Raw genomic sequence first — 71,831 nt, forward strand, 5'->3', positions numbered from 1 at the left:
GGAAGCATAGAATGGAGGCTTGCCATCAATAAATATATCTCTGTGGGAAAAGCAACCAGAAAGCAACATTTACACAGAGTGGCAGACAAAAACCTTTAAAACACCTTTAGAAATCAGTGCTATCAGGTGTTGTTTCTACACCTGTAGATCCCACGGGTTGAAAATATTTTTTTTAACTCGCCTTTATTGAACATGTACAGACTTTTGTGCTAAGACTCTCTAAGTAACAAGGCATAACAAATGCTTTATGACTTTTACCCTGTGTTAGGTATCCAAGTAATAAGTATAGAAGCTACACACAAACACTAGGGCATTTTATGCAAGGACTTAAGCATCCTGGGATTTCCATATCCACGGGGGTCCTGGACGACTGCCCCCTCAACTAGCGCAGGGAAGGCAGACTGTGTACTCGAAAGGACAGTGAATGGAGTTACTTAAACCTTTCTTTTGAGCTCTTGCAAGGGAACAGAAGTCACAGGGGGGCATGTCTGTGCATTCTGTGCTAACTCAGCCCTGATTTTCTCTCCTATGCTGCCTGGCTGCAGGTCTCACTCTATTGGGTAAGCACACGCTGTTGAGTCTCTGAGGCTGCCTCCTCCCATGCGATACCCTTCTACCTTTCGGGGGCTCTCAGCTCCCTTCACCCTGTGTCACAGCCAGAAAAACAAGCCCATTTTCTGGAGCACGCGCACAAGAAGGAAGATGTCAGTTGCACAGCGACGAATCCGTTCATTTAGACACACATTCATCTCACCTGTGAATCTTTCACACCAGTGTCATTTGCGAAGCAGTCTCTTAGAACTAAATCTCCTCTGTCAGAAAAATTTCTTCCTACGCTGACAGGGTCCTTAGAATTCAAAGAGGTTAAAAAAAAAAGTGGAAATTGAGATGGTGTTTTGTTTGTTTTTTAAATAAAACTTGCAGAACAGGAAACAGAGAACTGTTTCCTTCCTATCACTTTTCTCTGAATTTCCTTAACACTGATGCACTGACATCTGAACTTCAATATCCATTTTTTGAAGCGGTGCGGGGAAAATTACTGGAAAATACTTACGATAGGAAGTTAGTGGCTTCCAGCCTAAGGACTTCAACTTAAGCCTTTCTTGCTGGAATCTTAGTATGAACTTAATCCACCCTACCCCAGATTGTATTTAGGAGATGAACAGCTTGGCAATACTGGATTTCCTGTAGTGATGTGTTTTAAATGCAATTTCTATGTATAGTCTTTGGGAGGCTACAGTTACTGCCTGAATGACTTTGTCTTTCCGACATTTTAGTAGGAGGCTGCCCATCCTGATGACTTTAGTTGATAGTTTCCGGGACGTGTGTCAGATTTGATGCCAAACCTGTTAGCTTCTAGAGCGGTGGCTCTCAACCTTCCCAATGCTGCTTCCTTTAAATGCAGTTCCTCATGTTGTGGTGACCCCCGCCCCAAGCATAAAATTGTTTTTGTTGCTACTTCATAACTGTAATTTTGCTACTGTTACGAATCATAGTGTAAGTATCTGTGTTTTCCAATGGCCTTAGGCAAGCTCTGTGAAAGGGTTGCGCCAACCCAAGGGGTCTCGACCCACAGGCTGAGAACCACTGTTCTAGGGAGAGGCACAGGCAGGATCTGTGTTTAAAGTGTGGCAGGAGAGCAAGCCCTCACCCAGACCGATGGCTTGCCTCCTCCAAACTGCCTCATCCCAATTCTGGGCAAAACTCAATAGCCAACACCAGGCAATGAGAAGGGAGATGACGAGTCAGCTACCCTCGGATTAAGAGCATCCATCTCCTAACATTCTCAGGCATGTTTATATTTGTACCAATTGTTCTCGGCTACTAGTTCAGAGTGGATGTAGGCTGGTGTGGGTGTGTGGATGAACAGTGTTAGCCTAGCATGTCCTTCTTAGGATGCCCTTCCTTAACCGTCTGCCTTCCTCTGGACGGTTTCTATACAATGGAACATTAGCATCTACCTGCCTGGTCACTGTCCTTCCTGGGTGCAGCTTTCGCTCTTCCCCAGTGTGAGAAGGAAGTGGAGACCAGGGTTGGGCTGGGGGACACCACGCCTTCTAGCTTTCCTGCAAGGCCCCTGGGAAAGAGCAGGGGCCTTGGCCATGGCTCATCTATTCTTCCTTATGCCCTTGGAAGCGGATTGTGGTCGCGTATGCCCAAGGAAGACAAATACCATCTCGGTTGGGTGGGCAGGGAATACATCGGATATTTGAAGTTGCTGTTTTAGAACTGACAACCCAGAGTTTTTCCACAAACTTAAATTGTGCTGTCTTCTTTCCCCCCTCCCTTTAATGTGCTTTCTCCTGAAGGTATTCCATTCGCCATTCCATAAGTATGCCAGCCATGAGGTAATGTGTACAAAATATTCACATCTTACTAATGTAGAATGTATATGGAGCATTTATTTTTACGTGTGAGTTCCTTTCTCGTATCACTTTATGTGAAAGGAATTAGCTGAAGTGCCACACTATGCCTCATGACCTCAAGAAAAGGTGGCCACTTGCAATGGACTTGGTTTTTTGACAGACACACGACTTTCAATCATCCCTTCCTAAGATCAGAGATAAGAACTTTACCTATCGCAACCTCCATTTCTTTACTATACGTTATAAGAGCTGCCTGGCATGGATCTATGAGGCCAAAACAAAGTAACACATTTGAAGCATTAACACAAGACCTGGACCATTCTAAACACCTTTGCATAATCGAATGCAATCCTAGGAGGAAAAAAAGAGAGATGAGAGAAAAAAAAAAAAAAGAAAGATGTCATTAAGATTTTTGAGTTGAGTTGTCTGCTGAAAGTTTAACAATGACAGACCATTACAATCCTGGATGGATTATTGGTGAGAACAACATCCAAGTTCAAGGTTGGCATGGCTTGGTGATACAGTATGATGCAAAGGTAGTGATAGTTTGGAGGCACGGATGTTCATAATGGGAATGAGAAGAGACAGGTCAGATGTAGTGCCGTTCTGCCAAAGATCAATGTTCCAGCCTCAGTAAAGCCATTTCAATGATATCAGTTGCTCCGTGTTGAAACTAACAGGCTGGTACCAGATTTGCTGCTCTTCCCATGGTGCTCCTAGGGGGTGCTCCAGCAGCCTGGGCTGCTATCAGTGTAAAATAAGGAGCACATGGAACCTCTGGGACCTTTCCACACTTGAGTCAAAACTATGGCTCTCCTCTGCTTCCTGGTATACATTATGATTTAGAGTAACTGCAGAGGGAACTCAGTTACTTTAAATAGTATGAGACCACTGGACCCAAATTCTTCCTAGGGTCATCGGCAGTACCAAAAGTTTATAGTTGTACATGATGTAATTAAATCTGATTAAACAGTTCTCCCTGCTCTCCAGCATGCATTCTAGTGTAATTTAATTAGAGGAATGTTTATTCTTTTCTGTCTGATGAAGTCTCTTCTACACTGGGGATATGTGCTCATTTAGTTGGTTGGGAAATTTAACCACAGTGTTTGGTTTTCTAAGTATTTGGTAGAAATAAGATTGCTTCGTTCATCTTCAGAATGAATTGTTACCAGCTCCCATTAGACACCCAGACAAAGTAGGGCAACCCAAGGCTTTTAGCTTCTTGACTGACCAAGTTTAAATCTGGGTGTCCAAAGGTTTGGACAAAATATGAACCAGAAATCCATCTTGTGGTCTATAGGTCAAAGACAATCTCATCAACTTCCTGAAGTTACCTTTGAAAGGAAATTAGTTGACTAATCTAATATATATCCACAAACCACCCATCCTACCTGTCTACCCACTGTAGACCTACATAACTGATGGATGTCATGTGGGCAGGCTCAGCCACATAAAGCCTGAAGAGAAAATGAAGTGCCACAGTATATAATTTCAAGTCATACAAATGTAACTTCACCATGAAAGAGGTTATTATGAAGGATTACTCAGAGGGACTTGACTAATGGTTGAGTCATGTGCAAGGTATAAAGCTTTGCCCTGCAGTGTGAATAGAGGTATAGTTCTAGCCATAGGGACTGTCAAAGTCACAGGAGCAATCCTCAACAAAGCAGAGGCCTGGAGAATCCATTTTATACATTAGTTGCCTAGAGCCATGGCTCATCCCACGCCATATAACCAAACCCACATATTATAGCCACACTCCCTTATGAAGAGTCTGTTGGCTATTTCTCTTACTTCATAGTCCTCTGTACTCAAGAAAGAGCAAGTAGTTTATTAACTATGATAAAGTTTAATTGAAATATTTGACTTAAATTAATGGCAATTGTTACTGAAATGCAACATGCCAAATTTAAGATACACCTTCTAGTTTAGCTTATATTTCTTTAAGTGGATTTAGTGATATCATTTTGTGGTGATATCAATTGTTGTCATATCCAACAAAGAAAACACAAAATGACTGAAAGCCACAGGTTGGTAGACAGATAATACACCACAATGTTTGAGTCATAAATAAAATGCCAATGAGTTAAGAAGGCTCCATCTCCTAAGAGGGCGGAAAACTAATACATACAGCTAACAAAGAAACAGGTTAAAGAGCTGATGGGTAGCCAGTGTAAAATAATGAGAACATCAGCTTTCAGAAACACCACTTCCTGGAAATTTGCCAACATCATTATTTTTTTAAGGCATCGAAAGAGAAAAATCAGGAACATCTTTTTTTTTTCCTTCCTTGAGCTATTTCTTGTCTGTCTTGTCTCAAATTTACTGAAATAAATAACTTTAAATTTCCAAGTAGGAAAACTCAGGCATGATCTTTAAACAGATCTTCCACTACAAACAAACAAACAAACAAACAAACAAACAAACAAAAAGCTGAGTTAAGAAGGGGAATAAGGTGGTAGAAAACAATTAAACAATTAACAAATGTAAAATTAGCTCTCAGTCCCTTGACTCAGTGAAAATGACTTAAGGAGGACTATGGAATTGTTATGGCTGGACCATTGCCATGTGCTGACCATTTTACTTGGAAATACTCTATGTCTGTGTTTCTGGACCGACCTGAGCAGAAATAAAATGCATTTTAAAACATACTTGGTCTAGGTGGCACACTGACAGCCAGCTCTGGTGCAGAAGTGATATTTCCAAACAAGGACTGAAAACCAAACATGGTTGCTAAGACACAAGGTCTTTGGAGCTGACCTCTCTTTTTTTATTTTAGGAATTCTCCTACTTTCAAATCATTTGAGGAGAGGGTTGAGACAACTGTCACAAGCCTCAAGGTACAGATGAAGCGAATTGTGTATGATTGGGTCCATTTCATGAGGCCAGCTTAGCCATTACTACTGTTAGTGCTGAAGGCAAGGTAGGGCCATCACCCTTCTGTGTAGCTGAGAAGGTAGACATGCATAAAGACAGGCCTTTTCCTCCCACAGAGACCTCCGGGTAAAATCAGCAGTGAAGAGTATTCCTGTATCCTTAGCGCTGATTATAAACCACTCAGGGATAAGTTGTTCATGAAAGTGACTTGGATTTTCATTCACCATTTAATTTCATAACAGTATCCCTCCAAAAAGGTATATGTGAGAGAATGGTGTATAGAAAATGAATGACATTGCTACACTAGTTCACAGATCTTCTGATTTGGACAACAATTAGCAAAATCAAATTGGTTGCCATGTGTCCTAATGCCGTCTACTACCATCAGCCTCCCAGACTTATTTACAAAGTTTGTATACTGACCACAACACAGGATGGCTATCACAGTGGGGAAATTAAACAATGCCACAGAATGCATTGCTTTCTAGTAATGCATTTGATCCCTGGGTATCACTGAACTTACACCCATTCCATGGTGGGTATTAAAGTTTCATTAATTGTTTGACCACAGATGTTAGTCTACAGAGAGGGATAAAAATATCAAAAGCAAAACTAATCTTGATTTTTAAATGCATTAATATAGAACAGGCAAATTCATTGAAAACCAGTCATTAAGAGAACCTTTTGGAAGATGCCAAATAAATAATAATGTCCTTACCTCTTGATATAATTACTATCATGTATGCAGTCCATTCCTATATTTTTATGTTATTGGGATCTATAGATCAAAATGGTAATAATTTAGCTGCCTCCAGACCCTCACCATGTCAGTCTTACATGTGCTACATAGTAGTATGTACCAGGCTGTAAGTTAGTCCTAAACAGACCCCAGGTGCTTCCAATGACTTGGACCTGAAGGATCTTCTCCAAAGCAAGATCTTTCACAAGGTCTGTTTTTACAGCCTGTGATCAGGTTTTCAAGGTTCCAGAATAAAATTACCATTCAGTGTTTACTATGCCTTCATGGCCTCTTCACTCCTCAGTATTGTCTAGTACTTGCCGACTCTCTCTGTCTCTGTCTGTTTCTTTCTCTGTCTCTCTCTCTCTCTTTCTCTCTGTCTGTCTCTGTCTCTCAGGATAAGTAAGGATTAATAGGAGCCATTAAATTGTCCTGCAAAGTAGGGCATTAAAAAAAAAAAAGGCAACATACTATGTTGTGCACGAATCTCTCTCTAGAACATCTTGTATCAAAATAAAAGGCTCAGAAATCCCCAGTCGATTTCTCAACACTTGGATTCCAGCCTCACACGAGTCCAGGTTCTGTTTCTTGTTAGAGAACTTCTGTTGTAGGAGAAGTTGTACGTTTTTAGGTTCCTTTAGAAGAAGGAGATATGAAGAAGCCAAAGATGAATAAAGAACAACCTACTTTCATTGGCTTTTAGGGAACGAGTAGGTGCATGGTTCCCATGTAAGTGTTGGAGTCGCAATTACAGCCTCTTACATTTCTCCTCATGGAGACAGAAGGCATAGAGCTAATCTCCTCCTCAGACAGGAACATGACCCTGCAGCCCATCAGATGCTATGATTTGTTGAGACCTCCTGAAGGCTGAATCTGTGCTTGTGCACTTGGCCATTGCTTGAACAAGACTCACATCCCATATACCTGCTAATCTCACAGTCAAAGCCTAGTCCACTTTGCCCACCCAGGCAGTGGAGAACAGCTTATCATCAGGTGTTGCATGAAGCCTCTCACTTCATCAACAGAAACTTCTCATTTACTCCCTGCTGCTCAGAATAAATAACAGATATATTCAAGTCTCCTTTCCATAGCTTACTGCTTTGGGGTTGTAAATCTCCTAAGTTTCTCTCTCAGTCTCCACTTAAAGGCTTTGAGGCTGTTTCCTCTTGAGTGACTAGCTCAGTAAAGAAGACTGGATGTCTCTGCGTTTCATTTCCAGGCACAAGCTCCACTATAAGCTTGGTTTTCAAGCCCCTGACAGGGACTCAGGGTCATGATTATGGTCTATGAAAAAAAAATGTCCTGCTTTGAAGTGATACCACCCCCTCAAGCAATCTGCCACATGCCATAGGCCGTTGGTCTCAGCCAGTTTTTCTCCTTTTATATTCAGCTCAATGAACAGTGGGCTAATCCATGGGAAACTTTCCAGTTCATCATAATCATATAGAATTCAGTTCTGACATCATGCTGGCAATGTATTCCTGGAGGATACCTTGTCTAGTGTTTCCTGCACAGCTAACCCGCATTCTTGCTATTCTATCCAAAACAGACGGGCAGATGCAGAGCCAGCACCTACAAAAGCACATTTTGTGTCTTTAACCATGTTCTGATTCGTCTTAAACACCAACATCCTGCTACCCACCCCTTCTCCATGTCACATGGACTGTAGTTTTAGTGCACCTATTCTCCGATGATTACATTACAGCCTGAATCAAACCTTCAAAACCTGAAGATGGATTGGTTATGTGATGCTTTTTGATGATTTGTGTTTTCCTAGAGGGAGTAGGATTCTGACTGTGCAGTTCAAATGAAATTGCCTGTAAAGAATGATTATAAGTCCAGGGACAAAGTGATAAGTTCTTAGATGTAAAAATATTGTGAAGAGAAGGGTGCAGAAGAGGTTTATTGTTTGTGTCTTCGTGTAAGCCAAGAATTAGAGTCTGCTGCCCAAAGCACTGCAGTGTGGAGACACTAAACACACGTGGTTAGGAAATCTCTGCACCCCACTTGCTTGCCAAATTGATTTTCTAAAAAGCACTTCTGTATCTTACCATTTTGATTTGAGAAAAAAAAAAAAAAAACTAGATAAAGGAAAGCCTAAGAGGAAACATCAGGAATTAGAGTTCACCTGACACAATACTGTGTGATTTCTAGTCTTTTTTTTTTTTTTTTTTTTTGGTTTTTTGAGACAGGGTTTCTCTGTGTAGCTTTGCGCCTTTCCTGGGACTCACTTGGTAGCCCAGGCTGGCCTCGAACTCACAGAGATCCGCCTGGCTCTGCCTCCCGAGTGCTGGGATTAAAGGCGTGCGCCACCACCGCCCGGCGAGATTTCTAGTCTTAAACAGAAGCTGGAAGGGAACTAGCATTTTTTTTTTTTGGTTTGGTTTTGCTTTTGTTCTTCAAGACAGGGTCTCACTATGTAGCTCTGGCTGTCCTGGAACTCACTATGTAGACCAGGCTGGTCCTATCTCTGCCTCCCGAGTGTGGGGACTGAATGTGTGTGCTACTACACCCCATGAGGATTCAAATTTTTAAAATCCCAAAGGAACTGGAAGTCTTCACATAGTAGATTCCATTAAAACAATCCTACTTGTTTCTTTGAGGAAATGGCACAGTGGAATCATACATTACTGTCTATCCACCTCTTCCTAGTGCTAAGATCACAGGTTTGGGGCTTGACGCTTTTGTGCAGAGGTCCATAAACTAAGGCCACTGAGGCAGCTGGTCACCTATTTTCAGATTATATATAAGCTAAGAATGGTTTTGCATATTTACTTGTTTGAAAAAAATCAGAATACTATTTTGCCATATATGACATTGAAATGACATGGAATTCAGATTCCAGCGTCCCTACCTCCTCGTCCCATGCCCGTACACTTAGGTAGCACAAGAGTGGTGGCCGCTCTCTACAATAGCTCGTTTAAGCATTAGTGCTCAAGATGATTTGGTTCTGAAGTATGAAAGAGTTACTCTTTGGCCTTTTACAGCAATTGCTTTCCTGGTTAGGCATGGTAGCATATGCCTGTCATGCCAACTAAAGCAGGGGATTAGGAGTTCAAGGTCAGCTTGGCCTATGTAGAGTTATAGGCCAGTCTGGGGGTACATAGGAAGACTCTGGGGGGGAGGTGTATAAATAAATAAATAAACAAACAAATAAATAAATAGATTTATTTCTGATCTAAACATTGTACAAATAAATAATTAATTAGATAAATATCTGACCTAAAGCAATGTAGAAAAGTCAACTTAATAACTGAATTTAAAAGGCAAAAGGATTTTTAGGATAGTTAAAGCGTTTTTAAATGAATGAACTTTTAAACCCCGGTTAAGATTTTGTAAATTCTTTAGATTTATTTTCTTTTACATGTGTGAGTGTTTTGCCTGTGTGTCTGTCTGTGTACCACAAATATGCCTGGTGCTCCTGTTGGTCAGAAGAGGCCTTCAGATCCCTTGGGACTGAAGTTACTGGGGGTTGCAAGCTGCCATAGAGGTGCGGGCATCCGAACCTGGCTCCTTTGCAAGAACAGCAAGTGCTCCTAACTACTGAGCTTTCTCTCCAGCCCTGTCCAGTTAGGTTAAAGGGCAGGCAGCATGGTCATTGTCCCGTGCGGTGTGCACACCTGTATACTTTGGTGACAGTGGGTGCAGACATTAGTCCAGCCATAGCAAGAGCATTATCTAGTCTCTACTATCCTTGGTGTTTTTACACATTGTGGATGGCGAAGGAAAAGCCAGTGTGAGTGTTCAGACTTGCATTAAATATTTGGGAATCTAAAATGTGCATTTGAAGAGCGTCTAATGAACAATCATTCAAAATACTTAAGCATGTATTTAAAATGTAGGTTGACTTCTTTGTTCCTACTGAGTCAATAAATAAATAAGGACCACAAAAGAGACCCACCATAAAGTATTCTCAGGGATTTTCCTACTTGCCTAGAAAGATAGGAAATTCCTAGTGCTCAGGCAGGCAAAACAAAACAACAAAAACTCAAATCCCAAAACAATGGAGGCAGGGGTAGGCTGGAGAGCAAACTCAGTAGGTTTAGTGCTTGTCTTGCAGGCACTATGATCAGAGTTCAAGTTCAAAAACCCCTGTGAAAAATGCACACATAGTGATACACACTTGTAATCCTAATTCTGGGAAGGTGGAGGTGGGTAGGTCTCTCCAGCCTGGCCTACTTAGAGAGTTCCAAAGATTCTGTCTGAAAAGAGGGTGGGGGCGCAATTGAGATTATCCTGTGACCTCCACATGCATGCACACCTATGTACATGCACACCTGCACACAAACTTGTATCTACAACCACACGAAGATGCACACATATGCGTAAAAAAAGAGAGACGTTTTCAGAAATTAGGATCGGCCACCAGTTATGTCTCAAATAGAAAACCCAAGTATAAGTCACATAAGGATGCTTATTTTTTAAAACTGGAAGAATCAATTTAAGATCCAATTCCAATTAGATTAAATCAGTTCTCTAGATGGATAGAGACAGATGTTGCACATCTACAGATCTGATTATATTCCTACAGGGATTAGAACCGTACACGTAGAAGAGAGAAAGGGAAGAGCGCTAAACTTGTATGAAATTAAAGTTTGGGATCTTGTCCTAGAAACAAAATGAATGGCATTCTGGAACCCAAAGGAAACTAACTTCTCTAACTTCATGTGCCTCTGAGGAAAAAGAGTTATTTCTAAACTCAAAAGTAGTTAAACTTTGGGCATTCTTATAAAAACAAAAAATGACAATGAAATGCTGACGGGATTTTTATCTCTCTGCCCTTTTCAGACGAAAGTAGGAGGGACAAACCACAGTGGAGGCAGCTTCGAGGAGGTCCTGAACTCCACAGCGCATGCCAGCTCCCAGAATGCTTCAGGAGGCCCCCGGCAGACCACGGATGAGGAGCTGCAATGCTAGGTCCAACCAGCCAGGCTGCTGGCAGTGGATCTGCTCGCTCATCTCCTGATACGAAGACCAAAATCCCATTGGGAAAACAAGTTTTGATATTGCTATTTAAATGGCCTCTCCCTAAAGTTTAATAAAATGATTTCCATTGGCATTTGTGTTGATGATGGACCCCTGGACCATCACACTGCAGTATATTCAAGTGTCATCTTACAAGTTCATAATTGGTCATAATTCTTGTCTGTGTAACTCAATGCATATTTCCCAAACATGCAGCTACAATGATTAGCTTTGGTATTTGCTTGGTCTCCATAACAATGTGCATGTCTTGGAAGGCTGAGTGATGTGCTATCAGTTTGAAGATCAATAGGTACAGGCACTCTTTGAGACTGTCGCTAACAGTAGGCCAAGTGACTACAAACTTCACCAAACTGCTTGTGATCTCTCTCATCTACATCAATTATGTACATTTATTTAAGTCATTAAAACAATCCATTTTAATGATGACTGGATCTTTGATTTCTTTACTTTGTCGGGGCTACTGAGGACTTAAAGTTGATAGCAATGATTCTATAGGGGTAATTTTAAATCAACTTCTGAACTGTATCAGAGAAAGCATTGCCTAGTACCATAAGTAATTATCTTCAGCCACCAACTTCTATTGTGGATGAACAAGTTGTCTCAGTCTTACAATCTGAAAACGAAGAATTCAAGTTGCATTGAAAAATGTCCAAGAAAACTAATCTACTAATATCTCAAAGTTTCTAGCACACTGATCACAGCACTTAATGCACTCATTAAAGTTCTAAGTTTACCAATTTCGTTAATAAACTATATCCACTCCAGAACTCAGAAAGTGAAGGTCTAAGGACGGGGAGTGCAAGGTCATCCTTGCCCTACATGGTGAGTTTTGAGGCCAACTTGAGCTACTTGAGACCCAGATGCAAAACCCTTCTCTGTGCTCATTATTTGTAACACCTCTACTCACCTAAGGCTGCTGCTTCTTTCTGACCCGGGAGTGACACTTTCCAGGGCATGGTGTGAGCATCCTTTCACACTACTGTGCCTGTGAGCAAGTCACAGCACTCGGAATAATCACACCAGACATTTGTAGGTGGGCTGTCTTAGAGGTGAGAGGGGGCCCAGCCTCAAGGGCGCCCTACTTCACCATGAGCCTTCTCAATTAGGACTGGCCTGTTTCTACCTGGCGTGGCATGTGCAAGCTCATCCTGATCTGGAAGCCTGCTGTTGCAAGAATGTCCAGCTGTGCTCATTCCTACGCATTATGGCCTTTCACAAGTACTAAAGAAGATTTGTACACAGTGACAGAAGCTTTTGCTAACAAATCAAAATGATTTCAAGTCAACATGATGTACAAGGAAAAATACCTAAAAAAAAAAAGTGTATTTTAGTCACTACAAATTCTGTGGGGGGGCTGGGGGGGTGAGTTGGCACACATGCTACACTGTGTGGTCATATAGAGGTCAGAGGCACTTACTGGAGCGGGTTCTCTTTTCACCACGTAGAAATTAGGGATTGAACGCACGTCTTCAGCCTTGGCAGGAGGCTCCTTTACCCATTGAGCTTTTTTGCTACCCTTCATTAGTACTTTTAATTCATATGGTAGGTTTAGTTTATACCAAGGCAAACCAAAACTAGCTACAAATGTTTCACCATGGTTTCTATTGTTGATGAAACAAATACTCGAGGCTGAATTCTTTATAAGGAAACTGGGTGTATTTTATCTCCTAATTTTAAAGGTTCAAGAACATCTCTTTGGCTCTGGAGATGGTCGCATGTCTGACAGCAGAAGCTATCACATGGGGACCCAAGAAATGAGAGAATCAGGGGCCAGGCTTTTTTATAGTAACTTCTTGAAAACCAACTCACTCTGCAAGACCAGCATTACTACTACTCAAGAGCAATGCCCCCATTACGTACTTACCTTGCATTAAGTCCCACATCTAAAAGTCCCACACTGAGAACCAGCTTCCAGCACTGGAACCTGGACACACACCTTACCCAACCCAGGTTTCAGGAAACTGAGCCTGGACACACAAGATCCTGAACCTCAAGACACACATACACCGTATCTAGCCCAGGATCTGAGCACATGAACCTAGATACATACACATCCTATCTTACCCAGGCTCCTGGCACATGAACCTGGACACCCATACTGTATCCAACCAAGGCTCCCAGCACTTGAACCTGGACACATACATCATACACACTACCGGCAGCAAGTCTCCCATAAAGACCATTGCTCCCCACATTTAAACTGTAAGGTTATAAACATAAAAATACCGAGTCCAAAGGTCATCTCTTTACAATGTACTTGAGCAGTCACTCACCCAGGGCACACATCACCCACAGGCTTAGAGAAAAACTGACATTTTCCAAACGCAAGAGCCCAGAGAATTATGTCACAGCTGGAGAAATGCCAAGCCACGGGGAAAAACAGTGACCAAAAATTATTTTTTGTTGAATTCAACCCAAGAATAATGATTTACTCTGCATGATAACGGCAGGACTTGTTATTCAGAAGACCAATCTGGGCAAGCAGCAAGAATCCCCCAGAGAAAAGCAAAAATGTTCCAATGTTTGTAGACGTTGCTGATAGTCAACAGTTACCTTCCATTATTGGGTTTCTGTTTGTTTTTTATTAAGATTTCAGTCACAGTCCCATGACGTTTCTTTCTTTTTCAGAAATAAAGTTTAGGGAAAGTCTCGCTGTGAACTGTCGCTTGGTAGGAAAATGATAAACTGAGATAATGAGGAAGTAAACAGTGGAAGGCCTGAGCCAGCGGAGGCTTCCAAGACCTCCAAACTGTCCTAACTTCGTGAGAAATGCCTTCATGCAGCAGGCGGAACATTGAAAATCAAAGCCCAGAAAAGCTTCTGCCCACACATTTTTGAACTGTCTCTGGGGTTATTTTGTGTAAATTTCCAAACCAACAGGAGAGGCTCCAAAATATGAATAGGTAGAATTATTTTCCTACTCAGCAAACCTTCAAAAATAACATTTTCACATTCTTTACCTATCGACCCAGTGGATATACATTCGCATGTGTTGCTTTTGCAGAGATCATGTATCTTGCTTCCTGCAGACTGGGTATCCATGGCTACTGCAAAGAGTTTCCAGAGAAACACTGCTGAGAATATTCCACACCAGTCTCAAAGGCCTCCTTCCACTGGAAGGTGACATTTCCATTAAAGGGACAGGCCTCATTGCTCATGCTGAATTATCAAGTAGGTTTGCATGGACAGCCATCTTTTCTACACTTTTTGATGGCGTACACAACTAAAGGCATGTGGAAGGGATTACTATTCCCACCAAAGAGAAGTAAAGGAAAATATGAACTTGGCAGGCAGATACCTACTTTTGAAGCATTGACTCCAGCAACATTCTGTCACCCATTCATAACTTGTTATTATAACCAAGATATTACATCATAAAGAAAAAAGAGGAGGACACACACTGGGCATTGGAAATATTATGCCCTAATTTACATCCTCAGATGATAAAGCACTGGGAAAGAGGGCAAATGTGACATGCCTATAATGCTAGTTACTTGGGAAGGAGGAGGATCTAGGAGGGCTTGGACCAGCCAGAGTGAAACCTGGCCTCAAGAAAGGGACCGTGTGGGAAGAGCATCTCGCCTGGGTGAGGATACAGGAGTAACTCACTGCTGCACCCAAAGAATAATCTGTTCTCAAAAGTGATTATAATTAAATGTTCTACCTGCCAATGAATCTGCTCGTCAAGAACACGGTCCAACAAGCAAGCCCGAATAAGGTAACTGAAGACATCCAAAACAGAAGCCAAAGTTTGGAGTGTTTAACATTTATTTCATTCACAGAATAGGCATCCTCCTCCCGAGTCTTCATCCATGGCATCGTCCTGACCACTTCCGGTTTGGTAGCTTCGCCTGGATTCTATCACAATTCTTGTTCAAGTCCAGGCAATAGAAAATAGACTCCCATCTTGGGAGATCCTCAGACCGACAGTAGACAAACACGTTCCCATGAAGCAGACGAGGAAGCGGTGGGGCAGAGCAGGGAGCTGCACTCAGGAGCCCGGCTCTGCAGCCGCTGTGAGTATATTGGCATTCCTCTCCGCCTCCAGTTCAGAAACAAGCTGGACGATCTCAGGGTGACTGAATTTTCCTGGGGGGGGGGGGGAAAGACACTTCTATATGGATGAGAAAAGACACCATTTCTTCCATTTGACCCCATGGCTATCAGGGGCTCTCTTCTACGAACTAGGCTATACCTGAGAGCAAGAGATTCTGGGTCTCCGGAAAGGGTAAAGGAGACCACTTCAGCCAGGGTGCAAGGATGAGAATCAGGCAAAGAATCATCGGTTAGGCAGAGCTGGAAGGAAGAGTGCCAGGCGGCCCCTGAGTGCCTCTCCCAGGGACACAGGGGAAGCGCGGGAGTGAGAGCCCAGAGGGCAGATCCATCTCTTTCTTCCAAAACTGAAATGAATTAAGGGGACCCAGTACCTACATAGAAAATGGCCTGCTGGGTGGGGCTGGTGCACGCCTTTAATCCCAGCACTAAGGAGGCAGAGGATCTCTGAGTTCGAGGTCAACATGGTCTACAGACCAGAGTTCCAGGACAGTCACAACTACACAGAGAAACTGTCTTGAAAAAGAAAATGGTCTGCAGGAAGACCAGGGCACAAAGAATATAAATGTCCCTCTGGTTAACATCTCCAGTAGCTGATGTCTGCCATTGTCCCTACTCTTCGCCCCCCACCCCTCAGGACAGTAACCACACCCTCATCTATTATAAATCATTACAGATACCTAGCGGAGTTGGCCAGCTAACCAGTACTGACTACACGTGACCCACGAGTCCCTCAGAACCTTGGCTCCAAAGCCATTTCTCAAGTTTCACCTCCCACCACCTTCCAGTGTTTTGTTACAGTCACTGAAGCTAACAGAAGGCGAGAGCCAGAAGGAGACTGCAAGGCTGTACCAAACCAAGACCAAATGTAGACTGAGCAAAAAGGGAACCGTGAATTCTCACAGGGAAGACTAGGAAAGGACGCCCGAAACACAGGTAGCAGTAGGTCCTAGGGCATTTTCGGTCAGTCAAAAGTGTCAGGATTTTGTTTTAGAAAGAGGAAAGCCATGCGTTTTTTAAAAGGAAGTTATCAGCCTAGGGGCACAGCTCTGGGGTAGAACAGTTACCTGGCATGCACGAGGCCCCAAGTTTGATCCCCACTCCACTCCTTCCTGCCCCACCCTCCAAAAGAGGAGCCGATGATGCCCGTATCTACAAGGGAGGTCACAGTAACAGGCCAGTGTACACTGAGAGCCCCGTCTAGAGCAGAGGAAACAGAGGTGGAAAAAGAGAAAAAAAGAGACCGGCAACTGCTTCGTTCTCGTGCAAATAGGACTTGGGGTATTAGTCTGTGAGCCAGGACTTCCATGGGTTTGGTGAGGCCCCCAAAGGTTACGGCAGGTCAGAGCAAGGCCAGCCTTTGCAGCACTCTCGGGGGAAACAGAGACTGGGCTGATCGTACAGGGCTCCCAGGAAAGGGATGGGGAGTCATAGCTGAAGCAGCCACTGAACATCCATCTCTAACAGTGGTCGTGGCTCCTTGTTCTCACATAGTTGGTATGGATGCTTGCCTTGTAAACGATCAAAATAAAGACAGTGAACAGTGCAGGTGCTGCGCCAGGCAGGCCACACGATGTCCTCCTGCATCCTCACACAAGCCCGTCATGTAGGTCTTATTCATGTCCCCAAGGTAGACGAGATGCCAGGCAAGTGCTCTACTACTGAACTACCTCCCCGGCTCTTGTTTCTAAAAATAGAGTCTAACTATTAGGCTGAGCCTATCCTCCAAGTCAAGCCCTCCGCACCCACCTCCTGAGAGGTAGGGGTTAGGAGCACGTACAACAGCAGGCTCAAGGATCTCCATTATACAGAAAAGGAAACAAAGATTCAGAGGGCCTAAGGGGTTTATTAGAGATTTACAGTTATATGTGGCATACGGGAGATTCAAACCCACGCATCATGAGTCCAGGGCTGTGCTGTGAGGTGCTAACATGAGGGAGACATCCACCTGGTGGGAGGAGGCGGAAGACCTATTTTAAGTCACTCACTATTTCTACCCCAGTCTTACAACTCAAAAGCCCTAACAGATCCGAGCCCTTTTACATGCCTTCTCTCCCGCTGACAACCAATTTAGGACTGACTTCAGAAAGGAGTTTTGGTTCCTATTTTTCAGATGAGGCACAGGCTCGGAGATATCGAGAGCTATCAAGACATCAGATATTAAGATATCTGACAGGCGGCAGAAGCAGAATGTGAACACGGTGCTTGAAGTGGCAGTGTCCCTGAGTGGCATCTCAACTAGCCATCCCGCCATTACCATTTTCTTTTCAGATGTTCTACTTAAAAGATCAGAAGAGCCGGGCGGTGGTGGCGCACGCCTTTAATCCCAGCACTCGGGAGGCAGAGGCAGGCGGATCTCCGTGAGTTCGAGGCCAGCCTGGTCTACCAAGTGAGTTCCAGGAAAGGCGCAAAGCTACACAGAGAAACCCTGTCTCTAAAAACCAAAAAAAAAAAAAAAAAGATCAGAAGAGAGAACCACCATGGGGCTCAGTAAAAGACCATCAGTCCTCACACTAAGATTACACCTAACTAAACCAACCAACCAACCAACCAACCAACAATGCTTACGAGCGTGAATACCTGCTGTGGAATCATAGAAGTCTTGAAGCCTCCCGGGTTTGTTCTCCATGTCTTCATATTCTGATGCCTGAAGGATCATCTCACACTGGTCCAGCTGCTTCACGAATCTGGCTTCTGCACTGGATTGGGTCTCATACTCCTAAGGAAAGGGACATGTAAAGGGCATGGTTAGGCTGCCTGGCTGGGGATTCTAGGGAATTTCCTATTTGGGTACCTGGAGTCAGAATCACAGCGTAGGGAATGAATACTCAGCACCAACTGCATTTCTCCACTGTGTACAGATAAGAAGAGACTCTTGACTTCAGGGCACAGTTTAGCACTAGGACTCCATGACTCCATGCAAGATAAAACACTCCACAAATGCCACCCAACGCACTGGAAGTCTCTAAGATGAACACGTCATAAACACTTCCAAATTCTTCTCTTCCTGTCTTGGTTTAAAGATCAACATTCTTTTTTAAAAAAATGTATGTGTATGTGTATCCATGTGTGTGCAGATAAACATGTTTGCAATTGCCATCCCTTTTGTTTGAGACAGAGACAGGATCTCTCATCAGCCTGTGGTTTGCTGTGTAGGCTAGAAGGCCAGTGAGTCCCAGGGATCTGCCTCTGTGGACTTGAGATTGCATGCATATTCCTCTATACTTGCTTTTAGTCTGCCTGCCTGCCCTCCATTCCTCTCCCACCCACTCTTCGTCCCTTCCCTCCCTCCCTCCCTCCCTCCCTCCCTCCCTCTCTCCCTTTTCTCTAACATATGCTCTGGGGATCAAACTCAAGTCCTCATAAGCACATTACAATCTGTACTATCTCCCCAGCCCTAAGACCAGACTCTTTGGTCCACCTGAGTTGAGTAGATTAGATCTAGTTAACCTAGAGACTTTTTTTAAACCTTAGACTTCTCAAAGTTTGCAATCTCTCCTCATTTCACCTCAGACTACCTCTTCCTCTAAGCTAATGAACAGCTTTGCTAATTACTTTTCATTACAAGTTTACCTGGAAATCTTTGTCCTTGTGATCCACCTCGAGTAATTAGTTAAGTCCCTCTGGGTTATAACTACTAGGGACATTAGAAAGCATCTAGGAATTTTACACACTGCTGTATGTGTGTGTTGGTGGCAGGAGACGTGAATGTGGCGGGAGGGGAGGAGCATTTTTACCTTTTCTCTTCTCGCTGTCCCTCCCCTCCTGAGTGACACAGGGAGTTCCAGGGAGCTTCCTTCTCAGAGCAGAATGTATCACCTGCAGCAACTTCCAAGTAATGCTGCACAGAACACTCTTCTATTAAGACCCAAGTATTCCCAACTGGTTTCCCGAAGAATTCTCATTTGTAATTCCACCCAGCTGTGTTCAGATAATAAGCCTGCCATGCTTTCTCGGCAGTGAAGACATGATACAAATCACTGAAAGCTTTCTTCGGCTGTATTCAAAGCCTGATTCTCATAAAGGCAGCCATTTGAATTTGGTAGGAGCTGAATTTTACACCTGGGGGATCATTTAAACATGAAGCCTAATCTATATTGCTTTATCTCAGAGGCACTTTTAAAAAATTACATTTTACTTAAGCGTTCATTCATATTCATAGTTATATAGTTATATTAAATAAATTCAAGTTCATGGTTTAGCCAAAGGAAACTGAAGACTCCAAGCCAACCAAAGTAGGATTTCTTTTCTGCTCAAAGTGAGGGAAAAAAAAAAACTTTAAGAGTGTTAGAAAATATAGTACATTATTGTGCTGGCCAGTTTTTATCAGCTTGACACAAAACTAGGGCCACCTGGAAAGAAGGTCTCCATGAGAATGGCCTGTGGGCATGTCTGTTGGGGCATTTTCTTTATTAATGATGGATGTGAGAGGGCTCAGTCCCACTGAGGGTGGTGCCACCCCTGGGCAGATGGATGGTCCTGGGCTGCACAAGGAAGCAGAGCAATCCAGTCAGTAAGCAGTGTTCCTCTGTGGTTCCTGCCTCTGCTCTAGCAGCCATTATTATCCTGACTTCCCTCAGTGATGAACTATTACTAGAACATGTTAAGCCAAATAAACGCTGTCTTCCCTAACTTGCTCTTGCTCATGGTGTTTATCACATAAAACAGGAAGCAAACCAATGCAACAGATTGCACAGAGAATCCTAATGCATTTACAGAATATTTTTAAAAGGCAAGCAATTTGTTGGATTTTTCCCTTAAATAATTCATTGTAAAGGCATTCTCTGACTTTATCTTTCAGTAAAAAGGCAGGGGCTTGGTGAGATACCCCAGCAGTCAGCAGGTAAAGGTGCTTGCCACTAAGCCTGATGACCTGAATTGGATCACTGGAACACAAATGGTGGAAAGAATAAACCGACAACCATAAGTTGCTCTCTGACCTTCACATATGTGCTGTGTTACACATGCGTGTGCACACATGCACATGGACAATAAATAAATTTAATATTTTCTTTTAAGGCAGAGTTGGGCAAAGAACACTCCAGACCAAGCTCTCAGGATGAGAGGTATTCTGACATTTAAAGAATTACTAGGAGCGGTTGCTAACATCACACCTGAGAACCCCGCGACGGAGGAGGAAAGAGAAGAGGCTAAGAATGAAGCAGGGGTCTGTGCCTGCAGGGTCTGGGCTTCCTGTATGCAGTCTCAGCTTCCTGTGCATCACAGACATCAAGGAGGGGTTCCAAAAGGAAGAGGTATACCCAGATCTGATGTTCGGAAAGATCACTCTAACATGCAGCATGGACAGCAGTTAAACCAGAAGCAGCAAAAACATCACAGTCTGGCCTACAATCATGGCAGCCAGGAGAGGAAAATGTGGAAGGATTTGAGAACTGTTAATGACGAAGTGCCATGAATAAAATAAAACTACACACAAGTGAGACAGCCCACCTGCACCCACGAGTCATGAATTAAAGCCAGCATCTGTCTGGAGAAAGCATCGCAGTACAAAAGAGGATCAAACCAGGCAACAGGTGTCCATCATAAGCCTTAAGTTTGCAGACAGACACTGGGCAAGATTCTGTGCACCCTAACAGTAGATGAGCACCACGGGCTTACACAGGACAGTCCAACCCTAAGATACTCCCCTGTCTCACCTTTAGGTCACCCTACCAGGACAGGGATCCATGCTAGCAAGAGAAATCAAAACTTGACGGTAAAAACCATCAAGATGAAAAAAGAAAGGACCTAGATAAAAATGGGAAAGGGGAACATAGTTGGGAAGTCCCTAAAACAAGTCTCCATATTTCTACATATTACATGAAAACACACACAACCCATACACCACCACCACCACCACCAACAATTACCTTGAGGAGGGAGATCTGAACTATGCTTCCTTCCAAAAGTTCAGGAAATATGATTTCAAATGAAGCTGAGCAACAGAAAAGCACAGTGATCAGATCCCAAACAAACTTAGACGACAGAATAGGAAGTAAAGTAACACACCCCACATTCACATCAGAGAGACACTCTCAGATTTAAAAATAGATCAACCGTACCACAAACTGCCCCCAAAGAACTAAAAGATGGACGGACGGATGGACAGACAGACAGACAGACACACACACACACACACACACACACACACACACACACAATGTGACATTAAAGAACAACCTAGAGAAAAGGGTTATTTCAGAAAGAAATCTAAGCAATGTGCAATTGCAGAGCACCCGAGCATGGTAAGTGTGTCTAACGGAAATTAAAAACAAAAATAGAGTTTAAAAATGAACGGTTTCAAAATTAAGATGCAAAGGGTTTCGGAGACGTTGACGAAGATTGGCAGTTGGCAAAAAAAGGATAGAATCATATAGGATTAGAAGAAGAGAAAAGAAAGAAAAATTGGACATCAATAAAACTTCTTTGAAATTACTTTTTTCCCCCTAGAGTATGCTGAAAGCAGACTAAATACTCAAGGAAATTAACTCAGGATAATCAATACAAAGATATATTCTGATAAAAATTACCAGACAGAAAAGAAATTCCTTGGACTCCTATATAAGAATTAGACTCTGGCATAGAACGAGAAGAAAATGAGGATTAGACTTTGACAGAAATGTTTTATGTTAGCAGAAAATGAGAAAAATACACTTAAAGACATTCAAGAAAAGAAAATGTGAGCTAGGGACTTTATATCCAGGGAAACTGAATTTTATGGATAAAAACCTACAGAGAAGCTGAGTCAAATGCAAGAAGTTAGGGAAGACTGCTCTAGGAGCCCTTCCGAAGACTCAACTACAGACTAGACTCAAACAAGCAAACTGTTCAGGAGTTGACAGTCTGGGTGGCATGTGCTAGGCACGAGGTTGATGCAAGGCCATTCCTTCTGTCAAGGAAGCCATCACATTCAATCAGATCTTCTCACCTTTCTTGTAGGAACTGCAAGCAAAGAGTTGAAAGGCAAGCACAAAAAATACATAAGCTACAAAGTAAAAAACATTAGAATACTACCTTCCTGCAACATCCAAGGTTTAGAGGATACAAGCATAAGGAGAAAGCAATTATTATATATTGCCACTGCTCTAGAGGCAGTAGAACCTGGGAGAACAGAGCCGATAAATGAGGTGGACTAAAGTCTCACACAACAGCCAACTTTTCTCTCGGACAATTTATACTGAGTCATCCGAGCAAAGTGTCCAATCCTAAGGACAGGTCACACGTGGCAAAAACGTGTTTTTCCATAGAGGCCTATGAACAAATAACAATAGCCAGTTGTAACGAAAATCTGAAGTAAACTCACTCCTTTGGCTCCACCTGAATGGGCCAGAAAACACATTCCAAGAATAATTCTGTGTTTTGAAAGAAACCGAGATCACACAACTCATCCTATTTTCTTGGAGTTTTCTCACAAGCACTCAGAATTCTCCTCCCACGACTCTATGTACCTCTTGAATGATCACAACACTCACCGACAGTTTTGTCAAAAAGATTCAGTCCGAGTGTGATTAGCTGCCAACCTGTATCCAATAACAGAAGACCTCAACAACGAGTATGCAGCTGGCAAACCCAGGCTTTTCTGACTCCATTCCTGGCCAAATAGTTTAGAATCCTCAACAGATAACTTGAAAGAAAAAGAAATGGATGAAGGGAGAGACTATAGATTCAAAGAGACCTGAAGGAGAAATTAAGTTGAAAAATTATACACAAGATTAAAGTACAAGATCCAAAGATGAATGATAAGATGAAGAAGGCATCCAAATGATTTCCATGAAAATCAGGGTAGTGGTTACCACAGGGGGCAGGGGTGGTGTGCGGAGAAGATACCTTTGGATCAGGCACACACACAGTTATCTAGAGTGAAGAACCAAATTCCAAGTATGGATCTGGGTGAAAGTTACAGGGCTATCACCCTTCTAGCAACTAATTATGCTATCCATTGGTTTTGCAAGGCTTTGAATGATTCATTTTTCACACACACACACAAAGATTTTGTTAAAAGTACAAAGGGAAAACAAATGAGCATGGTAATAGACCTTAGAAGCTGGGAGTCCTGTGCACGTGCAGGTGGGCCTGTGTTTTAGGCTCTTGTTTTCAAGTATGGTGCATAAGAGAAAGACTCTTTGAGAGGTTACAGGGAGAAGCAGCAGGTGATGAGTGAGTCCAACAGGGCTTCAGAGAGGAAAGAGTCCATGAACCTGGTGCCAGGGGGGGACACAAGGTCTAAAGATGGGCTAAGGAAGAGGAACATTTGCCAAAACTCCAAAGAAACAGCCAGAAAGGTACAGAGAAAACCAGGAATGAGAGGCTGGGGAGATGGCTCAGGGGATAAGAGGTGTTTGCTGCTCACACAGTAGGATCTGAACTTGAACCCCAGAAGAACTCACATAAAAAGCATGTCATGGCTCTGGCTGAATGCACCACGTCTGTAGTCCCAGTGCTGACGCAGAATGGAGACGGGATAGTCTGGGGCCTACTGGCTGCCAGGTCAGTGAGAGACCCTGTCTCAAGGGAATAAGGTGGAGAGTGACAGAGCATGACACACAGCATTCTCCTCTGGCCTCTGCACATGCACGAACAGGCGTACATACACCACTACTAACACACACACACACAGAGATAAATAAATAAATAATGAAGGAAGGAGAGAGAGAGAGAGAGAGAGAGAGAGAGAGAGAGAGGAAGGAAGGAAGGAAGGAAGGAAGGAAGGAAGGAAGGAAGGAAGGAAGGAAGGAAGGAAGGAACGAACGAACGAACGAACGAACGAAGAACGAACGAACGAAGAACGAACCAGGGATCTGAGGGATGAGATGCAGTAGAGAATTCTTCTCATGCCACCAAGTGCCAGATGGCAGCACATAGGCCAAAGAGGACTCGCTGGAGTAAGTCACAAAGAAGCCATGGGAGATTTCAGCAAAAGTAGTGACAGGTGGGACCATCAGTCACACTGCAGTGAGCCTCGAAGAACAGAGTTGGGGAGTACGGACAAGTCTTTACCTGTTTAGTCACGAGGGGAAGCAGAAAAACGTGGCAAAGGGGGAGATGTGCTTCAAAAAAGTCACACAAATATGTATGTACAAGTGCATACAAGGGTTAAAAAAAATGCCCACCTATGCAGCCTCTACTCTCCTAATTTAAAACAAACCAGGACGGAAATGACGATCTGCTACAAAGTGAAGAGAGAGGTAACAAGGCAGGTGCTTGAGGGGAGCAACGGACACCAGAGCCGACGGGAAGTGCCTGAGCCTGGTCAGGAACGTGGCACTAAGGTGGGAGGGGATCCCCACACCACTCTGCCACCTGCAGGTGTGTCTGGAAAAGACACCAAATGACTCAGGCCAGGGTTTCCTAAGCAGCAGGACTAGAAGGCAATCCTAGGTCTTGAAAATAGGGTAGGAAAGTCGGAAATGTTAGCTGCGAGGGAGGATCGGCTATCTATGAAGTCTGCTTTTCATACCGTCCTTTCTCTGACCTTCTGGTGGCTTTTGCTTCTGAGTCCCAGGAGCCTCCCACTGCTCTACTCAACTCTGAGGACGGAGGAGAGGACATTATAAAAAGGGAATTTGTCAACCCAACTGCATCGACAATGGATTGACATCTGATATCACTGAGAGAAAACTTCAGGCAGAAGAGAAGGCCTAGATGGGCAGTAGGGCATTTAACATGGAGCACTGGCTCCACATGCGCCTTGTGAGTCAAAGGCTGGTCTCTAAAACATAATGCAGGTGGTGGGTGGATGTGCCTCAGTGATGTTCGCACAGCAGAGTATCACCACAGTCACAGCTTCCTGTGGTGATTCCAGACACAAACAAAATGAACACACTTCCTCCTGGTTTACTGAGAAATAATTTCACTTTGACGGTGAAAGACAAATTATCATCCAGAAAGTCTAACCCCCTTAAACCTCTAGGCTGGCAGATATTGATTAATGCTGAACAGCTGTGGTAACCATATTTCAATATCCACCACTGGTCTTTTCTATGCACCTAGCATTACCCTAAGTTCTATCGGTACCAATTTCCTAAACCTACATCAGGACTGAAGGCAGACAAAATAGGGTGTATGGATTAGAGACAGGGGCTGGAACTCACTAATGTTCTAAGTGTTTTACATTCATTACTTTATGTCCCACATCTATATACTGCCATTTCACAGATGAAGAAATGGAGGCATGGAGAAATTAAATTGCCCAAAGTCACACAGGTAATAAATAAGGAAACAAGGGTGTGGACACTAGCAGTAGGATACTGGAATCCATATGCCATCATTGGCTACGCATCAATTACTATGTCTCCTATTGTGTTGAAAAATTCCTGTCTGCCTGGGATCTTAAATGTGACCTATGACGATGATTTATATGGAAACAGGATCTCTGCAGAAGTGATTGAGTTATGATGTAGCCCCAACCTAGGATGGGGGGGACACAGAGGCAAACATGGAGAGGACACCCAGCAGCTGGTGGATGGGGACCAGAATGGGCAGGGAATGCCAAGGGTCACAAGCACTAAATGACAGGTGGAGGCCACGAGGGAGCCTCCCTGAGTGCTGGGATACCAGTACTCTTTGATCAGCTTCATCAAGTCAATGACATGTCCAAGATGGAAAAACCATTACCTATTTGGGAGTTATCAAGTGTTTCATATCTCCTCAAATCAAAAATTCAGATACTACTTTAAAACTGTAGTTTTCTCAGTAAAATTTTCAGTCAGTTGCTGGTAACTAAAACAGTTCTATAGATGCTGCCACTGGGTTTAGAACAAGTAAGAGGCAAAGGCAGGCAGATTCTTATAAAGCTTCCCAAATTCTGGGAGTGTTTTGTCCTCAAGAGATGATGGAATTCAATCCATAAATTCATGTCTCTTCTTTTCTCTGCAATGTGTGATGTGCAGCCTTGCTCTACTGTTATCCCCACCTCACAGAGCATGCTCCAAATGCTACTTGGAAGTAGATGCTTTGAGACACGGACCACTATTCCCCAAAGAAACCCTGGTTTACAGATACCTTCTGCAGCAGCTCCAGGCTAGATGGCTGTGGATATCGCTCTGTATGTTGTGAATGTGTTGCTCTGATTGGTTAATAAGTAAAATGCTGATTGGCCAGTAGCCAGGCAGGAAGTATAGTATAGGTGGGATAAACAGAGAGGAGGATTCTGGGAACAGGAAGGCTGAGTCAGGAGTCGCCAGCCAGGCACAGAGGAAGCAAGATGTGAAGGCAGAACTGAGAAGAGGTACCAAGTCACGTGGCTGAACATAAATAAGAATTACGGGTTAGTTTACATGTAAGAGCTAGTCAGTGGTAGGCCTGAGCTAATGGCCGAGCAGTTTTAATTAATATAAGCCTGTGTGTGTTCACTTGGGTCCAAGCAGCTGCAGGACTGGCGGGTGAGAGAGATTTGTCCTGACCATGGGCCAGTTGGGACACTGGAAAACATCAGCTACACTAGGTGCCATGCATGCCATCGCAGACTGAATTCTCCTCACAAGGTAATTACTCAAGGCCCACGGTCTCTCAGCAGATTCCAGCCTTTCCTTCTTTTAGAACACTAATACTACAGAATGCCCCTGGGAGGGAGCCTAAGGCAGCACTCACCAGTCAAACGTATGAAGATTTCTCCATTAGAGAAATTCACTTTCACACTATGAGGGATGAAGGACTGACTCTAAATTACAAATACGCGGAGAGCAGACAAAGGTTTTTAAAACCTAGTTTTCTAAGTAGGTTGGGCTTCTTCACCGTGGATGAGCAGGTGGCCCTCCCTGCAGGATTCTCATTCCCTGGAAGAAAATCTGACTAACCAGAGGGAAGTAACTTGCCTGTGGGTGTGTAGGTTCAAGTCTCTGCCCTCGGCGCTACACCCCACTGCCTTGAAAGGAGTGAAAGACGCTCCATATTTGGGCTAACTCACTGCAACAACAGGGCACTGGCAGACCTGATGCTGCAGAACACAGTGTCTAGGCAAAGTTCAAGGTTTCGGTCCCAGGCATGTCCCGTGTTCTAGTGACAATCTGAAAAATCTACAGGCGGTGGTAGGAAGGGACTTCATAGGAGAGGCAGAGCAGGGTAGGGGCCCGGATAAGTGCAATGTGATTCTGAGGGCAGAGGCATAGGAGAGGGATGGGATGGGAAATGAGGGGGATGTGATGGGAAATAATGAGGGGGATGTGATGGGAAATGAGGGGGATGTGATGGGAAGTGAGGGGGATGGGATGGGAAATGAGGGGGGCTAGATGGGAAATGAGGGGGATGTGATGGGAAATGTGGGGGATGTGATGGGAAATGAGGGGGATGGGATGGGAAATGTGGGGGATGTGATGGGAAATGAGGGGGATGGGATAGGAAATGAGGGGGTTGTGATGGGAAATGAGGGGGATGTGATGGGAAATGAGGGGGATGTGATGGGAAATGTGGGGGATGTGATGGGAAATGAGGGGGATGGGATGGGAAATGAGGGGGTTGTGATGGGAAATGAGGGGGATGGGATGGGAAATGAGGGGGTTGTGATGGGAAATGAGGGGGATGGGATGGGAAATGAGGGGGATTGGACGGGGATGGAGAACTGGCACAGGGCAGGTGGGAAGGATGAAGATGGGATTGTCCAAGAGCAGGAAAGGGAGCAGGTCGAGGGGCTCCATCAAGGAGAGGCATTGTGCTCTGGATGGAAGAAACACTAGAAAAAAGAAAGAAGGACAGAAAACATTTCCTGTTAACTTCCCACTCTTCCTGCCCTTTCCTCTCAGCCTTGTCGCCCACAGTGAGAAGCGATCCCAAGGAGAGAGCCCTTGCCTTGGATGGGTCCATGCTCTGCCTTTCACCTTGATTTCACTCTGTTCTTATTTGTTTGTTTTCTGAGACAGAGTTTCTCTGTCTAACAGCTCCGGCTGTCCTGAAACTCACTGTGTAGCCTCTGGCTCCTGAGTGCTGGGATCAAAGGCGGTCTCCGCCACCACCACCACCACCACCTGGCTTCACTGTTCTTTTACAGATGGGCAACAGATTAGTAAAAGGACAGCACCCAAGGTCACAGAACTACAACTCGGTATGTTGGTATTAAATCTCAGTTCTGAACTACCCCAAAGCCATGTGGAGTCCCGAGGATGACTTTAGCTGTTATCCACCTTGTTTGAAGGGTGCCAGTCACATGTTTTAAGAATTAGAAATGGGGGCTGGGTGGATGGCTCAGTCAGTAAAGAGCTTATCTTGCAAGCAAGAGGACCTTCATTCAACTCCAGAACCCAACTGACAAAACTAACCAGGTAGCACGTGTTTGTAATCCCAGGGTAACGACGGTAGGGAGGCATGTGAATCCCTGGAGGATCTGTGGTCAGTGAGAGATCCTGCCTCAAAAACAGGACACCTAAGGAATGACTGCTGAGGTTGACCTCTGGCCTCCACACTCACACATACACACATGTGCCTACACACAAGTGAACAACACATGAGCATGAATGCAAACACATAAAAGAATCAGGTATGGGTACATGGCTATGGACAAAGCAGGCAGAAATACAGGCCCTGTGTTCTAAGAGCCATACCTGGCCCTGCGGTGGCAAGAGAAATAAAAACAATGAGAAAGAAAACTGTCTACCAGCACAGAGAAATTTCTGTAGCAGCTGGGAGACAAAACAACAGTAAATTAGACTATTAACATGACCTATGCCAACTACAGCACAGATAAGCCACATAAATTCCATCACAATAAATAAAAAGCCAGCCCCATATGTATACTCACTTCCCAGAGTTCATAGAGCTCCTTCTTGAGGTCCTCTGGCAGCAGCTGGGTTATCTGCTTCATAGCCTCCTGAAATACGAAGCCATTAATTCCATTACATTCACCTCCACTGAAGTCAATATCTAGTCTACAAAAGGCAAACAAGAGACTCAGATTCTTTAGAACAACTCCCAGTAGAATAAGCTGGCCTTTACAGGTTCCGGGGTTTCTTAAAGTATTATATTCATTTTTCTATTATTTCCATTATTGCAAAAACTTAAAAGCATCATACAAAGAGTCAATCATTGTCACTGACATAACAGAAGTTCCACTGCTTTTGAGGTTCATAGATTCCCAGGATGCACTGCTGTCCTCCCTGCACCAAAGGACTTTATGACTTCAAGGCTGCCCTTCCGAAAGCGCTGTCCTATCCTCTGATGGTCACACCTAGTGTCAAACAGCAGGACAATGACCAGTGAGTTCAAAGTGACTGTCCCCAGCCACTGTTTGAGGGGCTGTCCTTGCAACTCATGCCTGGCCACTCTGGGGCCTTTTCATGATGTGTCCAGCAGTGTCTAAAAGACACCATTGTCACCACAAGAAGCCTGAGAGTTATCCAAACTCCAGAGAAGAGAAGAGACTAAGAGGATAAAAGGGAGAATAAAAGGTGTTCTTTACTCTATAAATACTTCTAAGTCTCTTGTGGTACCCTCCGTCCAGTCTCCTCCTTGGCTTCAATCATTCTAATATTCTTCCAAATAGCACATTTTTTAAGGGCAACTGGTTTCCCAGTGGCCTTATATTCCTTCATTAGCTCATCCTGTTTACCTCTCACTCAACCTGGTAGTAATCAGAGTCTCAGCTCTTTGAAAAGAATAAGCTGTAAGCATCAACTTCAGCATCAATAGCAAGGTCTTATATAAAATAAGACAATGAGTTAGAGAAAAGCAACGAAGAGGAAACTGGGTATTTGTGTGCATATTTATAAAACACTGGAAGGAAATATGGCTTATAGCATACATGTGCATCTACAGCAAGCAGTATTTACTATGCTCTTACAAGTGGCACCGCCATCTGGGGTGGCCTGCTCAGTCACACAGCTGTCGCGTCGCACTACTTTGAGTGGCATAAAATGCATTTTACATATGCATTCTTCTTGTTTCTTTATTGTAAATCTCAGCAATATCCTTGAGAAAACGCCTATTTATAAATTAACTGTCTCCATACAGAGATTGCTTTTGACTATACTATTCCAGAAATACATTGTGTCTTGCTTGTTTTTCTTTTCCTCAGAAGACACTTGTGTACAGGTATATGGAAGTCCAGTTCTCTTGGAGGACATGCTTAAACACTTTGCTTCAAACATGAGTCATTTTACTGCCTCTTCTTAGCTGACGGGCCCAGCACCGAACACGGCAGAACAAAACGCAGCCCTCGCCTCTCTCCTGCAAGATACTTTATTTGTATGGGTGCACGCCAAGACTGAATTAGCTTTTTGGAGATCTTAATACTGACTTATTAAGAAGCTCCTTCACAATTACTGTGTCCTTTGAAAAACAAAACACAACAAATACGTTGCTTTCCTCTTAAAATTGAGAATTTTCTGGATCTAAACGTATCAATATAACTTGTTATACAATGAGAATTATACTTTTTTTTTTAAACCAATTTTTGAGGATTACATACGTTAAGTACTGGATCACTTCTAATTCTCTGCTTCCCCCCTCACAACCCCTCCTGTGTTCCCCAACTCCCTCTCAAATTATTATGGGTGTACACACAAGTATATATAAATACAGCCTGTTGAGTCCATCTAGTGTGTGTGTGTGTGTGTGTGTGTGTGTGTGTGTGTGTGTGTTAGAGCTGACTGTTTGGATTGGGCCACCTATCAGGGGTCTCATCTCTGGAGAAGACTGATCCTCTGTCCTCAGCAGCTATTAATTGCCTGTGGCTCTTCATGTAGAGAGAGGGGAAGGCCTGTGAGATTTGGTTGCCTAAACAAGACCTCCACAATAACACCACCAGCTGAGAATTACATTTTTGCGACCTCTTGGTTAATATGCCTTGTTTGATGGCTTATACCACAGCATCATGCCTCCCTTTAAGAATGATAGCGACTTCACTGAAGATCCTAGGTATGATCCAGGACCTCATCTCTGTACTTTCACTCTGGCATTCAGCCACACATTTTGAGTGGCGATACCCCAGGCTTCTTCCTTTGCTGGCAAACTAAGCCAAGAATTTCCTTCCACTGAACTGAGGGCAGCTCTCACCAGACTCACAAAGCTCACGTATCGGTTTCATGGCCAGCACCGGCAAAGCATGACCTTCACACCCTGACATGGCTGAGCGGTGTGGTGGCTCACTCAGATTCTAGATCCAGATTGGTCTTAAACCTTAGCTTAGCCTTAACTAGCTGAAGATCCCTAACCAAGTCACTTAGCCCTTTGGTCTTGAAATTTCCTCATTTGCAGGATGCTACCTTCCTAAGAGGGTTGTATGGTCCGAGCATGCACACACACAGTCCTCATAAACTCAGCATGAGTCCTCTAGAAATGCTCGCTTTGACTTTTTCAATTTCTCTACCTTCCAAACACATTTTGAAAAGGCCCATTTCACCTAGTTCTTTAGAGACTTTGCCCCTCACAGATATGGACATAACATGACTCTGCACTCCATTTGAATAAGCTTCTCTCTTTGCAAAAGAATATAGCTGGCCAACTGCTACACCCAGCCTCTAAGTCCAGCTCCTTAATCCTCATGATCTCTGTTATGCAACACTGGCCAGTTTGAGTTATAATAAAAGGTTATTGATATCATGGTGGATGAAGAAGGTTAGACCTCAAGCGTTGCTTTTGGCCCCCTTCCCAAGTTCTGTTTTCTATGCCCTCCTTCTGCCTTTCATCTTAATATCAAATATCCTTCCAGTTCACCAAGTAGTCCCTTCCCTGGCCCCATCCCCTCCTCCGTCAGCTTAAATCCTGGCCAGCCAGTCAAGAAATTTCTGTGCAAATGATGCTTCTGGTTCACATTATGCACGTTTCCCCTGAGGCCAAGGAGCCTTCATTTAACTATCTTAATGCATGTCTCAGAGAGCCAAATCTTGTTCATAAACACCATCTGTATAAGGCATCCCAACCTTCCTGTGCCCAAACCCAGATCAGCAGCAGGAAGATGTAATGGCGCACCAGCTCTCTCCAGGCCCCGGGTTTCTCGGCCAAGAACTTAATGTTCCTTGAGATGTTTCCCTGGTCTTTCTGCCTCTGACATTTATTCCTCTGTGAATCAGCAGGGGTGGGCACACATGAAGACAGCAGCACCTAGTGACCCTCCCTCAGGCCACACTAATCAAGACCCATCCTGTCTGAGGAGTCATAGGCTTCCTCCTCCCGCATTGGTTGCAGTTCCTTTACAGTGTCTGTGGTTCTTTTCTAGAAGTTTCTGGCATGCTCTTCTGTGGAGAAAATCCTTGCACACTTCCAGAGGGACAGCATCTCTCTTCTCTGTCATATCTCCCCATGCCTGCTCCTCAGTCTAAGGCCTCAGTCATCTTCAGCATGGTTTTTCACTCTAATGTCCATATTTATGCAGAAGTGAAACCAACATCCTCTAACGGGCTTCATGAACGAGGAAGGAGTTTTTTTCTCCATCCTCTTAACCCGGGTGACACTTCATTACCCATTATCCTCTGGTTCAAGTGATAATTCCTTTCTACAACTGAGAATTTAAGCAGATTGCTTTCTTTCTGTATGGATTCTGTCAAGAATTCTTTTCACAACAGTCTGGACCTATATTGAGAAATATTTCCTTCTGTCATGATGCGCAGGCTATATTTTGGACCTGTCCTTTGGGAAGAAGAGGGATGGAGGACACAGCCTTATTCTATTCCCAAGATGCCTGTATTTTAGGGTGGCTTGGAACCTAAATTACCTTCACTTCCGTATGGGATCTTCTTGCTTCTACGTGGGCAAAAGCTTCTACTGGCTACTTAGATCCAGTCTCCATCAGCTCGGAAAATAGCCACTTAAACCCACCTTCTCTATTAAACCATCTCAGTAAAGGCTTCCTCAATAAATAACTTAGGACCAATCTCAAAGGCCTACACGAACAGTCATTTGCAATAATGATTACACTGAATATCACCTCTTCAGCTTTAAAGGATGAAAGAGCGAGGAGCGGGGAGGAAGGAGGAAGGGATAAGGGTAGCCTTCTTCCTGTGTTTTTCTGTTTCTGCCTCAAAAATGTCTCTTTGTAGCCCTGCGCTCTGAGTTTAGAGCATCCATTGACCTTGATTTAATAGCTTATCAATGCTATTTATGTCTATGAATGCAAATGTTTTCTTTTACCTTTTAAATTTCTAGCCTCTAAAGGACAAACTTAAAATGTACTAAATAGTAATTATAATACTAAATATATTTGTGATTTAGAGAATTTCTCTCCAAATAGTTTAAGAGTGTGTGTGGTGGGGGGTAGATAATTTCCACAAACTGACTTAGTCCCTGCTATTTGTACTATTCTTATGAAATCCATGCCATCTCTCCATGCACACAAATAAGAACTGATGCCAATATGACTATTTGTTCCAGGGTCAAACAAGGCTGGAGCAGGGATGTAGCCCTATTCTTATAAAAAACGTTGCTGAGAATAAGCTAAAACAACTTTGCTGGCCAAGAAACCCTTGCTGAGAGAAGACTGTTACTTCAAGACTCTCTTGAAGACCTTCCCTCGCTCTTCCCACCAAACGTGAGCCACTAAGTACTAAACTCTATACAGACCCAGCTAGTTGTCTATCATCGGATGCGCTCCATCCTAACACCTTGGCCCTAAAACTCTAAGCACATCCTCTCCGACCTTCCCCATCTTTCTTTATAGCTGGTGAATTCTCTTCACTTCAGCGACAGCTTTTCCTCGCGGTCCTTTGCAGAGCCAGTGGTCAGCACCAACCTCTTCTCGTCTATGTTTTTCTTCTTTGGGGATGTTATCTGCTGGTGCTATGTCCCCAACGATGCATTCTGCCATATCGTGAACCAGGGCTAGGCGTATACATCTGACCAGGTGAGAAATGGTGAATAATTACACAAAATTACAGTCACTACAAGTTTCTTTTCTATACTAATTTTAAACTTAAGCATGTGTTTTTTTCTTTCTTCCCCACTCAGAGAATATTTTAATACAATATTTTCTAAAGTAATTATGCTCTACCAGCCTACATTAGTTCTGAATCAAAACTGCTCAGGAATATTTAACACAATGCCTGAGTATAGAGCAAACTCAATTTTTTTAATGGTTGATTTCATAATTCCCACTTTAAGAAGTTCCTAATGTCAAACGGCAAAGCCAGGAGATATTTTACTTACACAAAACTTAGAATCAATCATTTCCTCCAATGTCCTAGTGCCAAAATGATCTATATATAAGATAATGGGTGCAGCTGAACAGATAGGGCCCTGAATTTGGCTACCGACCTTACTAGCTACAGGAAGTTTACCAAATTACTTACTTAATTTAAATGCTTACTTACTTAATTTAAATGCTTCCTATCACCGCCCTTCATTTTATCATGTAAAATGAGTAACAGGGGAGATACAGCTCCTAGAGTACTGGCCTACCATTCACAAGGCCCTGAGTTTGATGTCCAGCATCACTAAAAGGGGGTGGAGGAGTACTTCATACAGGAGATACAAGAATTATATTTGATAAATCATGCTCTTGCTCCACACTGGTTATTTAACACATGGCTATGACTATTAGTCCACAATAATAACCATCAGAACGACAGGGAAGGGCGGGCTGTTTTTCAGTCCTACTAATCCACGAAGTCTTTGAAGCCTCCTAGGCTTCTCTGCCTCCAGTTTCTTTCTAGTCCAGTACAAATGTCAGACTGAGTCATCTCAAACTGACTTTTGTTTTGTGCTTCTTATTTCTTTTTTGCCAATACTCCCCCATGTTCCACACCACCCGCAGAGCAATAGGGGCTCCCCAGGGAACACTTGGCTGTGGTCAACCTGACTTTCTTCTGTTTTCCCAGGGTACTTTGCTTCCCTACCACTGGGGCTTTGATTCCAGCTTCTCTGCGTGCAAGGCCTCTTTAGAACTCAACCCCCATCTAATCCAGGAAGACCAACCGAGAGCAGAGGATTCCCCTTACGACTAGAATGAATAGCTGGCTAATTCCCTACCCTAACTTATTTTGTGGTTTTTATTGAGACCACATCAGGCCCAGGCCAATTCATTTGCTGTCTTCTACGTAAACTCTTGCCCTGTGGTTCTGATTTTAAAGGCTTCTGATTAACTAAATGAGGTGCCTCTTTAAAGCATCTATAAATCTACTGCCATACAACCTCAGCAGCATGGCCTCACAAATGGCTACCACTATTCATAAAAGCAGCTAGTTAGTTCAAAAACAAAATAAATACTAATGCAAAGATATAATTTTATACATGCTCACCTTCAGGGCCCTAACTTCTCACTTGTTTCCACTGAGACCAACGCACACTCTATCAACAGAAGTAGTCCTCACACAGAGCCCTGAGACTTTCACAGGCATCAGTGTTCAAATTAACTTACCGATCCTTGTTCAGATGGTCGTCTCTGGTCACCATAGCCATAACCGCCATCCGGTACATGTGATCTGACACACTTTCTGGCTTTTCCACATTTCTGTATACCCAGCCTGTCCGTGGGACTCTCTAATAAAGAAGATAAGGAATTAAACAAATACCACCACTGGAAACCACCGCACAACCAACAGGTACTCTTCAAGAAAGTGCCAGGGAATGCCCAAAGTTACCAAGGCATGGTTTCAAACCTACTTTTTTTTTTAATGCTTTATTTAAACTAACCATAGTGATCCAAACTAGTGAGTGAGCAAAATGCAGTTCACAAGTATACTAAAGTCCAACAGTCATCACTCTGTGCTACTGAAGTATAACTATGGGACAAATACAAAGTTTTTAGACATAAAAGAAAAACTGGTGTTAAGCCTGGAATCCCAGCATTCAATAGGCGGAGTTTCAGGCTGCCAGCCTGAGCTACCAACCTCTTCTCAAAAAAAGTACTTTGTAGTTAGGAAAAATACAAAGCCAAAGCCCTGTTTTTCCTAACTACAAGAGTAGTGGGCTTTTGCTATCCAAAAAAAAAAAAAAACCATTTCACAGAAGAAAAGAGTAGCATGTTTTGTACATAAACATGTGAGACTACCCAATTCTGACACAGAAGGATTGGAGTAATTTCTGCCCCACTCAAGCCTTTAATTCAGATCATGATGTGATTGATGATCATGTGAGTCTGCACTTTCCCTGGGAGTTCTGTGCTTCTAAAGAATTTCACGAACAATAGTCACAGGGTCGGGGAACCGGTGATCAGGGAACGTTGGGGACTCTGCACAACCTCCGCCAGGCGAGGACCCGGGCACGCTGAAACTGTGGTACAGAAACGGGCATTTCCGGAAGTCACTGCCATAGGGGAAGGTCTCCACTGCACATGTGCAGGGTCCCCCGACTCTCTGCCTTCCGCCGTAGCTCGGCTGCATCGCCCAGGGCCTGAGGTGTAGGCGCCGGGGCCAGAGCTGACGGCGCCGGGCTCGGAGTGTGCACAGTCCCGGGTCCAGCCTGGCCCGTCGGCTTCGGTCCCAGCAGCTCCTTCCCGGCACATCCAGGCCGCGCACCGCGCACCGCCGAGCGAGGGGAGGCGGCGCGGGGAGAGCCAGAGCCCGAACCGCCGCATCCCGGCCAGGCCGCTTCCGCTCGCTCACCTTGAGCTGCCCGACCAGCCGCAGGAAACGCAACAACCCAGCCCCGCCGCCGGAAGAGGCCGAAGCCATGCCGGAGTGCACCTGACCGGGTGGCCCGCAGCAACTCCCCTCCCTTAGGCTCCTCCCCGCCCTCCTCCGGCTCCTCCCCTCCCTTAGGCTCCTCCCCACCGTCCTCCGGCTCCTCCCCTCCCTTAGGATCCTCCCCGCCCTCCCCACTTCCTCCCTGGGTGGACCACCTTCTTGGGATAGACCAACCAACCCAACCTGGGCTTTGACTTTGCAGGTGTGTGCTCAAGGAACCGCTTTCCGCTTTTGCATCAAAGGCAGTTGGAGCGGCTGGAGAGATGGCTCAGTGGTTAAGAGCATCGACTGCTCTTCCTAGAGGTCCTGAGTTCAATTCCCAGCAACCACATGGTGGCTCACAACCTCTTGTAATGAGATCTGGTGCCCTCTTCTGGATACTGTATACATAATAAATAAATAAATCTTTAAAAAAAAAAAAAAAAAAAGCAGTTCGATGCTAAAGGCAGAAGGGCCTGAGGAGGAAGAGGCTGGATGGATATTGCTTGCAAACCTGCCTTCTTAGAAGTTGAGTGTCTGATTGGCCGGAAGAGCTAGCTATAACACTTACCATCCATAACCAGCTTAACGGAGGCACTGGGCACAGCTGGGCACAGCTATGGAGGGAGGAAATAATTTGCAGACATATTGGGAGGCTTTGGAGGAGGCAGAAAATGAGCTCGTAAGAGCAAACCCATGGTGAAATCACAACCTCTTTAATACCTTCCCCCAAAATTATTGGCATCTGCCTGAACCATGACTTATTTCTGTTGATAACATAATAGTATAAGCTTTTAGAGGCAGTTAATGAATATGGGCAAGATTCGAGGAGAAATGGAGATGAAGGAGTATGTGGGAATAAAAAGGAATTCCAATTTTATGTGTGACAGGTAGGCTTATTAATATACATGTGATGGTCCTGATGAGCCAGACATGGTTTGTCCTTGTTTCTTATTACATAACACGCCTGTCATGTCTTCCGTTTGAGCCAGACTACTGTACCAGGAACCATGCTAGAAAATTTCACACCCACCACTGTGTGTACAGTCATCATAGCAAACGGTGGTACAGAAAGTTGCTTGGTAGATTCTATGGAACCCGAAGCCAGCATCCGTGAGCAGTACCCAGGACTGTAGTCAGCTCTACAGAAGTTGAAAATTGGGGGATATACTATAGTGATGGAGCACTTGCATGCACGCGGCCCCAAGTGAGCTCCAGCACTGAGGATAGGTGAGTAATTTATCACTGTTTGGATTTCTATAAAATAAAAGATGCCAGCACTCACCACGCTGCCTTGCTGTGCTAAGTTCCTAGGTGTTGGAGGTCGTAGTCCTATTGTTATTTCTAGTCCCTATCTGCTAACCAACAGATCACATTGTTAGACACTCCTCCACGTGGCCACCAGAGGGTTTTGAATCAGAGGTCATCTCAGTAAACGTACCTGTGAAGGTAGCTCTTCAGATTATAAAACCTGTCTGGACATCATAAATAGGACTCTATGGAAGTAGATCTTAAATAGTACCTTGTTGGCTGCCCTAGTTAGCCATGTGAACCTGGGAGAAAGTGGCCTGAAAATGAGGTGGACCAAAGTCTAGTGTAATAGCCAACTTTATTCAGAGCATCAGACAATTTATACTCTGAGGGTTAAGAAGAGTCACCCCAGTAAAGTGTCCAATCACAAGGACAAGCTGGATGTGGCAAAAACATGTTTTCCATAGAGGCATCTGAATAGCAACAGCTGAAGTAAACTCACCCCTGTCCTCTACACCTGGGAGGAGCATGAAAACACACTCCAAGAACAGTTCTGTGTTTAGAAGAAACTGAGGTCACAAGACTCTTGTCTTGTTTTCTTGGAGTTTTCTCACAAGCCCTCAGGACTCCCCTCATACAACTCTATTCTTGGACTATATTCCGGCAGCACCTATCACTTATATCAAGATTTAGCAATAAAAGGAAATCCTTCCTTTTAGAATAGGAGCCGAGGAACCAGGTTGGGGAGCAGGGAAAGACCTCGTGAGTGACAGATGTCTTAAACCACTGGTATTACTTAAAGATCTCTTATGAAGGGACACAGTGGTGTTCACTGATGTAAATTGTGTGTGTTGCCTCGGGAGTTTAATGCAGCTCTCTGAGAGGCAGATAGAGTGTAAGCAGTTTTATCACTATGTAGGTTGGTCATTGACCCTAGAGAAGTGAGGCAGTGTAGGATGAAGGGAAGTGCCACAGAGCATTTCCCTGTTAAACTCAGTCTCCTTGCTTGTATAGCAGCCATTTAGAGTAGGTTTGAAGCTTAAGTGGGTCAATGCTCAGAAAGCAATGGGACAACCACCATGTTGTATGCAAATAAGTTTGCTCAATGTAGTCTCTACAAAATGGCTTATTAATAAAAGATCTCACACTCTCAAGGACTCATTCATTTTTTAAAATGATTATAAGTTCACAGTACCAATAATGGAGTACTATAAGACCTAAGCCTGTGGCTCCAAACACACCCTAGAAATACTGTTCAGGTCCATAACTGTGTTAGTTACTCTGTTGTTGCTGTAATAAAGCACTCTGACCAACAGCAACCTAAGTCCATAATGTCAGGAGAGGCATGGGGACAGGAGCAAGAAGCTGAAAGGTTACATATCAATTTTACCCAGGATGGAGAGAGAGAGAGAGAGAGAGAGAGAGAGAGAGAGAGAGAGAGAGAGAGAGAGAGAGAGAGAGAGAGAACTGGAAGTAGTATAACAGGACCCCAGATCTTACTAGGCTCCTAGACCTTAGCACAACTGACCCCATGATGGAAGTGCCATTCAGTCTGTAAAGCTCAGCACGTAGACAGGACAGCACCCCTGCCAAAGTGGAAACAAAGGCCTAATCCATCAAAGTCCACAGTTCCGGGAAAGTCTCTAACTGTCCTAACTTTGCTTTTTAGCCTCTGCAGTTCCACTTCCGGCTAACTGTTCTTGTTAACTAAAGTATGTCAACCCAGAACATGGTTTTTGTGCTTAAAAACTAACCCTGAAAAAGGCTCGGGGCTACACTGGGATCCTGAATACCCAGACAACTAATAAAGACTTCCTATTGGCTTAAACCAATGTCTAAGCAGTCTTCTCTGGTGAATACCCCACAACAGTAGGGGGAGACTATAAACTCTTAAAGCCCTCCCCAATGACATACTTGCTCCAGCAAGGCTCCATGTCCTAAAGTTCCAAAACCTCCCAAACAGAGCCACCAACCTTGGACCAAGTGTGAACCTTTTGGAAATTACTGACTTGTTCTTTGAAAATTTACTATTTAGTTGATATTTGCATACAACAGAAATTCAATAACTATTCAAGGCAATACCAAATTTGTTCAATTGATTCTCCAATTTATGCCAAACACTATTGTAGGTATTAGGGGTACATCAGTGAAAAAGACTGATTGCTTATCTTTCTTTACTCTTTAAATTTTAAATTTTTAAAATATTTTCTTAATTTTTTTTTTTAAGCAGGTAATGTTCGAACACACTTTTAATTCCAGCCTCAGGGTCCAGAGGCAGGGGAATTTCTGAGTTCAAGGCCAGCATGGCCTACACATAGTGTAAGAGTCTAAGGAAACACTAAAGGAAGACCCCAGACTCAAATAGTATGTAAAAGCAAAGAACATCTATTAGTATTCCAGCATGCAGGAGTTGTTCACTTGCACAAAATGGTGACAATCCCAAAAGGAGCGTGCAAGCTCCTTTTAAACACAGCTAAGGGGAGTTTCAGGGACAATTAGGTCATCTGATGTATAATTGGTTAAGCACACAGCAGTTACACTAGTATACTCTTAGTTAGCTGAGATTTAGTCTTATCAATTTTGGACATATTTGCATATGCTTGGGCAAGTTCGGATGTGATTCAGAAGAGAACTGCTGGATTTGTCCTTGAGACATTGTGGGGTGTGGAACCAAAATAAGACCAAAATGCTCTCACCCCAAAACTAAAGGCCTAAGACTGCTCCTTTTAGCTACAGGCCATAAGTTACTGGAACAGGCCAGAAGTTACTGAGACCAGTCAGTTCAGATTCCAGAAACCAGGAAGTGTAAAAGTACAGAGCCACAAGATAGTCACGAGGTAATGCCTGCCAGACTATGGAATGTCCTCTCCCTGGTTTCCAGGGTAACTGATCACAGAAATGCCTCCACCTGAGGGCAGCCAATGAGAAATGGTGGCGGGCAACCACTCCCTTAGAAGTAATTTCTAGAAGTCCCTAGAAGCGAGCCAATCAGAATTGTACCTGTACTAGCACCCCTAAATGATGTAACCTTGTGACTTTTCCCTTTAAAAACTGAGCTTGCAGACAGGTGGGTGCTTCCTCCAGCCTCCACTGCATTGGATGTATTGGACGAAGTCCCTGCCTAGGCTTGTATTGCTTTTGGATATCCAGAATTAAACCTTGCTTTTGCATTCCGGCATGCTCGTCTTTGGTGGTCTCTCTGGGGGTCACGATCTGGGCACAACAGGGGCTGACCTGACTTAGGCCTGTGTTTGTTCTCTCCCATCCCTGAGTGCAAGGGCACTGTGGGAGAGACACCTGTTTTGTCCTTCTCAGAGAACTGAAATATAAACTCAGTTGTGAGAGTGGGAGAGTTTAACCTCTTCAATTGAGTTCTAGGACAGCCAGGATGACACAGAGAAACCCTGTCTTGGAAAACAAACAAACAAAATTTAACCTCCATTTTTAATTTGACTGGATTAAGACACACCTAATAATTTTGTAAAGTGCACTTCTAGGAGTGTCTGTGAAGGCATTTCTGAGAGGATTACGATGTGGACGCTCCAACTTAGTGAATGGATTAGCGCCTTGATGGTATTGTAATATGTTGGCATGACTGGAGGGGGGGGGTCTAGCTAGAGGAAGTGTGCCCCCTGGACTGTATCTTACTTTGAGCACTGTGGTGATCAGCTTTAACCGTCAAGTCGACACAATGTAGAGTCAGCTGAGAAGACAGTATCAGTGAGGGATGGATGCTGTGGATGAGGTTGGCCTGTGGGGACGTCTGTGAGGGATTGTCTTGATGATGTGGGAAGACCCAGCCTGAAAGTGACGGTATAAAAGGGACAACTTGGGCCGCGCAGTAACCAGGTGCACATTCACTCACTGCTCCTTTCTCTTGACTCCAGAAGTGTAGATGGGATGTGACTGGCTGCTTTATGGACTGTAACCTGGAGTGTGCACTAAAATAATCCCTTTCTCCCTGATGTGGCCTTTTCTCGAGGCGTTTTATCACAGCATCAGAGGGATGAGACTAGGGTGGCCTTTCTGTGCTTCCTGTCCACTATGATGCTCAGCTCCATCACCCTTCCCAAACCGGATGGGCTGAACCCCTGAGGGGGGCGGGGATGAAAAAATTTCTTCTGTGATTGGTTTTTCTCAGGCATTTGGAAATAATGACACAAAAGCCTGACCAGGACAAAGGAAGACCAAACCAATTCCCGCCCTGAGGGGCTTAGATTACAGTTGGGGGCGGGGGAGTTATAAGGGAGGGCAAATCCTAGTGTGTCAGGTGGTGTGATGTGACTACCGATTGTCACTTTGATTGCATTTTTAAAGCACTCAGCAAATTAAAGAAGCATGCCTTTGAGTGCATCTACAAAGGAATTTCTAGACTGAAGTGACTTAGGAAAAAACCTGCGCTGAATGTGGATGGCACCATCGGATAGGTGGGAGAGCCTGCCTGTCTGAAGGGAAGAGACAGAAATGGAAATAGCGTAGCCATATTCTCTCTCTTCTCCCTTCTACCCTCTCTGCCTCCCTCCATCCCTCCCTTCTCACTTCTGTTTTCTGACGGGGGTGGGAGGTGGGGGGAGAGGGGGGTGGAGGTGAGTGGCCACACTGAAAGTTTTCTAACATGGGGGCCCACACTGCTCTGCCATACCCTTCCCACCATGGTGAATGAAAACCCTTCCATTGTGAGCCAAAATAAATCTTGCCTTCCTTAAATTGCTTGATGGGCCATTTTGTCACAATGACCAGAAAGCTAACACAGATGGAAAGAAATACTCAAGGGGGGTGGGTACAGAATAAGATAGCTAGAGATAAGAATTGGTGGCACACGCCTTTAATCCCAGCACTCGGAAGGCAGAGGCAGGCGGATCTCTGTGAGTTCGAGGCCAGCCTGGGCTACCAAGTGAGTCCCAGGAAAGACGCAAAGCTACACAGCGAAACCCTGTCTTGAAAAACCAAAAAAAAAAAAAAAAAAAAAAGAATTATAAATTACATGAGGTACTCTGAGAAGTTCCCAATCTAAAGGGATAAACAAGTGAGCCAGGAGGACACCTGGGAATAGAAGATGAGGAGAAAGGACTAAGGCGGGCAAAAGACTAGGTGGGGTGAAGGAAAACACAAACACTCGGAAGTCAAAGTACCTGCAGTAATATCTAGTGGTGGCAAAAAAAAAAAAAAGTTGTGGTCATGTGGTCAGAGTTGAGAGAAGGGTAGAAAGTGGAAGGAGATGGGAAAGCCCTGGTCACCCAAGTCCGTGGAGCAGCAGGAGGGCTTTGGCTATGACCAAGGTGGGGTCCCGATTCTCCTTTACTTCTTAACACCTCATCCTGGATAGTACCTGACCATGGACTATGTAGAGCAGGGAGGAAGGAGGAGGCCACACTACAAGACCATTATAATAATCCTTTGATGAGATGATTTTAGTTTGATCCAGTTTGGTGACTGTGGAATTATAGCTCCTTTTTGTCCATGGTGTACTCTCTACAGTTCAATTACCTTCAGTCTCCAAAATTACAACAAAGTAGAAGAAAAAACTTTTGAGGCACCACACAGCCTTTTAGAGAATATATTGTGGAGCTGGAGAGATGGCTCAGTGGTTGAGTACACCGATTGCTCTTCCAGAGTGACCCAGGTTCAATTCCCAGCATCCACAACTGTCTGTAATTCCAGTTCCAGGGGACCTGACACCCATGGCAAAACACATAAAATAAAAAAATAAATAGAAAAAGAATATATTGTTATAATTTTACAATTGTATCATTACTATTGTTTTTTTTTTTCCTAGCTAATAAATCAGTCTCTGTTGTAGACATGTGCAAATGGGAAATACTGGGCTGGAGAGATGGCTCAGAGGTTAAGAGCACTGACTGCTCTTTCAGAAGTCCTGAGTTCAATTCCCAGCAACCACATGGTGGCTCACAACCATCTGTAATGAGATCTGGTGCCCTCTTCTGGTCTGCAGTCATACATGCTGTATAAATAATAAATAAATAAATAAATCTTTAAAAAAATAAAGGAAGAAAAATGGGAAATACTAATATAGGGATACATTAGTGAAAAAGACTACCTCCACTCTTTAAAAAAGAATTTGTTTTAGGTGGGTGGTGGTTTTAAAGACAGAAGATATTCTTGTATGCTCATTTACTGTTGGAAGTGATTTAGGAAAGGAGGAAAAATATTAATATAGGGACAGAGAAGTGCTTGAATGTTGGCATTAAGGAGAAAAGTGTTACAGGGAGCCCCCCAGAGAAGTCCACTCAGACACAGTTTCTAGCCAATGGAAAGTCTTTATTCTAGCCAGCTGGGGCTACCCCCAAGTGCTGTGGGATCTAGGTGGAGCCCGGAGGATCCAGAGCAAAAAGCACATGCTGGCGTCTTGGTCAGCAGCTGCAGGGCGACTGCGCAGAAGGAAGCCATTTAACAGAAGCTAAGTTATCTAGGACATCCTGACGGTGGGTTCCTAGAATAGAGTTGGGTAGTTTTCCACAGGATTCTCCATCAAGGATATCAAATTCTTGTTAAACCTGAAATAGCCTCAGCAAGTGTACAAGATGGAAGAACCTCTGCACTGCCTTGCCCTGTCATGAAAGGATGCAGTCTAGTGTACAAGATGCCAGGCTGGCCTTCTGAGGGAGAGAGTCCACCCATAATACAGGAGGAAGGCACAGGAAGTGATGGCTCTTTAGTGGCAGATGTGGTCACGGGACACTGCAGCTGTCCTCTTCTGATTGCTTCTATTGTCTTACCCGAGGAGGCAGCCCAGTGTAAGCCAAGATATGGTGTAGTAGGAGATCTCCTGTAACTCTGCAGCTAATCTCACCAAAGGTTTATTTCTCCTGCTGGGCGGCTTTCTCTCCTGCTCCCCGCTCTCTTTTGCACAGGGCATGTGTCCATGCAATACACACATGAGAATCAGCTAGAGGACACTACTCTAATCTCCTTCAAGGACTCTGTGCTCCCTTCCTCTATTGCCAACGCTAGGGCAAAGGTGAGCACTTGGCTCTTTACATCTCTTCTTTCGAGTGGCCTTATTCATATGATTGGTGAGATAAGTACAATCACCGCAACTAATTTCCAAAAGGTCCTGTGAAATACTATCTTCCCATGGACAGGAGGTCGGAAACAGCATGCGTGGATGAGGAGGAGACCCTGGAGGGCTGCTGAGGAGAAAGAAGACACCAAAATAATTGTTGGGGAGAGTGACATTGCAACAAGATTAAATACGATTAAGAATCAAATGAGTACCAAGGAAAATGTGGTTCCGACGGTGAGTTGAGCCATTTCGTGATGGCTGGTGGTGATTGCAAAAGGAAGAATCTGAAGCCATGTTGTCAAGTCTGCTGGAGGAAAAACACACATGAAAGCTGAGGTGAGCCAATACTAGGACTTTTGATTTGCAGGCTATGTGAAGCACAGTCTGGAGCGGGGCGCTGTGGAGCCAGGGGGCTACAAGCTATATGTCGGGTGTACCCTGCACCTTCTCATTCTTCTCCCCAGCACCCTGCTCTCTTCTGCCTGCCGTGAGCGGATTTCCTTTGATCCTCTCCTCATTTGCACAGATTTGACCTAGACTTCCTGGAAATTGTACCTGCTATGGTTTGGATCTGAAATAGCCCCCAAAGGCCCGCAATGCAAAGGCTTAGTCCTTAGCCTATGGCACTTCTGAGAGTCTGAAACAAGAACACCCTCTTTAGAGGGATTATCCTCTTGAACTCAAGTGTATACTTGAGGAGTTTGGGAATAAACTGAAATTGTCTTGAAACTTTGTTGCCATTGAAGAATTTTCCTGTTGCTTATGGGAAGAATCAGGCAAAAGGCTGAAAGGCAATACATCAATCTGAGAAGATCCAACAAATGATCCCAGCAATCATTTGTTGGATATAATTTAGGAATCAAGTAGAATGAAAAGCAGCCAGATGTAGTGGCCCACACATTTAATCCCAGTACTGGGGAGGCAAAGAAAGATGGATCTCTGTGGGTTCAAGGCCAGTCTGGTCTACAGAGCGAGTTCCAGGACAGCCAGAGATGTTACACAGAGAAACTCTGCCTTGAACCCCACCCCCACCCTCCAGCCTCAAAAAGAGTGAAGACCAGGTTCTTTCTTGGCTCTCAAAATAGTCAAGAAAGAATTATTGCTTCTGTGAGCTGGAGCTTTCTAGATAAAAAAGATGATATCTGGTTGTATCCATTAGCTTCGCTTTTGCTTTGACAAAATCCCCAACAATTTAAGGAAGAGTTCATTTGGCTTAAAGTTTGAGGGCACAGTCCCTCATGGCAGGGATGGAGGAGCAGCAGGGTTATGAGCTAGTCACACTCAATCCACAGGAAGCAGAGGGTGTTGAATGCTGTCACTCAGCCACGTTTAAGGTGGGTCTTCCTACCATGATTAGCCCAATCTAGAAACCCCCTCACAAACGTGCCTAGAGGTGTGTCTCTCCCTGAGTCTCACCCTGTCACCCTGTCATCGATTAAAATCGACCATAACACTGTTCTATATCAGTTGTCCTTAACCTAAAATAATTCTTGCCCCAAGGGGACAATAGGCAATGTTTTAAGACTTTTTGTTTGTCACATAGTGGGATCTTGTGCACAAAAACCTCTCTTACAACAAGAATTATTGAGCACAAAATATCAAAAGTGCTGAGATGAAGATACCGCATGTTGTCTATTCAAGATTAAGTTTTTGAATTTGCTTCTTTTATATTGTTGATGCGGCACAGTCAGCAGAAAACCATTTTCATGCGTATATTTAAAAAGAACAAAGGAATAAACAAGTTTTGTGTGACAATTCCTTTTTGAAGTAGTATGGGAAGGCCCTTTTCCCCTGACAGATCTGGGAAGATGAAGGGAATTACAAGCTGGCTTTGATCATTTATGCAACTAGGTTGAAGTAGAGCAACTCGGATAAAGAAGATAAATGTAGGATAGTGGAGCCTGGGCAGGAAGGAATATTACAAAAGCAATGTTTGTTCAGGGGGGAGAGATGAGAGAGATTTGACTTTGTTCTACTTTGCCACTTTTTCACCTCTGGCAAAATACTGCAGTTCAGCATAAGAAGTCAAAGGGTGCATGCAACTTCCCAGCATTAACTAAAGACCAAGGGCAGAAATGGCCAGGCTAAGATGGACCTCTCTTGGTAGAGTGCTCGCCTAGCACACAGGAAGCCCTGCGTTTGATTCCCAATATCTCATGAACTGACACAGCACCACACACCTATAATCCCAGCACCCAGGAGGTGGAGTTGAAGAAGTCATCCTCTGCTGAGTAATGAGTTCGAGGCTAGCCTGTGCTACAAGGGACCTTGTTTCATAAAGGAAAGAACCAAGGCTTTTTGCTCAAAGGAGCAGCCAGGGAGCCAAATCTAGTGGGTGAGGTGATGGTGACAGCATCATTGCTTAACCTAAGTAATGGACAAGGTTTTTTGTTGTTGTTGTTATTGTTCCTTTTCAGTTTTAGTGATATCAGTCAATGATCCCTTCCTCCAGTCCTGCTAAACCCTCAAATCTTCTCCATAGATGACCATCCTTTGGCACGAAGTTCTGGTTTTGTGACTACCAGATTGAATTTGGCAGTATATAGCTAAGCCTGAATTTTAGTCTCTATTAACTCTAAAGTTAAGAACAGGTAAAGATGAGCCACACAGAGACAGACAACTATAATCCCAGCTCTCAGGAGGCCGAGGCAAGAAAAGCATAAACTCAAGGCTATCCTAGGCTTCAAAGGGAGATTGTCTTTAAAAAAATAACACCATCATCATCTACAACAAAGAAATACAAATCAACATGCATGAAAGTTCTTCCCCCATGGACCCCATAATCTAGGGTAGCTTCAGGCTGTGTGCCTAGGGTATGGTTGCTCATACATGTCTCAGAATAGACCACTACTTTGTAAATTTCTTTGAGTTGTTGTATTGACTGAGGTTACAGTTACTCATCACCCTGTTCTAGGCACACAGGTTAAACTTGAACTTTATCCCTCTGAAACCAAAGCTATGGTTTGACCACATTATCTGTCCATCTTGGAAGGGACAGGGCAGGGTCGCCAGTGAATTTCACAGAGAACCTTATGTCTACTCCTGATTTAGGAGTTTCTGCTCTATGAGCTAGCAGGCTTCTTAGATCTGGAGGCACAGTCCTTCTTGAACACTAAGAAATGAACAGTGGTATGTGCTCAGCAGTGACATTTTTTTCTCTTTCTCTTTCTTTTTCTTTTTCTTTTTTTTGGTTTTTCAAGACAGGGTTTCTCTGTGTAGCTTTGTGCCTTTCCTAGCACATGCTTTGTAGACCAGCCTGGCCTCGAACTCACAGAGATCTGTTTGCTTCTGCCTCCTGAGTGCTGGAATTAAAGGTGTATGCCACTACTGCCCAGCTGACATTTTTTTTTCTTTAAAACAATCTTTGTCACTTTTATGAAACAGCACTAAATTTGAGTAGTTAGCATCCATGGGAGATTAGTTCCAGGGACCTCTGTGGATACCTAAATCCATAATTCACATCCTTCACCTGAAATTGTAGCCAGTTTTTCTCTATCCTGCCTGCCAGCTCCCAAATAATCACACAAAGATTTGTTACTAATTATGAAAACTTGGCTGATAGCTAGGCTTGTTTCTAACTAAAATTAACTCATATCTTTTAATCTGTGTTCTTTTACCTGACTCAGTTACCTTTACTTTGTAATGCCCAGACTGCTTGTTCTGTGTCCCTGGCATATCCTCTCATCTCCACCCTTCTTCCCAGCATCCTCTGGGCCTGGAAATCCTACCTAGCTGTTGGTCATTCGATTTTTTTTTTTATTAAACCAATCAGAATGACACTTCTTCACATTTTACAAAAGGATTATTCCACAACATGAAATGGATATGGGTATGTGTTTATATGTAACCTCTGAAAAGATTGAAATCATCCCCACATTATTTCTAATACTTAATGCTATGTAAATAGCTGAATTGTATGACTTAGCAAATAATGACAAGAAAAAGTCTAAACATGCTTAGTGCACATGGAATGCTTCCGTTCAGATTTTTTTTTGCTTTTATGAAACAGATTCTTTGGGCCAGGTGTAGTGACTCATGCCTTTGATTCCAGGATTTGGGAGGCAGAGGCAGGCAGATCTCTGTGAGTTTGCCACTAGCCTGGTTTATATAGTGAGTTCTAGGACAGCCTGGGCTTTGTAGAGAGACTGTCTCAAAAAGCCAGAAATAATAATAATAATAATAATAATAATAATAATAATAATAATAATTCCTGTTATGTAGCCCTGGCTGACTTGGAGTTGTTATGAAAAACCAAGCTAGCCTAAAATTTGTAATTATCCTCCTGCCTTTGCCTCCCCAGTATTTTCTGTGTGTATAAGTGTGTAGCGTGTACTCATGTGTATATGTACTTAAATGTGTGTGGAGGCCTTGAATGTCTTGACTGAAACAGGCTCTCTCAGTTGAAATCAGAGCCCATCCGTTGTCTAGTTTAGCTGTCCAGATTGTTCTAGAATCCTCCTATCTCTTCCTTTCAAGTGCTAGGATTAAAGATGGCTGCCATGCCAACCTGGCTTTTACATGGGTTCTAGGGAGGTGAACACCGCTCCTCATGCTCTCCTGGGGAGCACTATATGCTTTGAGCCATCTCCTCAGCCACCTTTCAAGTATCTTTGACCCTTAGTTGAATGAATCTGTGGATGCAAAACCTGCAGGCAGAGAGGGGGCACCTATCATATGTAGAATACATTCTATTAATTGAGGACGTTTCCGGTTGACGTCTAGCTTTCAATAACTTGGAGTGTTTCTTCCTTCCCTCCAAGTCAAGGGGGTGCAGTAATTGTTGCTATTCTAGGAATCTAGGTGAGTAAAGAGTAGCTCTCTGATAAAGAACTGGTCTATAAGCAAGGGTTTTGCAGCAAATCCTAGTTACCTTAGAGGCCCAAACTCCAGGAATCATATGCATTTGGAATGGCGTGGAACTTACAGTATTAAAAAGTAAGAAAAGTTTTAAATGTGAAAACCAGGGAAAATGAAAATCTGGAGCTTCGAGCTTTCAAACCATCAAAGCCAAATCTTAATTGGATGTGGCCCAACAAGACACTTGGCACTTAATGCTCTCCTGGTTTGATGTCCAGAAGAAAAGGAGCCACATCAATATCTTATAAGATCATAAAAGGCAAACCACATCGGCACACAAGCCAAGAACTGCAGAAGAATGATAGAAAAGAGAAGTGAACCAGAGCACAGAACCACAAGCATCAAAAACGGCAAGTGGTTAACACTGCAGTTGTAGCAGGAGCGGTTGACACAGAGAAAAGAGACAGATGGAGATGCTACTAAAACTACAGAGCTGTGAGAAGCCCTGAGCTCAATCCTAGACCCACAACAAGCAGCTCCACTCGCCCACACAAACAAATAAAACCTGCACAGTGTTAAAACTAAAATACAAAGCATTTAAGCAGTTACTTGGGAGTTACAGAAGTGGGATAGAGAACTCAGGAGAGTGGATGTAAGATGTATCAGTGTAGTAATGACAATTTCTTTCCTTAAAGAACACTTGGTTTGTACCAGGCACTTGGCTGAAGGAACCAGCAAAACAGGGGATTTGCTGGGAGACTATGCCTCCTAGAAATGTCAGAAGCTACGCCCATAAAGTCTCGCCAACAAGTCTTCATAAACATCATCTCAACAAGGAGGGCACCAGTAGACATGCTAATGTGGAAGGGAGAGAGCTCAGGAGGCCTCAACCCTAGACAAAGAACTACAGGCAACTGAGGAAAGCTGAGGGCAGGAAAAAAGTCTTCCCTAGGGAAGAACACACCAACTGGTGGTCCAATACCAAACTGCCAGCCCTGAAAATACATATACATACATATATAATTAACATTATGCAGATTGAGCAAGTTGTATTTATGTATTTAGGAACATACCAACCCATCACCACCACCACCACTACCACCACCAACCACCACCACCAATAGTTGAAGAAAAAGGAGCCATAGCTTTGAAAGAGAGCAAGAGGGTGGTATGTGGGAGAGTTTGGAGGGGAGAAAGGTGTAGGGGAAATGACATAATTATATTAATCTAAAAATATATTTAAAAAAGAAGACCCTCATTGGCATGCTCGCAAGCCAGCCTTATAGAAAATACCTCATTGAAACTCCCTTCCCAGGTGATGCTATATTACGTTGACTCTGCAATTAAACTAACTACCATAGCAGGTCATACATAGTACAATGAATTACTTATATGTTTGTGGCAATTCCAGTGTATATGCATCTACAGCGCAGGCAATCATGCAGGTATTCCAATGCAAAGTCCACAACACTTGATAAGGCTAACAAATGACTGTGTTACTGGCTTACATATTTTGCATACTGTCTTTGCTCTTCTTCTACTTATAAAAAAAGTTTGCTTGGCCGGGCGGTGGTGGCGCACGCCTTTAATCCCAGCACTCGGGAGGCAGAGGCAGGCGGATCTCTGTGAGTTCGAGGCCAGCCTGGGCTACCAAGTGAGTTCCAGGAAAGGCGCAAAGCTATACAGAGAAACCCTGTCTCGAAAAAAAAACCAAAAAAAAAAAAAAAAAAAAAAAAAAAAAAAGTTTGCTGCAAAATGTATGCCATGAATTGCCAGCAGAATCTCCTGCATCTCTTTGTTGTATAAAGACGTTATATCAGGGGAATTGATCTGTATCACCGAGAACTTCCTTTAGGGATGCAAAGACATAGCTGTGTCATGAGTACTTGGTTCACCATAATTAAAAAAGACAAGTCTTTAAGTTCATAACTGCTGTCAAGTCAAGCGCAGCTCATGGACACTCCTTTCCTTTGAAACTATTAGAAAATCAGGAGACTAGAAAACCAAATGGCTCCAACTATGAGGTCACAGAAAAAGTCTCATTTTGGAGGGTGGGGGGAAGTATATTTTGAAGTTCCTGAAATGTTTCTTGGGAAGTTTTATCTTGTTGATATGATACATACAATGTATTGGGAGAAGACATTGCTTGAGCTATCTTATACTCCCAGAATCTAGAGCCTAGCAGGGTGTTCCTCTACATACAGTGAGGATAAAATGGTAGTAGATTTAGAAAGGAGATCTGTAGGCAGAGGTTTTTGTCAGGACTGAGATCAGCTCTGTTCCAACAGCCACTTCCCATATAACTATGCAGAGACTTATTAATTATAAGTGCTCGGCTAATAGCTCAGGCTTGTTACTAGCTAACTCTTACTACTTAAATTAACCCATTTCTGTTCATCTACATTCTGCTATGTAGCAGTACCTTCTTTCAGCACAGCATGTCTATCTTCCTTTGCTTCTCTCTTCTCTCTGTGACTCCTCTGACTCTGCCCTCATTCCTCCCAATGACCTCTGTGTCTTACTGTCCCACCTATACCTCCTGCCTAACTACCAGCCAGTCAACTCTTTCATTAAACCAATCAGAAGGTGTCTTGGCGAAGACATATATTGACTGTGTACAAAAAGATTATTCCATAGCAGAGATCCATTTGAGGGAGAGAAATCACTTTGGCCAAGTGATTATACGAAGGTGTCAGCCATCAGTAATTTCAGAGTGGTCCAAGTAAGGAGCTCAAAAATATAAATGTAGTGAATAAGACCAATCATTTCTCTAAGAACAGATGTGGTTGGCCCAAGAGCCATGGAATTTCTACATGCCTACGTTATGCAGGAGTGCCATTGATGTGTGTCTCTTCTCCCATTCCCTGGTGATACTGGGGATGTAGAAAGTAGGAGACAAAGCATGTGAGACTTCCAAAATGGTTCTTTCTTGTCTCCAAGGCCAATGGCCGTCTCAGCCAGTGCCATAGCTGAGCCACATCTGTTCTTAACTTTCTGCATCTTCGCGTTCTCTCTTTCCACTGGATCTTTTAAACTGCCTTTAAAACAGGAGTAGCAATGGGCCTGCATGAGCTCTCAGCTGTTTCTAATTCTCTCCCAGGCCCACTCTCCCCCAATAAATGACACATTGTAGAAGGTGTTTTACAACCTGACTTGTTAATAGATCCAGACCTCTCTTGCAACAAAGCCAAACAAAGCAATGAAGGTTAAAACACAAAAAAATCACAGACACAAAAGATAGATAAGCATAGAGTTATTTACAACCTATGAAAGGAGCCAGACCATCTAAACCTTTAAACTCCAAAAGTCTAGCCTTACAAGAAAACATCCTCACACTGGAAGATCACACCACTTACCACTCGGGTGTTTGGCCTTTCTTCCTCCTGGTATATACATAGTTTCTCTTCATGGGTTTCATTACAGACCTGTGAATGAATAATGCAGGGATAACTGAATCTCCCCACTTTTCTCTTCCTCAGGTATTCAAGACTGAATCATTTGTAAAACACTCTGAGGTTCCTTATATAACAACACCAAGTTAGAAAGGTCATAGTTTTCAGCTGTGGGGTTCACCATCACCCCTTCAAGATGAACAATTCTTCCTTAAGCTTCTGTAACAATGATCTACCTTTTCAGATGGGGAAACAGAATTCTGTCTGGTCGTGAAGGTCACGTTTAAACCTGAAAACGTCCAAAAGAATTTCATGGTTGTGCTCATTGAGGTTGATTAACACATTAACTAATTGCTGAGTCGTCACAAATGAATATGCACAGAGATGATCTAACAGCATAAGGTAACAGGAAATCTCTAGGTGCTGATGAATGTATTGTGCTGTTCACAGTCCCTCTCAGTGTCGGGAGAGAGAGAAAGGATGTGGGAACAAGTCATGCACTGGAAAGCATCGTGCTCATCTCTCCAGCTACTCAAAAACACAGAAAGGAATAAATTGGAGGTCTGTAGTTTTGGGAATCAACCACCAGGTGGCACCATCTCATTAGCATTTTCTCCTCAGTTCTGGACCATGAGCTACATTGAGCATTTTACGTTTGTTGATTTGGCTCCCCTCACCCCACCCCATCCCACCCCTCCACCCCGAGACAGGGTTTCTCTGTGTAACAGCTCTGGGTGTCCTGGAACTTGCTTTGTAGACCAGAGACTCACCTGCCTCAGCCTACTGAATGCTGGGATTAAAAATGTGTGCCACCACTGGCTGGCTCTGTTTGCTGATGTGGATTGAGTATTTATACTCTCACCATGCTTCTGTCTTTCTTCCTTCTTCATCCTCCATCATTCTTCTTTCCTGTTTTTGACTTACCCTTAGGAATATTGGCCAGTATTTATTTAATATTTGGATATTTGGGTTTTTTTTTTTTTTTTGACAGAGTTTCTACATGTAACATCCTGGCTGTCCTGGAATTTGCTTTGTAGACCAGGCTGGCCTCAAACTCACAAAGATCCTCCTGCTTCTGCCTCCTGAGTGCTGGGTTTAAGGGTGTGCACCATCATCACCCAGCTCTTAACATAATTGAAGAGAAATACCACTTAGCATTCTTTTGAAAGCTTAATATATGCTATATGCTTAGCTTATATGCTATAGGCTTAGTATATGCTATAGGCTTCCCAGGTATGGCTTCCCAGACTCTCAGAAACTCTCAGGTGGCTTGCATTTATTTTGTGAATGAAGACACAAAGAGTTTGGAGAAATAATGAGGCGGAAGAGGCACCAATGGCCCGTGTTTATCTAATGTCAAGATATTTCATGATCATGCATGTAGCTTGACTATTGGGCACAGTGAGAGCAGAGAGTGCAGCCTTCATAATGCTCACAATTTAAAAGTGCAAACAGTGCACATGGACCGGCTTATAATGCAAATGGAAAACATATGTCTGATATAATTATTATTCCCGTAAAGTTTACAGAGTGTAAACTAGTGCAGAAAGTGGAGGCTGCCGGGCACAGTGGCTCCATAGTGAGACCTTGTCTCAAAATAAAATAAATAAGTAAAAGAAGGAAAGAAGAAGAGAAGAAAGGGAGGGAGAGGGAGGGAGAGAGGGGGAGGGAGAGAGGGGGAGGGAGAGAGGGAGGGAGGGAGGAAGAAAGGAAGGAAGGAAGGAAGGAAGGAAGGAAGGAAGGAAGGAAGGAAGGAAGGAAGGACAGTGTAGGTTTACATACAGTCCGGAAGTCACCCAGAAGCCAACCCTTTTCTCAGAATTGAGTATTTCTCAGAGGGCTTTTGTTCAGAAGCGAGTGAGTGGAGAGAATAAAAAGAAGGAATTCCTGGGGCTTTGTCTTCTCACTTGGGAACCCTTGGGGAAGATTTTAGCTCACAACACATTCCATTATTTGCTTTGAAAGTAGGTGAAGGAGACTCGAATAATGTCCCTGTTCTTCAAGATTTCTTACCTCACACAAAGGAGAGCTCAGGCCGTGAAAATAAGGTGACTGGCTATGGGTGGGCACCTGTGTGCACACTGCGCACCATCTCCACAGATCACAGAACATAAAGAGCTGTGGACTGGAGTCCCTCAGGACTCCAGGCATAGGCATCCTCTCCAGCTGAGCAGATGTCACACAGCTGGTAGAAGCCAGGTTCCATCCAAAGTGACAGATCATGGAGCTCAGTCTCTTTCCCCGGGGGTGGGAGAAACGTTCTGGCTGTTGTATATTGAGCTAAATTGAATTTATGTGTCCAAGAAGTTTCAAGTACATTACTGAGTTGATGCTGACCACAATCCCACGAGGAAGGAATTTCTCACTTTGTCTTACCGCCATGCCTGTCTCCCAACACACATGTGCACACACACACACACACACACACACACACACACACACACACACACACTTGTATGCACAAACTCTCCCCCCAGGGAGAGTGGAGATTACTTGGGTTAAGTCACAAAACTAATTTGATTCTGATGCTGGACTTGAACCTGGAGGCTTGTGTCTTTATCAGCCTACCTTTCACCCATAATAGTAACATTACTCCCTTGTCATTATATTTAGAAAAAGTGTATGGAAGCCTAATATACCAGGTGTCCATCCTACATTGCTTTAACCTCCTTACAAATGGTCCAGAATGTTTTTTCAAACACTTTATGGGGCTGAGGATGTTTGCACAGTGATTTATGTTTATATAGAAATCAGCACCTATAATTTCATATGTTACAGAAGCTGCTGCATATAAAAAAAGATTAAAACTTCCTTCAGACACAGGCCAGGACATCGCAATCCATTTTCAGGTAGTCCCATTTTTATTTTACTCTGGTACCCTCTAAGTTATAGAATGTAGAGCCCAAGTTGGGAAAGAGTCACTCACCCACAGACCCCAGGTGGGAGTCAATGGCTCTGATGTGAGTTGGGGAGTTACATGAAGCCACTGCCCTACTGTGAAGCACAGATTCCTTACTCTAAAGAGGAGAGGCCAAGCAGAACTCCTAAAACGACGAGGAATAATTCATAGCCTGAATAAAGTTTGGAAACTTATTCAATAAAGCATCCAAAAATGTTATGATTGAGCCAGACTAAAAGAGTTACCACTGCCAACTATCCTTTTTAAAAATGGATTTCACAGATAGTGTGAAAATACAGAAAAAACAGTGTTTTGTTTTGTTTTGTTTTGTTTTCAGTACTCAGAGTTAGCCACAGTGGCCTCCATTAAAACACGACGCTGTACATCTCAGGAGCTTCTCCGGTATGCTATGAAAGGCAGTATTTGTAGGCGGTGGTTTCCCTTACACTGGCTGTACTCTGGCTGTAGGAGGCAACATCGGTGTCTTGCTGAGAGGTGGCGCCCTTGACCAAAAGATCGCTGTAGCAAAGCTGAGAGGCCGGCAGAAGAACTGAGGGGCCACCCTCCTCTGGGCCCCGGATTCTTCCCGCATTACTTCATTCCTCCTTTTTAAAGCAGCGACATGTGTTCGTAAGTGTAAATAAATAAAGCCACAAAAAAGTCGCTTTGGATGACAAACTCAATTCAGAATTAAAATGGAGGAGAGCGGGGATTCTTAAGAGAGATCACAATTCTCTGGTGTGCCTTCGTGAAGTTGATTTGGTAATTTAAGTTCCAATCTGCTGTGATGAGGTGGTGAGTCTTTAGGTGGGAGGAGTTCAGTTTTAAGAACCCAGGAGCTGTAGCCCTGGTGCAGCAAACGCACATAGCGTTCTCGGTGAACTTCCAAGGCACTATAACCAATCGTAATAACAAAACCCCAAACCAAGTACAAACTGCAATTTGGGGCTTGATGAACCACAGTGCGAGTTTAATACAGAACTCGGAGAGAGGGCAAAATATGAGGGTTCTTTTCCATACACTGATCTGGTGGGATGCATCTGATACCCTGCAGATCAGGAACCCCTTCATAGTCACGAAAAGACAGCGTTGGAATCTTCATCTGATGCAGAGCGCTGGTCATCTCTGCAGTGGATGTACCAGCATCCCCAGTGAATGCTCGAAAGCCTCCAGAGCCGGAGCCCTCCTGTCTGTGTGTCGTCCCACCTCTGACTAGGCTTCCATTACATGGTTCCTGTTTGGGTAAAAAAAAAAGTTAGTTCCCTAAAACTTCCCCCTGAATTAAAAAAACAGCAACAAAACTTATGAACAAAACCAGACTTCAAGAATTGGAGCGTCTGCCACGTACCAAACTTATTTGCATATTAGGAATAAAAAGATCAAGAAATCATGCTGAGTTTGGCCAGTTTTGTGGGGTTGCGTCCACCTTTATCCTAGGAAATAAGCTATTCTCTACCAAACACTGGCATTCTGCTGCAGGCATATTAGCACCTCAGTGGAGAGAGAGACTGTAACCCGGACAAGGCTTCAAGTGACTACTTAACCTCCATATGTTTAATTGTCACATCCCTAGTGCCTCTAAATTCCCACAGAAGTCTAGCCTGGTTTCAGCAGGATGCAGGTCAAATATCTGAGGACCATGTGGAGAAACCTTCCCATCACAATCTGTGCCTCTTCGGGCTTTATAAATGTACTGCAGAATGCAAACTAGCGTCGCGCTATTCCCGGGTAAAACACTGCCTCGAGAGAAGCTATTGATAACAGCTGCAAACACATCTGTGCTGAGTGCGACCCAATCCATCAAGCAGAACCATTCTGAGACAGCCGAGGTGATGAGCAGGGAGAAGCCCGAACTATGAGGATGTGGTTTTCCCGCTAAAAACGTGGACTAGGATGAGCAAGCCAAAGCGTGAGTGAGGCGGAGAAGAGAAGAGGAGAGAGGTGGACGGCCTGCCCCTTCTTGTCATTTTTCATTAATAAGACATGACAATAAATTGTCCACTGAGGATGTCTCAAGGAAAGTAGAAGAAAGGATCTTCCATATTGATTGTCCAAACTCAGGGTTTCAGGAGAGAGAGGCAGAGGGAGGAGGAAGAAAAGGAAGCTAAGATAAAAATCATTCCAGCCTCCAGAGCTGGAATGCTTATAATGCAGAGAGACAGTTGCATTAAAGGATTAGGCCCCACGGCCTGATTAACATCATTTGATCTTCTGCTATTGAAAAGACCCAGTGTACTTTCAAAGGCAGTGGGCTTCTTAAATAAAACCAGGAGTCGGGGGTAGCAGAGCTCCGTTAGAGGAGACGGCAACTCTTCTCTTTTTTTCTTTTTCTTTTTGGTTGCTGATTTTTTTTTTTTCTTTTTTGGTTTTACCCTCTTCAATGTGTTCGGTTTCCTTCTCCCTACCAGTAGGGGCTGCATGTAAACTGAAAATTTGGCCTCTGCAAGATTGAATATGATTAAAACAAATGCTTATAAATGCATTATGACCTACCTTGGTCAGGTCAGAGTTTGGGTCATTCACCTACCATGAATATCATAATTTGGGAGCACCTTCCATTTTATTTCTGATTTTACCTGTAAAACCCTTATTCCCCCTCCTCTGCTATTTAGCCAATAAAGAGCAAAATTGCTGTGAGACGGCTTAGCACACCATCACACTCTCTTGTTTTCATGATGCACTTTATCTTTTTTCTGATTTCTTACACAAATTTTGGTGCAATTGGTGCTTTTCCTGAATTTGAGTGGTCTTTGGCTGGCCAAATTTTCCATCAGCTAACTTGGTGCCGCATATGGTGGGGTGGGGGGGAGGAGGGAAGGGGGCGCTGCGGTCAGAGCATCTCTATGGTCATGTTGTTACGTGAGGGTGGCCAGGCTGTGAGATGGGGAGGGTCTCCGGTTGTTTCAGAGAATCAAACATGATCCTAACTGGTTCAGTCTCTGTGCTCCATTCAGTTCCTGGCATCACTGCCAAGCCAGCTAACAAAGGACGATTGTCATCCTGATGGTTTTCCCAGCAATGACGGGACAGGCGCAGACCGCCAACCAGAGTACTCGCTTCTGCTGCTCACAAGCCAGACCATGAATGGAAATGCGTCAGTGATGAGAATCCCACATCCTTCTGAAGTCTGACTGGGATGCTGTCTTGGTGAGAGGATCTCCTCTCAAGCTGGTAGAGCCCATACCTGCCTTCTTCCCCTGTTGGTTTTTAAGCCCAACCACCTTGGATAGCAATTCTCATTGAAGGCTACCAGTTAAGTTTGTCCATTGAAAATAAACATAGCATGTAGTGCTTTGGAGAATTGGAAGTGTAACAAAAATGAAACACAGTAAATGTATAAAGCCAAACTGAGATAAGCTTTGACGAGATGTGATCGTTCCAGCTAGCTGCAAGCATTAAGAGATTGAACTTGGGCTTCTAAATACAGACTCCTCGGCTATGAAGTGGCATTGTTTAAACACAATTTAAAATGTTCAATATTCAACTTGAAGGCTTCCTTTCTGGAAGGAGACAGTGACATCTCCAAGGCTGATTTGAAAGCAGTGGTAAGTCAGCAAAATGCTAGACACAGAGTAAAGCCCGAAAGTGTCGATCGTTGCTGGAAATTCAGGAAAGAGTTAACATTTGATGGAGGAGCATGGCATAATTTCATTGCTTTTCACATAAGTACAAATCAAATGGATGGGATACCAGGCTTACCTATTTATTGATAGGTAATTACCAAATAATAGTATCCCATCTGGCTGGGGCAGGGGTAAAATGGGAATGTGTTGCTTAAACTAAATGCATAGTTTTAAAAGACAACTTGACAAAATCTTAATAATATTTCCCTTTGACTAGGTTACTGTAATTCTTAGAATACAGTTTGCACATATACGTGTTTTATATGTAACATTTTATTAGAGATAAGATTAGAATAATAACTATGATAACAACATAGCTAATGTCATGGAAGAACAAAGACTCCAAGTGAAATGAGCTTAATAGGACAATCACCTAGTGAATTGTCAATCACAACCTAATTGTCAGTCTACATGAAGGGCTATCATGCAGTTATTAAAATAGAAGTTTCCAAAGGTTCTTAATAACGGGATCAAGCATTAGGGGAAAGGGGAAATTACAATTAAGGAGGAAGCAGTGAGTTTGGCATATTAAAGCAACAGTGCACCAGTAGTCTTTATTTTCATCAGTGGGATTAAACTAATTTTACATTGTTTAGGGCTCAAGGAGATTTGACAAGATAAATTTGGGGGTAATTAAGTTTTCAACCCTATTCTCAAAGAGAATATATTGCTCTTATAATTATCGTAGAAAAACTGAACTTTTGCTTAAAAGCTTCTTTTTTTTTTTGATATGTGTTGGGGGAGAAGGTACGGGTGTGTGTGCACACATGTGTGAGCGTGTGGAGGGAGCGTGTGGAGGTCAGAGGTTGGCTTTGACTGTCTTCCTCTGTTGTTTCTACTTTATTCTGGGAGATGAGGTCTCTTATTACTGAGTCTGGGGGTCGGGGTCTTTGCTAGCCGGGGACGGGGTGGTGGTGGGGTGGTGGGGGTGTGGCCAACAAGTCCCAGGGATCAGCTTGTCTCTGCCTTCCCGCACTACAGTTACAGGTGAACATGCTACCACACTAGACTTGCACGTGGTGTGAGGGACCTGAACCCAAGTCTTTAGGGTTGGTTATTCAGCAATTCCTTTGTACCCCGACCCCCAATTCACCAGCCAAGTCCCCACTCCCTGCTTTTCGTCTGAGAAATACACAAAAGCATACTAAAGTTTTACCTCCCTTACTTCTAGGGATCCTTTTTACTCAAACACAATTCAAAGACATGAGTACCTCAGCCCGCCCCCTGGAGTCCCTGCTGAGTCAATCAAAGGAGGTAATTTCGATGCTGATTAGACTGATTTCAGTTCCTTTATTTTCTTCTCCATCCACTCATCTGGGCAGCTGCTGCTCTTGTGCTCGTGTATGTTCCTCCAGGGCTGCGGTGGGAGTGAGTGGGCTGATGTGTGGCGACAGATTCGGCATCTGGAACCTCATGCCGTGACCCTCGTTATTAAATGGCTCAGCCTTGGCGCTCCCGGTGGACAGGCGGCCCAACTGACACTCGCGTGAGAACTAGTAATATCAGCTCTTTTCTTCCTTTGGCTCCAAATCCTTTCCAGTTTTTTAAACTGAAGATAGAAGACTTTTCCTTCTGAACTTCAAAGGAAGAGCTGCTCCGCTCCGGGTCACCTGCTCTCAACTGTGCCTCTCCGGCTGGCAATTTGCATGATGTGTTTAATAGAACTCATTTAGGCTAGAGGTAAGAACGGGAACTATGGATTTTGATTTACGTTAATAGCACCAGCCTCAGACAAATAAAGGGTAGGAGCAGCCTGGGGACCGGCAGGGCTCCACATTTTAGAGATCCCCTCTGGCCTCTAGGTAGGCCTAGAATCAAATTATATATAGGAACCTGTAGCTGTGTTCCACACACCCACGCTTGCCTTTTATGTCATAGTCCAGGTTCCTAGCTAGGACCAGGGAGTTCCTTCCCAAATGGCCCAGGGTTATTCCTGACTTGTCTCTCTGAAAGTGCATTGTATCACAGGCTCAGATGGGATAGGAAGGGCACAGAGAAGGTATCTTCGCTGGCACATGGAAGAAGCTTGCTTGTCTAGCCGATAGGGAAGAACTGAGGTCTAGCACCATGCCTCACACACAGTGAGTGCTGGTCCAATGCTGTTGCTAATCCTTCTCACAGAACGTTATTATATAACATGTGTCCCCCCCCCCCCCCCCCCCCCGAGAGAGAAAGGAAAACAATAACCATGAGAATTCAAGATTCTAGGGCAAGCTACTTTTATTTTAATTTTCAGTATAATTTATAATGGAAACCAACCCCCCCACCCCCCACCCCCCACCAATAACTGTGCTATTGTCCTGGCCAAATTCCAGTACTCTGTATTCAAGCTAATTATATTCCTCCCCCACTGGATACATTATTCTTCACTTCCCCCATAAAAATCATCATGTTATACTTGTGAAACAAAATAGCTTTTGTGTTCTACCACACAGGAAAAAAAAAGTTGCATTTCAATCCACAGTGAACTTCCCTGCATGAGGAATTTAAGGGCTACTTGGTACTGTTACAAGGCTTAGCATTAAATTCAGTGATGCAGTTGAATGATGGTGAATTCCCCGTTAACGATAGCAATGTCCCACAACGCACTGTCCCGGTAACTTCTTAGGAAGCATTTTCACAATCATTACTTGAGCTAAGCCTAGCAGACATTCCTTACTTCCCAAGTAAGTCACTCCCTTCATCCTCTTGACGTTTTAAAAGTCACTAGACCCAGAGCAATGGCAATACCCTTCATTGTTTTGGGAGCCTCTTTGGGTTCCCTGGGCAACAACCTATGGAGAGATATCCCATATTTGTCTCTGGGATTTTGTTTAAAGAACTATGGCTTCTGGGGACAGCATTCTCCATTTATGAGCAGTACATCAATTCAAACCTTTGGGGAAGGGGGAAGTATCAATAGTTTCACCCAGCTGTGAACTGTCAGTACTACAGTGTTGACCTGCAAGTCAAGATATCTCCATTGGTGGTATAGTGGCACACTTGTTTGGGAGGTAACCAACCACTTTGATCGAAACAAACCCAAATCTGATACTGTTAACTTGGGCAAAAAAAAAAAAATTGTGGCTGGGGATATTGTAGGCCCTGGGGTAGAGCTTACTGCTTATAATGAGCTAAGTAAGTGTGTAGCTCGAACTGCCTTCTAAATACTTACATTTACGTTCTTAGACTTGTGCTGCTGTCAACCTTGACTAGAGAAGCTTCTTTTTGCAGTGGGTGCCAGTTAATATAGAAACTCATAACTGGTCAAAACTCTGAGGACCAATGACTGTTGAGTACTCAGCCCTAATTGAGATATCTTTATCAATCTCTCTAAGAACCAAGGAACATCATAGAAAATAGGGTGGAGAGCTTACAAGAGGTGGAAGGTAGAGAAGAGTCCTGTGTCTTCCGGATGTGACATGGTTGATGAAATCATGAACACACAGCAGCTATGCCCCACTCCCTGACAAAGGATAAGAAAGTAGGACAGAGGTATTTGAGATGAAGAGGCTCTACAAGATGGGGAGGGTATAAGAGAGAGTAACAGTGCGAATATACTTATAAGGCAATTACATGCCTATATAAAATCACCAACATTAAATGTAAGAAGCATTGCAAAAGAAAACACCTTCGCTACATCGCACCTCTTTAGAAGGACCTTGTCATCATCTACTAATTCACTCCTTAAGCTCTGATTGTACACCTGGGACCCAGGCACTCCTGGGCTCGGCTTTTCTGTGCTCCATGCATTTGGGGAATGGTGTTTGTCAACTCCTCCTGTTGGAGTATTTACTGACTTGCTGCTTTGTGTTTGGACTGAAGAAAAGCTGTTCTCTCTTGCATTCAATTCTAGACTTCCAGTCTGAGGTGGACATGATGTCATGTGCTTGTAACCCCACTATTAAGGAGGCCGAGGCAGAAAGAGTATGAGTTGGAAAGCAGCTTGGATGACACTGATAGACCCTGTCTGACAAAACAGATCAAACAGAAAGAAACAAAACTTCCTGTCTAAAACAGTCATGTAATTCTAAATATCCACTGCTAAAGGCAATTTCTAAGGGCAATTATTATGTGAGTTGTTCGGGCTCAAACCATTATGTGGGAATGAAAGTATTTGACAGATTTTATGACAAATTAAGAGTTTACCTGATTGAGTCCAAAAAAGCATCCAAACTATTTGCCTTCTGGTTTGTGTCTATTCAGGCATAGCTTTTTTTTCCCTTGAAAGAATAGAGAGAGGGGTTATGTGACATTTGGTTCCTGTCCAGTTACTACCATTACAATGTGATAGGCATAGTCTTTTCTACAAACCGGATGCAAACTGGACTCCAGAAAAGAATCACTATCACTGCTATAACGGGGGTCTCAGTAGTCTTCTGCATGACGACATTCCCATGTGGTTGCTTTGCTATCCATCAACTACATGAAAGGACACCCCTGTTTCCAATGCCTCAGCAGATTGAACTGTTTCATGCACCAGGTCAATGCTCAACTGGCTATACACTTAAGCAATAAGGATTGAAGATTCTGAGTTGTTTTGTTAGATGTCCAGTTAAATAACTGGTGGACTATGAGTTAGTTAAAAGACTACCTGTTAATTTGATAGAGACCACTTGGGCAAAACTGTGCCTAAAATGAGATTCATGCAAATACCAGAAAAGGGAATCCTGAAGTTGCTGAGGTTTGGATGCAGAATGTGCCCCTGGAAGCCTCGTGCATCACACATGTTCCCTAGCTCATGGTGCTATGGAGAGGTGATTAGATCATGATGGTGCTAATCTCCTCAATGGCTTATATCCACTGGTGAGTGAATGGCTGAATGGGTTATAAAGAGTTGTAGCTGGGCAGTGGTGGTTAAAGAGCCATTAGTCAGGCGGTGGTGGTGCACACCTTTAATCCCAGCACTCAGGAGGCAGAGGCAGGTGGATCTCTGTGAGTTTAAGGCCAGCCTGGTCTACAGAGTGAGTTCCAGAGCAGCCAGGGCTACATAGAGAGACACTGGAGCCTGGTTGGAGAATGTCACTGAGGATGTGCCTTTGAAGAGCGCATTGTATCTCCAGATCCTTTGTCTCTGCCTGTCTATCATGAGGCAAGCCATACGGGCCCCATTGTGATGCTCTACTTTACTATGCTCGAGCCCAGAAGCACTAGAGTCAAACTGAAGCCATGAGCCCAAAGAAATCCTTCATCTTTAATTTCCATCAAGTATTTTGTCACAGCCAGCACCCAAGAGAGATTTGCTATCATGAGAAACACACATTGGAATCAGACCTAGATCTGAAGCGTGGCCCGGCTGTTTGCTAGCTATGTGTTAATGGGCCAACATTTGAAACTCATCATTGCCATCAGATTTTCTCATCAGCAAACTGAAGATAATGTCTTCACATTACATTTACTGCTACTATGTTAATGACTGCAAAGTGAGTAAAATGTTTAACACTCCTTAGAACAAAAATACTCAATGAGTATAAGCTATTATTTTTCAATTAAAAAAGCCATATACTTAGCTTTTATATCCCCTGAACAGTATTATCAATAGATTATTGTAGATGTAACCAACAATCTTATTAAATAAGAAACACAGAACCAATGCAAAGAAGAAAGCCAAGAGATCAGAGCTAAGAGCCTTACCCGTCTGCTGCAGGTAGCCTCTTCAGCCAAGAAACCTATTTCCTGTGTTTTTGTCTTTATATAGACTTTCTGTTCTGCCTTCTCATTGGTTGTAAACCCAACCACACGACTGCCTTGTCACTGCCTGTCTATACAGACCTCCAGGTCTTCTATGGTTGGTATTGAGATTAAAGGCCTGTGTCTCCAATGCTGGCTGTATCCTTGAACACACAGAGATCTACCTAGCTCTGCCTACCAAGTGCTGGGATTAAAGGCGTGCACCACCACCACTCAGCTTTTGCTATGGCTCTAATAGCTCTGACCCCCGGGCAACTTTATTTAGTAACATACAAATCACATTTTAGTACAAATAAAATATCACTAGAGATTATGTCTTAGTTAGGGTTTCTATTGCTGTGATGAAACACCATATCCAAAAAACAAGATGGGGTTGGGCATTATTTGGCTCACACTTTCATGTTGTACTCAATCATTGAAGGAAGCCAGGATGAGAATTCAAAGAGGGCAGAAACCCAGAGGCAGGAACTGATGAAGACTCCATAGAGGGGTTCTGCTTATTGGCTTGCTCATCATGGCTTGCTCAGCTTGCTTTCTTATAAAACTGGGATCACCAGCCCAGGGATGGCAACACCCACAATGGGCTGGGCTTTCCCCCATTGATCATTAAGAAAATGCCCTACAACTGAGTCTTAAAAAAACAAACAAACAAAAAACAAAACAAAACAAAAAAAACCCATGATTTCTTTATTGATTCCTTGGTAATTTCACATCATGTACCCCAATTCCACTTATCTCCCAGTCCCCCATATATGCCTCTCAACCTTGCAGCATCTCCTCAAAAGAAAATTTAAAAAAATTCAAATCAAACCAAACCAAATCAACCAACCAACCAACCAAACAAACCCTCTTCCTGTTCTAGTTGGAAGCTCTGCCTCAGCCCTGCTTCTCCTGCTCCAAACCTTACCCCTCAGTCCACTAACCAGTGGCTCCTCCCCTGGAATGCCTCAAGACCGTGTCTACAGGGTATTTAAGCTCGGGTCCAAATGTTTTCTCCTCTTCCCCCAAGATCACCTAGGGATGCTTTGCTCTGATGGAACCTGGTCTTACTAATTTGACTTACTGCATTGGCGGAGAAACTGGTTACTGGGGATTCAAAATACTTATCACTTCCCTCCATCTTTCCCACTTCTCCAATACCTCTTCATTTGACCTAGTGGCATTGGGAGCCACAGTGTGTCACATAGTTTACCCTTTTGTCCAATTGGCCATACTTACGAATGTTCATTGCAATGAGTCATTGGTCTGGTTCAAGGCTCCATCACCACTGGATCCTCACCGAAATTCCTCTCAGATATTCCTCTGCTGCCCTGAGTCATGTAGATCCTTCAGTTATTGTTCCACAGGACCAGTCACTTCAAGAGCTCCAGCAGGTCACAGATGGGGGAGATGTTAGGGTGGACCAAGCCAAGTCCAGGTCACTGGGACCACCCCCTCAGGTGAGGCTCAGAGCCATCTCTCCATGCTATCAGGGCCAGTTCTATGACACTCGTGGTGGGGCCATCTCTCCTGAGTGCAGGTGGTAAGGTACCAGTTCTCTTGTGAGGGCCAGGGCCAGCTCTCTTGCTGCAGTGTCCCGTGAGGGGCAGGGCCAGCTTTCCCAGGGCCAGTGAAGGCCAGCATGACCCTCTAATCTTATCATGCTTGGTTCCCATGGTTCCCTGTGGTAACACAGGCCACAGACATCAGCGCGGACTACAGCTGCAGCAGAACCATAGACTGAGACATGGCCCATAGCAGCAGCTGTGGCCTGGATGACATCATGGCCCCAGGTGGCAGCACAAACCACTCACATCAGCATGGTTCCAGCAGCACGGCCCTCAGACCCCAACAAAGCCACAGGTTGCAGCCCAAACCCCAGGATTCCGTGTGACCTTTGATAGCAACATGGGCCTCGGACTTCAACACACACCCTGGCTGCAGTAGCGCCACAGACCCAGACATGGTCCTGAGCAGCTGCCACTCAGATCAACATGGCCTCAGGAGTAGCCTGGCCCCTCCGACACTAACATGGCCCTCGGTGGCAGGCCAGACCTTGGACAACCCCATGGCCTTCACTGGCATCAGGACACGGTCCTTGGTTGCAATAGGAGCCACAGACATCAACTCAGACTTTGGCTGCTGTAGGACCACAGACCCAGACACGACCCTTGGCAGCTGCTCAGTCCTGGATGACACCATGGCCCTGGCTGGGGTGCAGAACAGGCCAACCAGATCAGCATGGCTCTGGTGGGGGCAGAACCCTTGAACACCAACAAGGCCAAAGATTGTGGCCCAGACCCCAGGCTTCTATGCGGCCTTTCGTGGCAACATGGGCCCTGAATACTAACACAGATCCCGGCTGTTGCAGGGCCACACACCTAGATATGGTCAGCAGCCAGGACAGGATGTCACCATGGCCTCGAGTGGCAAGCAGGCCTCCTACATCAGCCTGTTCCTCACTGCCTTCAGTTCCACCTCTTTCCACAGCACATGAACTCTTCCTCTTCCCTTTCTCTCCCATTTCTCCACCACATAACTGTTTATCATAATGAGACCCACCTACCCGGTGCCACAAGGCACTGGGCAGACCCGTGGTTGTCTTCCAACTGGTGCCTCAAGGACCTAGTCTGGCCTGTGGGTGCTTAGCACCCACCTGAGCCAAATGGGATCAGATGGGCCTGTGGATGTCTTCCCGGTGGTCCAGGTCTTGAGGACCCAGGCTAGCCCTACAACTGGATCTTATGGAGGCTTTTTCTCAGTTGAAGTCCCTTCCTTTCAGATGACTCTAGCTTTTGTCAAGTTAACAAGAAACTAGCTAGGACAGATTACATATATACTCTTCTGAAAACAAACAAGTCAAACTATGAAAACCTCAACTATGTATAATTATACAGGCAAACTGGCATGATGGATACAATAGGAATTTCAAATTTTACTTGAAATTTGTGGACGTTGTTTACTTAACTACCTGAGAAACAGCAGAATGATAGTCTACAAGAAGAGGCACTGTGGGTGAGTGACAGTCTACAGGAGGAGGCACTGTGAGTGAGTGACAGTCTACAGGAGGAGGTACTGTGAGTGAGTGACAGTCTACAGGAGGAGGTACTGTGAGTGAGTGACAGTCTACAGGAGGAGGCACTGTGAGTGAGTGACAGTCTACAGGAGGAGGTACTGTGAGTGAGTGACAGTCTAAGGAGGAGGTACTGTGAGTGAGTGACAGTCTACAGGAGGAGGTACTGTGAGTGAGTGACAGTCTACAGGAGGAGACACTGTGAGTGAGTGACAGTCTACAGGAGGCACTGTGAGTGAGTGACAGTCTACAGGAGGAGGTACTGTGGGTGAGTGACAGTCTACAGGAGGAGGCACTGTGAGTGAGTGACAGTCTACAGGAGGAGTTACTGTGAGTGGGTGACAGTCTACAGGAGGAGGCACTGTGAGTGAGTGACAGTCTACAGGAGGAGGTACTGTGGGTGAGTGACAGTCTACAGGAGGAGGTACTGTGGGTGAGTGACAGTCTACAGGAGGAGACACTGTGAGTGAGTGATAGTCTACAGGAGGAGGCACTGTGGGTGAGTGACAGTCTACAGGAGGAGGTACTGTGAGTGAGTGACAGTCTACAGGAGATACTGTGAAGACCATTTCAAGTCTACTCTTTCTCCCATCTCTGAGATTCAGAACTCAGACTTACCCTCATTAGAGTGGTGATAGGTTTTTGAGGTGCACCTGTTACTTGTCTTACACTCATCAGAGTGGTGATAGGTTTTTGAGGTGCACATGTTACCTGTCTCATTGCTGTAATAAATACACAACACAAGGAGCTTACAGAAGGAAGTGCTTATTTCAGCTTCCTCATGACAGGAAGGCACCGCACTGAGAATGTCTCTATCTGTGATGGCATCAGGCAGCTGGTCACATCATACCCACAGTCAGGAAGCAGAGACATGAATTCTGGTGCCCCATGTGCTTTCTCCTTGTCACTCAGTCTACGACCCACCCACGCAGTGTGCCTCCCACATTCAGGGTGGGAAAGCTTTCTTCCTTAGTTCAACCTCACAAACATAAGCAGAGGTTTGTTTCCTAAGTCTTAAATTTAGTGACATTAACAATGAAGAGTAACCACCACAGGGGGTTAAAATAATAGGACTTCTGACCTCCTTTTCCTCATCCTTGTTATAACGAGCAGAGTAAAAACATGCCCTCTATACATGTAAAAATAACTTAGTCAGGAACTCCACTACACCCCAGTCTGAACCTGATAACCAGAACCCAGTGACATCACTCACTCAAGATAACCGGACACAGTCCTAGAACCCCATGACACCCATGGGACAGTGTATAAGCAGAGACCAAGAGCAATACTCTGCTCTGCACATCTGGAAAGACACCACCTTGATCTGCTGTGAGAGGAGTCCAGCTCCAACCTTCTCTCACCTATCGAAGGGTTCTTGGGTGGAGAGAGGAATGAGAAGACATCAGAGAGAAAGATAGACCTAGACAACGAAGAAAAAGACAGAGACATGGGATAGCTCCAGGAGGGCCCTGGATCAACACCCAACAGCCCCGAGGTTTATTGAAAAGGGCTTTTAATGATATGCCAAGGAGAGAAGCAAAAGACCTCCTCCTTGCAAGATCAAAGCACACCGCACAGCCAAGTGTAGACCCTTCCACACACCTGGTGAATAAGCCTGTGGCCAAATCATCTTCTTACGCATCCCTGCTGGGTAAACCAAGCTCAGATTCTCTGACTCTGAGTAAGGTCTCACTAGATAGCCTCTGTGGGCTCCCACAATCTTCCCTGTGGCTGGAGAGTCTCCCCCAAGATTCTGACCCTCAAATCAGAGACTCCAGTTAGAGACTGGACCTGACCTTCAGCTAAGATACATCACACTGGTGAACAGCCTTGGTGAGGTAGGCTTCAGACCATAGTTAGGAACTTAGAGTGTGAACCTTGTGTGATGACTTTCAGCATAATAAATATAACTTTTATTATACTAACTATGAGTATCTACCTTCCTGCTCAGGACACTTGTGACTAAAATAAACCCTCTCTGCCACCTGTGATGACTTGGAAGACAATCATTGTGCCTGCTAAATTGGCATCTCTAGCAGACATGCTTGGGAAAAAAATGATTGGTGGGAGGGTGCCACCTACCACTGGCTCCTCTCGACAGAGATGAAATCAGAAAGGGATCTGTTTACAAATATTATTGAAAAGGAAAGATGTTTAGCCAAAATTTGGAGGCATCAGAATACAGGAAAACTCAATTTACTGCTAAATAACTAAGCATCGAGATGTAGGATGAAAAAGTCTCTAAGGGATAAAGAACCAGTAAAAACCTTTTGATTAAACAAAATGATCTGAACTTGGGGCAGGGGGGGAGAAGAGATCAAATTAAAATGTGGCTTTCCCACCACTGGTGGATTGCCTTGGAGAACTGAGAGTCTATGGAAAACAGAGGCACCCAGACAAGAAAGCTTGATAGTAAATCAGGCTTGAGAGCTGTGCTAGGAAAGAAACACGGGTTTGTGTCTTTGCACATGGAACTGATTAACAGCAAATGGACCAATAATTTCTTTAGTTCTTGGGAAAATTGAATAACCAAAGAAAGGACAATCCTAGATCAAAAACCTAAACCTTTCACCATCCAGGTCTTAAGATGTCTTTGGGGCTCCATAGTGCCCCACTAGGAAGTAGCTCTTGACTCCTCTTTCCCCAATGAAGCCATAGTTTCCATTCCCAGATATGACCATGGAGAAGAAGGACATGTTAACACACTAGGAAGAAGAGCCAGGAGTTACAGAGAGCAGTAGAAAAAAGGAACACATTCATTGCACAGACAAAGTAGCCATCTTTGAGAAGAGGGACTTTATAATGAACTTGGTGTGACTGAAGAAAGGTTTGACCAGGAACTTGGAGGGGTCTATTTTTGTCTTTTCCAAATAGGAGTTTGTATGATAGCTCTCTTTCTAGTCCTGTCCAGTTGATAGATTGTCACTTAGGTTATGGGCCATGTTGCCAGACGGAAAGGGCTTTACATTGCTCAGAAGCACTGAACTTTGAATTCATGGAAAAATCCCACAGGAGATTGGCAGTCTTCATATTTCAGAGACCGAGTGAGGTAGACACTTGGTGCCCACTGTTTGTCATGTTGTTTCTTTTCTGTCCCCGGGCGTAGAGCATTTCTCTATGTTCTGATGCTGTGGATATCACTCTATATAAATAAAACACTGATGGCCAGTGACCAGACAGGAAGTATAGGCGAGACAAGGAGAGAGGAAAATTGGGGAAACAGGAAGAAGGAGAGAGACACTGCAGCCACTGCCATGATCAGCAGCATGTGAAGACGCCGGTAAGCCACCAGCCACCTGGCAAGGTATAGATTTATGAAAATAGATTAATTTAAGCTATAAGAACAGTTAGCAAGAAGCCTGCCACGGCCATATAGTTTGTAAGCAATATAAGTCTCTGTGTTTATTTGGTTGGGTCTGAGCGGCTGTGAGACTGGCGGGTGACAAAGATTTGTCCTGACTGTGGGCAAGGCAGGAAAACTGTAGCTACAAATGGCGCCCAACGTGGGGCACGAACCCACGACCCTGAGATTAAGAGTCTCATGCTCTACCAACTGAGCTAGCCGGGCCATCGTCAGAATT

At 44.0% G+C, this 71,831-nt stretch overlaps 2 protein-coding genes and 1 non-coding gene across 11 annotated transcripts in view; 1 reads left to right on the forward strand and 2 right to left on the reverse strand.

Annotated features, from left to right (window-relative positions):
• Positions 1 to 11,388, forward strand: part of Tpd52l1 (TPD52 like 1) — a 110,067-nt gene extending 98,679 nt beyond the window's left edge. For 2 of the 7 annotated variants that reach the window (XM_015999744.3, XM_076552534.1), the window contains exons 5-8: positions 546 to 560; positions 2,310 to 2,348; positions 5,146 to 5,206; positions 10,771 to 11,388. In XM_015999744.3, the coding sequence (XP_015855230.1) occupies positions 546 to 560; positions 2,310 to 2,348; positions 5,146 to 5,206; positions 10,771 to 10,899 (244 nt within the window). In that variant the 3' untranslated portion in view covers positions 10,900 to 11,388. The remainder of the gene's footprint in view (positions 1 to 545; positions 561 to 2,309; positions 2,349 to 5,145; positions 5,207 to 10,770) is intronic. The other 5 variants (XM_006981256.4, XM_042262125.2, XM_006981255.4 and 2 more) reach the window with 5 other exon arrangements.
• A 3,330-nt stretch (positions 11,389 to 14,718) lies between these two features.
• On the reverse strand, positions 14,719 to 36,637 carry Hddc2 (HD domain containing 2). Of its 3 annotated transcripts, none has more exons than XM_006981254.4 (6): positions 36,483 to 36,637; positions 35,297 to 35,418; positions 33,674 to 33,776; positions 28,751 to 28,819; positions 17,602 to 17,740; positions 14,719 to 15,057 (listed from the first exon to the last, which is right to left on the reverse strand). In XM_006981254.4, exons 1-6 carry the CDS (start codon positions 36,549 to 36,551, stop codon positions 14,960 to 14,962), a joined length of 600 nt encoding a protein of 199 aa, XP_006981316.2. In that variant the 5' UTR covers positions 36,552 to 36,637; the 3' UTR covers positions 14,719 to 14,959. The 3 variants fall into 3 exon arrangements, with proteins under 3 accessions (XP_006981316.2, XP_076408651.1, XP_076408652.1); XM_076552536.1 differs by lacking the exon at positions 36,483 to 36,637 and adding an exon at positions 36,119 to 36,470; XM_076552537.1 differs by lacking the exons at positions 14,719 to 15,057; positions 36,483 to 36,637 and adding exons at positions 16,839 to 16,969; positions 36,119 to 36,470.
• Positions 36,638 to 71,745: 35,108 nt separating this feature from the next.
• Trnak-cuu (transfer RNA lysine (anticodon CUU)) lies at positions 71,746 to 71,818 on the reverse strand. The gene has a single exon. It is a non-coding gene; the product is annotated as a tRNA-Lys (tRNA).
• Positions 71,819 to 71,831: the final 13 nt, after the last annotated feature.

This window comes from Peromyscus maniculatus, chromosome 16 (genome assembly GCF_049852395.1).
Source record: "Peromyscus maniculatus bairdii isolate BWxNUB_F1_BW_parent chromosome 16, HU_Pman_BW_mat_3.1, whole genome shotgun sequence".
Taxonomy (NCBI): domain Eukaryota; kingdom Metazoa; phylum Chordata; class Mammalia; order Rodentia; family Cricetidae; genus Peromyscus; species Peromyscus maniculatus.

Excerpts from the sequence above, each read along its gene's own strand:
- Hddc2 (XM_076552536.1), bottom strand. The coding sequence starts at position 36,454 with ATGCGGCGGTTCGGGCTCTGGCTCTCCCCGCGCCGCCTCCCCTCGCTC. Across the intron at positions 35,419-36,118 it reads CGGGTCCTCGCCTGGCGGAG|AGAGTCCCACGGACAGGCTG; the intron begins GTTGTGCAGAGT and ends CTTCTTTATTAG. Across the intron at positions 17,741-28,750 it reads AGCTCTATGAACTCTGGGAA|GAGTATGAGACCCAATCCAG; the intron begins GTGAGTATACAT and ends CCCTTTCCTTAG.